Source organism: Dermacentor andersoni, chromosome 4 (genome assembly GCF_023375885.2).
Source record: "Dermacentor andersoni chromosome 4, qqDerAnde1_hic_scaffold, whole genome shotgun sequence".
Classification (NCBI taxonomy): domain Eukaryota; kingdom Metazoa; phylum Arthropoda; class Arachnida; order Ixodida; family Ixodidae; genus Dermacentor; species Dermacentor andersoni.
Genome location: NC_092817.1, coordinates 116,353,516 through 116,420,767, shown reverse-complemented (window position 1 = coordinate 116,420,767; position 67,252 = coordinate 116,353,516). Strand labels below are relative to the sequence as shown.

The following is a 67,252-nucleotide window of genomic DNA, read 5'->3' as shown; positions in this document are numbered from 1 at the left end:
ACAAACACGGGCAGTGACGTCTTCAATAACTACGTCACATATCATCGTAGGTACCTATGGCTATGCCATGTGGTGTATGTAAAACGCCGATGGCATCTGTACTTTAGCGAAAAAAAAAATGTGGAAACATTAACTGTAGGGATCATGAAGTTGCTGCACTGTTTCTACGTAGCGTAAATCGTCACGAGGTAAGTGATGGGGAAAATGGGCCGGACCCGAAGTAACCACACTTTGACACGGCGCCTCAAAGCGCTAGCTGTCGCGAGGAAAGAAGACGAGAAAGTGGCACGTGACCCACACCCACCGAGTGTTTCAAAGAACTGGATGCATTTGGAAAGAGAGAAGTATGCGTGCGATCGTGGCTTAATGGTTAGAGTACCGCGCTGCTGTGCTCAACGGCAAAAGTTCCATTTCGTCATCAGTGTCACATTATTTGATGTTTACTAAAATGAGGCGAGACAGGAATCTACCTACCGCAAAGTTGCAAGAATGAGGCACCAAATTTTTTGCATTAAAATTCCGGCAGTAAATCACAACTTTGCTTTTGGAGTCACTATAACTGAACTTTCTCTCCTAATGTACTAAATTTCATCCAAATTGGTCCTGTCGTTTTCTTATAAAAATAAGTCTGCGTTTTGAATGTATTTGAAAAAGTGGCATTGGTGTTCGCCCCTAGCTAAATATAACTTCAATTCAAAAGATGTCTGACGCAATGCACGACGCTTGACCAACGTAAGAGTGCTCCTTCTGTTTTACCTAACGCTTAGCAAAAGGAACCGCACGTAACCTGTACGTGCATACGAACCGTAACATTGCGGAATAACAAAGAGCAATTTTTCATGTTTCGTATTTGAAACTAAGAATAGACAGCTGGCCCTCGTGCGCTAGTTCTAAATCACACGATGCAGCATGAAAGGTATATGTTCATATCTTCGTGTATATTCGTGGTCGTATGTTCGTGTACGCGCTTATAGTGGACAACTACTGCGACCACAGTCCCAGCCGCGGCCACAGCATTTCTGAATGCGGTTAATGAAGTTTCCTAATTGAATAGTAACGAATTTATCTCAATGTTGCACTTCTCAAAAAACATCTACTGTTACAAAAATAAGTTATCCGATGGGACAGTTCTAACATTCTCTGCATAATTCGTTTTATGGTGTATTTTAACACGTATATTGGTGACCGTTCAGGAGCGTCCTGTGGCGGCGATTCGTTGTCTTTTAAATTGTCCGCTTCACTTGAAAAACTAGAGGGTTGGAGTAGGTTTCTAAGCAATTACCGTTCGTTTCCTGCGATACTACCGATCCAAAAATTTGTCGAAAATGTCATAGCCACTCATATGTCGACAGCCCTAATGTAAACATTATAGCAGGTACCTCAATGCAATCACGTTTTCTTTCAAAAGTCACCTCCACAGTGCCTGTATGGGCGCGAACTTTTATAGCAAAGCTTTCGCGCCGAGTTCGAGGCACTTTTTCATGCATATTTTACTAACAATGTATATGTACTGTACTGTACTGCATCTAAATATGCGTATACGATATCCAACCTGTCTATAATTCACTGAGAACGAAATCATTTGTTCGTATAACATGCTGATCTTTCATAGTAATATTTATACCTCTAAAAGTACACTTCATATAGACAAACACATGGTTCATGAGCCAATCCCACTAAGAATACTTGGACTTACGTAGACGTCAACTGGAGTTCAGTCTGCGTATTTTTCATATGAGGCCCTGCCGCACAGTGCTTGTTGGTAGGCTTGTCTGTTTTAGCAGACTTGTAGACGTTCTAGCGATTAAATTAGAAAAGCTTACGGTCTTTTATACGCAATGCCTCACGACTTAAAGTATACCATAGAGCTGGAACAATGTCAGCCCTACACTAATCAGGAAAACGGAAGAGATCAACGAATTGAATTATAGGCTCATTAGGATGCTTTCAGTGTTGGGAAAAATATTCACTAAGATAATTTCCAACAGAACAATGCCAAGACTTGAATTTAATGAACCAATAGAGAACAGGCTGGTTTCAGGAAGGGATATTCTAGAATAAATGACGTCGATGTCATCGATCAGGTAACTGCAAAATCGGCGAACCACAATCAAGCTGCCACGGATTATGAAAAGAGATGTTGTTCAGTAGAAACACCAGCAGTCATATAGGCATTGCGTAATTATGAGTACCTACGTGAATATAATAGGCGTACGTGAGCATCTTAGGACATTTATACAAATATTTCACACCTACTTCGGTTCTCCGCAAGAAAAGCAGAAAGTTACCTATAAAGAAGGTGGTAAGGTAAGATCTGCATGCTTAGAAGAAGGGTTCAAGTTGTTAGACTGGGAAGGCTTAGGAGTGATCAGCAACAACGAATATTTCAGCAATCTTTGGTTTGTAGATGACATTGTTCTGTTCAGCAACACTGGGGCCGAATCACAACAAATGATTTAGGACCTTAACCGGGTCTTAGTGGATACAGCACAGAATACCATATTCTGATTGGGAGTTTACCACTGTCATTGAAAGCAAAAGTGCACAATCATTGCATTGTACTGGTACTAACTTATAAGGCAGAAACTTGAGGCCAACAAATAAACTCGAGAACAAGTTAATTACCGCGTAAAGTGCTACGGAACAAAAATGTCATGCCTAACGTTAAGAGCAAGGAAGCGCATGATGTGGATCAGAGCCAACAGGAATAGCTGAAATTCTAGTGTTCAAGAGGAGACAAAATTAGAGCTGCGGTGCCAAGCAATAAGTAAGTCAGATAACCGACGGACCATTAATGTTCCAGAATGGGTGCGAAGGGAGGGCACAACGTTAAATGGGGTGATTGAATTAGGAAATTTCCAGGCACCAGTTCGAATCAGCTAACGCAAGACACTCGTAATTGGAGATCGCTTGGAGAGACCTTCGTCCTGCATAGGACAAAAAATAAGTTGATGATGATGACATGGTAGAGAAAAAAGCAGCCGAATACAATTACTTTCCAAATTGTAATTCATTACGGTTCCCAGTTGCTTCACCATTGAAGTGGCTGTTTTGTTACTAAACTGCAATAGGTAATTGTAGCTTTACTCTCTATTTGTCTAATACTGCACAAATACAGTAAAAAATAATTGACCGCCCTTCCACTAGTGTGAATAGGGCTGCAAACGAAGCTCGATATCCGTGGCCTCACGGCGAGGTCAGCATGTCGATGACAAGCCCTTTCTCGGGCGAGTTCCCGGTGGCGTTCATCAAGAGCTCGTCTGCCGTCTCCGCTGGTGAAGCTGATTGTGCGGCGCACTGCACCAACTTCATGAGACACCACCAAAGCTATGAGTGTGCTATGGTAGTCGGACTGAACGCTTCGTAGTGACGTTTGGCCTCACTCACCCCCATGCCCATGTACTTGCATGTTTTATGTTTAAATACATGTTTGTGTTCTGTGATCGCTCCATTCCTGCCTTGCTGGCCTCGGAGGTGTGTGTGACTCTCACAATTATAGGCCTGCTCCCCGAACCGCTTCGCAACACCCTCCTTTCCTTGTGAAGACATCTCCAGCGATAAAAAAAAACTCGCTTGATGTGCGTCCTTCATACAATGGGTACGTTGTAACGTACGAACAGCCTTCTCACAAGGCTGTGGTTACTCAGTGCCACGACTCTCGAATCGGGGTCCTGTATGAAGTGCAGCACCTCATTGTTACTGGAGCTAGAGAAGACCTTCGACATAGAACTCGTTAAAACATGAAAAATTGTTCAAAGCCAATTCTTTGGCATCAACGTACGAAGTGGCCATCGCTAAAGAGCGCTGTTTTAATTTGTCAGCCGACATCCGGTAGCCCTCCTCTCAGCGTCCTTGACATGTTAGGCATTTAGACCTCAAGGACTAATTGTAGCTCGAGCCAAAATGATTCGTGCTCTTTGAAAAGGTGGCCAAATCTGCTGGTTGGTTGGTAACAACTTTATTTAGAGTCCTGCAGAGCTTTCGCCGACGGGGCCTTAGGTCTCCCACGTGGGGACGTCGAGATGTTGCCTCGCCACCGCCTAGCGGGCCTGCTGGACGGCCCAGAGTTGATCACCGAGGCTGGGGCTGCGCAAGGCAACGGCCCACAGCGGGCGGAAGGGTTCTGGAGTTAGCACCGTGCGGGTTTTTGTTACAGTCCCAGAGCACGTGAGTTGAAGTGGCTATATCAGTGTGGCAGACCTTGCATATATTTGTTGGGTATGTGTCGGGGTAGAGCCTGTGGCATTGTGCCGGGTTAGGATACGCGAGCGTCTGCACTTGTCCGAGGGCCACCGCCGGCGCCCTGTCCAGCTTGTCGCTGGGCGGAGGGCAGGTTTGGCGAGCCAAATCTATAGTGTAATTTAATATAACGCTGTATATTGTTCAACCCTAAAATATTCTTCGCATCTCACAATTCCGAAATTAAGGGTATAAGTAACGTATATAGGGTGTCCCACATAACTTTAGCCAAACTTTAAAAGATATGTAAATGCTACGTAGCTCGACAGAACCAAGGTAATGTCGTTTGCCGTCACATGAGGATACTCAGGCAATTTTTTCGCATTGCGCCTAATTATGTAGTTAGTCTTCATTGCTTATTCAATCGTAAAATAATATAAACTATTTAGAAGTGTCAATGACAAAATTGTAGAGCAACACAGCTTTCTGTTGCTCAGTATGCGCTACATAAAAGGGGGGGGGCGGTCTCTAGGATTCTGTAATCTGTGAATCTGTGATTGCCCACTATGTTTACTTGCCTTGTTTGATGCATTACAAAGAATGAATTTTCTTAGATGTGTAGATTTATTGGAGACTCATACATATATTTAAATATCTTGTTGCCAGGTTCTGTGCATTGGGGACGAGCTCCACCACTGGAAAAGCTGGTGCCACCGTCGGTGTGACGTGTCATGAGGAACCACGTGCACACAGCTGCCGCGTCGGCTGCTTCGGAAGCGCCGAAGGGAGCTGAAAGCGAAAGTTTAAAGTCCCAGCTGCGACGCGGTTCTAATTAAGTGGTGAGATTTTACCGCCTTGGGTGTCTGCTTCAGAACATTTGAATGTACTATATTAGGTAGTGGCTGCCTTTGGAGGCGTGCAGCATGGTAGGCTACTGCTCAATGCCGCAGTTCCGGACGTACGCAACGGAGCCCGGTGTCAGCCTTATTCACACGTAGCCGCAGGAGAAGGAACTGCGTGAAGATTGGCTCGCCAAACTTAGAACCGGCAGACAGCCATCGGCTACAGCTCGAGTACGCAACAAGCGTAGACGCAAGGAAGATTTCTGCTACGGTGCCGGGACTGCGAAGTTCGCTGAGTAGCAGAAAACGCGCACTGAGACGCTCGCCCACACCCGCTGCCCGGCTAATGTCATGACGGTTTGATCTATGAACTTGTTGATGCTAGATACTTGCAAGTTCACTGGAACAGAAAAGGAGCGGTAAGACGCACATTAAATAAAGGCATGGAATATGGTCATGTTTGTGTTATGCATTAATGAACTGGATTACGAAAAAGAAGGAGAGAGAAATCGCACGCTGAGAAGACCGATAAACATAAATTGCGACGCAACTTGAGAAATAATATTGAAATGTCCAAAAATTTAGCAGACAAAAAGATATTGAATCGTCGCGACGGCACATCACATTCGCCGTAGGCTTAGAGGTCTTTATCACGAAATTATTTTTGTACAGTTGTGATAGCGTCCACGCAGCAATGGTTGCTAGTGTGCTGTCAAATGCTCATATTTTGCGGCCTAAAGCTCACGGCAAGGTGCGAAAACGCGCTCACAGTGAAAGCAAAACATTGTGCGTTGACATGCATGCAGAGGCGCAGTCGGTCAATGAGAACCCGTGCGATCGCTGCATTTAGGCTTCATTCTGTTATGCTCCAGTTGGTTATACAGACAGCCCACTATAAGAAAATAATTCACATAGTTTACTCTCGGCGTTTGCCTACGTTTCACGCAACAAACTGGTTCGGGAGACTCCATCGCGGCAACCGCACGCAATGGCGTCCACTGTATGTATTCGGTAATGAGATACGGTCTGTAAACTATTCTGTGCTTTTTAGGTTGGACAAAGATTATTATATCGGCAGTCAAAAACTTCCCTCGGTTTCACATTACCTACATAAATGTCCAAGAGGGCTGCGGCATGGTGTTTTTATTGACCGCCTTAAGCGAAACCTGTGGGGTGCGCACCGCGTGATCCCTCATACTACGCAAGGGAGGTGCCTCCGACAAATGACGACTCCGTACGTCCTCGCCCCCAATATGTGCACAGAACTTTGTTTCCAGTGACATTCTTTTGCCCTTTGTCAAACTGTATCTTGGCATTTCTAAATTCCATTGTATCTTCGCATTTCTAATGTACGAGGGTGAGTCAAATGAAAGTTAGCCAGCCCACCCCGCGCAATAATGGTTCGCTTCATTATGTGCGAGGCACGCGCGTAGCACACTAGCATCTCTCATTTTCAAAAGTCACATGCAGGTGTGAGGATGAGTGTTTTTTATTGTTCTTATACACTGGGCTGAACATGGTTGCAGGACATAATGGACGCTCCAAAAGTTGAACAGCGTGGTGTCGCGAAGTTTTTGACAACTGAAGGTGTTTCCCAAAAAGAAATTAGTCGCCGTATGGGCTGCTGTGTACGTTGTATATTTCATTTCGTTGATCACTGTGAAGCGTTCGAGCAAACGGTTCAAAGAAAGACATGAAAGCTGCAAAGAAGATCCAAGACCGGATCAAAGGCGCCATGCAATCACCCCCAACACAATTGCAAAGGTTGATGAGCTGATTAGACAAGGACGGAAGATACGCATCGATGAATTGGCAGAGCGTGTGAACATCAGTCACGCTTCGGTTCACACCACAATTCACGAACATCTTGGTTATCGGCTCCTGTGTGCGCGATCCATGCCCAAGATTTTGAACAATCGCCAGATGACGGAGAGGCTCGGCGATGCCTTGACTCATCTGATTCGGTATCACAACGAGGGTGACGACTTCTTGTCTGCAGTTGTCACCGTGGACGAATCATGGTGCCACTATTACGAGCCTGAAACACGACGGCAATGCTTACTTACAGTGGAAACATTCGAATTCATCATCCCAAAGAAAGCAAAGGCCGTCATTTTCGCGAGAAAGTTGTTGTTGACTTTTTCTTTTCGATCGCTAGGGGCCATTACTGATCAAATTTGCTGAACCTGGAGAGAATATTAATCGTTTCCGATATTGCGAAACGCCGGATCGGCTGCATGCCGCAATCAATAACAAACGACGTGTAAAATCGACGAATGGGGTTCTTTTGTTCAACGACAATGCTCGCCCCACGTCGTTGATGTCGTTAACACGAAACTGGCAATGTTTAAGTGGGAAACGCTGCAACATCTGTCATAAAGCCTAGACGAGTCACCTTGCAACTTCCATATCTTGGGGCAATTGAAGCAACAGATCAAGGAAACCAGACTTGTGCCGCTCGATGACGTGAAAGAGTCAGTTACAGACTTTTTGAAGCAGCAACCCAGGAGCTATGTAAGACGGGAATCACCCGACTCGTTAGTCAGCGGGACAAATGTCTAAATGCTGATGTAGGCTGCTTTTAAATAAAGTACGCCATTTTTCATATATTCGCATTGGCTCAATTTCATTTGACGCGAACTCGCATATTTTGCAGAACTCGTGCTTTTTATATGTGCTCTCTGTTGTGACTGTAATTTCGGTGAAATTACTCGCAATACACGACCGGTGACAGCTGCTCCTGAGCAATACATTGGGACAAAGGAGAGCGTCACTGAAATCTTTTTCCTGGCCGTTGCATATGTATTCAAAAATGTAAATAAGGTTCTTGCATGAGAACGTTCCTTTAAACATATCACAAGAAGCCAACACTGACACCAAGGACAACATAGGGGAAATTACTTTGGAAATTACTTAATCGAAAATGAAAGTGGGTGCGAGTGGTGGCGTTGGCTAACACTCCCAGGGTTCTACTAGGAAACATAGGTACCCAAGAAAGTGGATGGGGAAAGGACGCCATGGTAGCTCAGTTGGTAGAACACCACACGCGAAATGCGAGGGTTGGGATCGTTCCCCACCTGCGGCAAGTTGTTTTTTCGTCCACTTTCATTTTCCATTAATTTATCGTTTCTTTATTTCATTTAATAGGCACACGTAATTTCTCCTATGTTGTGCTTGGTGTCATTCTTTGTTGGCTTCTTAAGATATTACTTATAAAAATCCGGTCCCTCGGTTAACCCCCTTTCTTGAAAGTTTCTTTAAAATATTTGTCTTCAACTTGTTCATTTCACGCCCTTTATATTTTTCGTATCAGTGGCATTCACTGCTTTGCTGGTTTAGAACTGATATATACTTGTAAAGTTCGTGTGATATTTTCTTTACTTATTAAATAGGCAAAAAAAAAACATGGAAGCATTGATATCAGTGATTTCGGGCACAATTTTTTGGACATACGAGTGTATTTTTTTATGAACCGACACATATTTTACTTGTCTTGGCAGTGCGTAGCATTCAAAATTCCATTGCAGCATCCTTGACAATGGCAATGCATTTATTCTTCATGTATTTGATCCCTTGACAAATTTTGCGAGGAAGAGGCCGAGCTACAACGTGAGCCCTCCTACCCCCCACCTCTCCCCCCGAAATTTCTCGCTATGCCACTGCTTACGTGCAGGCTTCCAGTGTCCGGATAAAACAAAGATGTCACTGTACTGATGGATATGGCAGCATCCAAATCCCGCCTAAAATTAAAATGTATAACGTAGAAAATTATTTCGTGCGTTTTTTCGACCATGAAAGTAGGAAAACCTTGAAAGCGCTGCAGCTAACACCTCTAAACGCTTGTCCTAGTCTTTTTCTTCCACTTCCGTTTTGTTTCGTGCAGCACCAATCATAACCCTTTACACGGGAAGTAAACAATGTTTAGCAATTTTCTATTATCTTCTCACTAACCCATATGCTTCAAAAGTTTCCGGCCCATCACCAATATTGTGCCCCTCATCTACTCTGATCATGAACTATCTGAATAGTGTACTCTTCTTTTTTTTTTCAGAGAACCTCCAAAGCCGTCCTATAATGCATTATAGGACATCTGTTCATGTGTTCCTGCAATTCTAATCCCATAAGCAGCTTTGCAGTAAAACTGCACGTTAAGCGATGCAGCACATAACACTCATGTCTGCGCCTGAGATACCTGATGCTGTTAGGCGGTACTCTGAAATTTTATAAAGCCACTGGACTTTCCGGCACACTAACTACTGTAAAAGAGTGCGAGGAATTGAAGCAAGTGCCGCTTGTTAGGTGATGCGATCGTTGGTAACAAACTAAGGGCTGGAGTGATATAATCTCTTCTCGTCGATACGCGTTTAACACCTACAAGAACAGTCCGAAGTTAACGATGGTTTAATGCTGCCTCGCAAGCTACAGTGTACGTCCTTTAAGCTGCTCATGACTACTAACAGCCCACATTATTACATGTTGGACAAAGAATCTTGAAACTGTAAAAGCGCACGAAGACGCGAACAAAGAGAATGGACAGGACGAGGAGCTTTGCTAATGGATCACGAATGAATAACTAGCCCATTTATTCGTTCTGATATACAGTAAGCGCATTTTGCCTAAGACTTTCTAAGATCTTACGGCATCTACATAGGTGGACACAAGCCAGATGCAGTTGCGCTTTATAACCTCGCTTTAGCGACAATACGAGGAGTGCTCTATAACACTAAGTTATACGTCGGACAGCCTATTTTTAGCTTGGCGTTCTAAGCAGAAGCGCAAAAGTGTCTCTTTCTCTCCACGTTTGAGGCTCGGAAGGCATGTGCTGTGCGAGTTCCTTGCTTGTCAGAACAGCCAGCTGAGAAGAAGTCGAGAAGTCACATTTAACACGTGTCCCAGCAATATCCTTCCGTTCGGTAAGTTTACTCGCTGATAAAGCCATGTATAAGCCTTCTTTAGACGTCTTTAGTGGCCTAAATTTTTATTCCTCTTCTTGATCGTCTTCGTTAACCATGTTTCGCGCTGTTAGGCTGTGTAAGAATGCAATAAGCAAATTGCAAATCGCCTGACTGGCAGTAATAATAGAAGCAGTTAAAAATTAACTGCTCATGTGACGAATGGCGCCTATCTGCAGCTCACTGTTTACCGCTAGACTTATAAGTAGTTATCACTCGTTTCTTGCAATGTATTCTTGTGGCACTTGTGGTTCTTATTACCGGTGGGTAAAGCCAGTGCATGTTTCTACATATCTGCTCGTACAGACGACCCTACGAACGCTCCGGAAATGCTCAGTGATAAATTTTCGACTATTGCAGAAGCGCTTCATCGTTTTCACAAGGTTACGTTACTATCAGTAAAAATATGCCTTGAGTGCTCTTTCTTCAAATTGGCTTGGAAATCCAGTGTAAGGTGAATGAGACAGAGTAATATGCAAGATAATGGATTTCAGAAGTCAAGGAGGAAGCAGTAAGAACCGTAATGGCGAGCAACCATAAAGACGTTCATAACATTTGTTCCTCCACAGATGAATGTAGCAAAACTATATGCGCACGAGGTCACTGTTGATTGCGTTTAAATTAAATGGCCTATTCATTCGAGCGCGCAAACTTGAATTAGCCGCCAATATCGATTCTTCCGGTATTGGTGCACATAACAGCGATTAGATAGCGAAAATATTGATTTTGTAGAGATATCATTGAAACAATAACATGATGGACGGAACTTCAGCCTCTAAAATTACTGTGGAAAACGCAGTGGTGTCGATCAAGACAAACGGAAGTAACGATCATAAGCTTACGCTGCCGTGTACCCCCATATAACCTATGTACAGTTACACACGTCTGATCTGGCAATATCCCCCTTTGTCAATTTTACCTAGAAATAGAAACTATAGAACACTACTTTTAAATAGGTCGCTGGTATAAGATAATAAGAAAAAGACTTCTGCAAATTCCCCTTACAAAATACAAGGTAAACTTCACGTCAGCAATTGTACTAGCTTTCGGTGCCTCAGTACTGGGTTTTAGCCACAAAGACGTCTCTGATGCCGTTTGAGGTTTCATTCAGTCAACAAAATGACTAGCATTTTAAATTCATACATTTACAATTCTCCTAATGATATCCGAGTGTTAAATGACAGCATTACTGTTATAAATTGAACAAGTTAGGAAAATTTAAGAATTTATTCTGATTTCTTAATTGCACTTGTATATTCTTCAAATATTATGTAAAGCTCAGGTGCCCAGTTCTTCGCCAATCCCCCAAGGTAGGTACGAGCCAAATTTTAAGAACATGATCATCATCATCATAATCATCATAATGGTGACCGTATGACTATTATTCATGGTGTCAGAAATTCAGCGCAGCCTACTACAGGATTCTCTGTTAATCGCCTGATGGACATCATCACCATTGTGACACCATTGTTCTGTGGACATCGCCGATTTCGCAGGGACAAGTGTGTCAACGACGCGCATGTGGTGGGTGTCAAGCTGATGAGCGGTGTATACTGTGTCTATAGTGGCAAGTCAGTCTGTTAACGGGAACTTTGGCTGTTTTTTCTAAGACGTGCAAACATGCCTTTAGGCGACCCAGCTGCGATGGGTACTGTCAAAATAAATAACAGCGACCATCAGCATGAAAGAACAATGGCGCATATTTTTAAGAAGTACCGCGACGCGAAAGTACAGCGAAATGGGCTCACGAAGGCAGAAGGAATTTCCTGTGAACAAGACACAGGTGTTTCCAGAACAAAAGCTGTTCACGAAATGGGATACATGTGCAAGAAGAAAACTGCCAGTGGCGACGCCAGCTGGTGGAACTCATAGTACAAATGGATTTCCAACGGTCTCTGAGGACGCTAATGGCATTTGTGAACCCGAATATCTTCGAAGAGTCATTGACAGAGAGTGCTCAGGCCTGGTTTTATTTTTATGACCAAGCCTGTGACCGTAATCGTTGGTAGGATTATATTGATAAGGTTATGAACATCTGGTTCTACCTCGGAAGCCCCGCAAAAACTTGGTATGAGAACCGAGTCACAGAAAAGGCAAGACATCCTTGCGTGGGCTGGAGAAAAACTTTTTCATCTCATTTTCTGTGAACATGCTCCAAAGTTGGGACAGGGCAATAGCTTGCAAGTACGCTGCCGGCGCTGTGCATGAATATTTTTTTTTTCAAACGTGGAGTCTATTGCATACAGCTCATTCTGCCCTGTGAGACTTATTGCTCGTGCTCCTCTTTATACTGGGGCTTCCCAAGCGGATACAGTATCAAGTTCAACTTGGGGCATCACATAAAAAAGATTACCTACTGCCAATTATGTAGAATAATTTGTTCAGAAATGGCAACACGGGCCAGCAGAAGTTAATGTCAATGAAATATCTCTAGTACCGCCGTTGCGAGACGACAGTTGTTGGAAGGCAGGCAGCAAACCTAGTTCATTTGTGGTATACTTTTCTAAACAGAAGAAAAAGAAAATATTTAGAAAGATGCCTGATGACCTCTTGCCACCCCTACATGAAACAATTTTCCTCATTGTTCGTGAAATGATATTTTTCCGCACAAGTAAATGGAAAGAAGATGGAAGCACTCGTCGCCAGCTAAGCGTCAATCACTGTGGTCAAGAAGGACGAAATTCCAGAGCTAAACACCACCAATGATTATTCTGTCATCATCTACGGGCTCGATGGAAACACGTGCACAGTGAATGGCCGAATATGCTCATTACGTGTCAGGGTAAGAGCACCCACGTAAAACCCCGGCTCTTAGCGGTGTGTAGTACCAAATGCTCTTGAGCCGTCCGGTAATGCAAGAGTTCTGTTTAAACCTCAGCTGGGATTGTCCATTCGAACGCAAAACGATTGCCGGCAGCCTTCCTTCACCATCCTAGATGTAACCCTCGCAAGCCCACTGCAGCAGAAGACGTAACTCGGATTCAACCAGAACTACTTTGTGTCCGAGGCTACCCAAAAGCACCGTCAAAGTTTCAAGTCCCATTCGAGGTATGAGATACGACAGTACTGGAGAGGAAGGCCTACAACATGTCGAGAGACAAGGAGCTTTGTCTGAAAGAAGAGCTGCAGAAAATTCTTGACGCAGGTGTCATATGCGCCTCCACATCTTTTGCTTCTCTAATCATGATGGGCCCTCAAAAGGATGGATGTGCACCGATACAGGCATATAAAGAAACAGATCGACCTCTTCTGGTTCGCTATGGCACATATAGACGAAATCACTAATGAGACGGTCGGCTGCTAAGTTTTTCTCGTCCCAACCTCCGACAAGGCTTTTGACAAGTGTCTTTGCAAGAAGAGACGAACTTCTCAGCATTCGTCACACCGTTAGGTGTCTATCAATAAAATCGACTCACACTTGGAACCCTTCTCAAAGTTTACGTTGACAGTATCCTAGTGTAATCATGTTCAAAAGAGGAACACTCCGAACACCTCGCGAAAGCTTGACAAGCGCTCAGTGACGCGGATCCCGAGATAGAAGAAAAGTGAGTTCTTAAAGTCCAAGGTGGTTTTCCTTGGAAGAGTGTTGAACGGAGCTACCGAGAGCATTAAACAGGAGTCCATGCAAATTATCACGGAGCTCACAAAGGCCCACAAAATTCACTCCCTGAGGCTCTTCCTGGGACTCGCAGGTCACTTCAAGAGCTTCATTAAATATTTCGCCAAGATAACCAAGTGGTTGACGTAGATTACAAAGGAGATGCTCCTTTTGTCGGGACCAACGCCCGCGAAAATATTTATGAAGCACTGGTACAGTGTTGTTACGAAGGTTGACAGTCAGAGGCAAGGCCCCTGTAGTAGTAAACGAGGCAATTGTACCAGCCTAAGAATGCCGGGTTTATTCACGCTTGGTAATACAAGAGAAAAGCAAGGGGAGAGGAAACGTGTGATAGAAAGAGTGCGCAGATGCCCACTAGAGGAACTAGCTTGCTGATACAGTTCATGGGTTACCACATTTCTTCACCTTTAGTAACCAAAACGCACAACCGGTTTCTTTGATCGTGCGAAGCGACGCAGCTCCTCTGGTTGCGCTTCAGGTATTCTCTCAGATATTTCAGCCGCCCTTGGTTCCTTTAATAACGGGGAACCTGTTGTAGGAAGCCTCGGCAGGTCGACGCCTGGTGGGGTCTCATCTATGCTCCGCTTACGAACTTGATCCAAGCTCGTACCATCCAGGAGGCGAGCGCCGCAAGTGGCTTCGACAGTGCCCGAGGACCACTTATCGCCTGCGCCGTATTTTCGCACGTACCCGTAGTCTCCCGTTGCATAATTCCAGCACGAGCCATTCGCAGCTTTCGCAGGGTAGCCTCTGGCAGGAAAAGACATGTCCAGTCTTATGCGCAACCGGTAACCTAATGGCTTCGCTGAAGGAGAAGGGCCCGCTTGGTGCGGTACGTTTTGATAATTGCTCAACACCTGGGCCAACGACGTTATGAGGCAAACACCTCCTATCTTCTTCAAGCCTTCTTTTATTGTGCGCACGGCTCGCTCGGCTAGGCCATTACTCCGGGGGTGATAGGGTCATGTCGGAATATGCGCGATTCCATTTCGCTGCATATACTGCTCGAACTCCCATGCTGTGAATGACGTCCCGTTGTCCGACACGACCGTGCGCGGTATGCCAAAATGGCTAAATATTGTCGTGAGGGTATAATGGTGCTGTGATAACCTGCGACACAGGAACCGCCTCAATTCACTTTGTACGTGAATTGACTACTACCAGTATCATTTTGCCTTCTATTAGTCCTGCGTATTCGGTATACAAGCGCGCCCATCTTTCGCGCGTATCAAGCCAATTTACTGATTCTTCCGCCTGAGGCATCAGTAATGCTTGCACGCAGTTGTGGCATGTTGCTGGAAAGCACCTTTCGACAGCAACTTTTCCTCTTTGCATGCAACTATAATCGATTATCTTATTTCTGGTGCTGCGTCATTCGACATTTGAGATGTACCAATACAGGGCACTAAACGCAAGGCTACTCCAATCTATTTTCATTCTATCGCAGCCACTAGCCGAAAATTGTCGGGGCATGCTCATACACCGCTCTGTCAGGCAACGTTACAAAAACCATGAGTACCATGAGGGTCCCTGCCGACGCTGGCGTCTGTGGTCACGTAAGTTTTGCATCATGAGATTGGAATAAAGGTTTAATGAAACGGCCTTAATTTAGAGGGCGCCAGTACATTTCCACTAATTTCTCCCCGGTTAACTAAATTTTCGGATAGTTCAATCTCGGCCGTAAGTCCAGGCCGGAGCCCTTGCATTTCCTAAGCTTTCGTTATTTCTATCCTAAAATTGACCTTCATTACATAATTCCAACTCGGCTGTTCAGCGCTCACGCGTCTGACCCTGATTGTGACCCCAGTGGTAACTACGAGTAAATAGCGGCACTATCTCTCTCAGCGGCGCTTGGGGTATAGTGAATGCGTTCAACACGTCATCTCCCATCAAAAACGCCTATTTTTTACCTGCGCCAGGAAGAAATTAAAACGAAAACGGTAGCTCCCAATGAATTATCACTGTATTTACTCTATTCTAACTGCCGTTTCTATTCTTGTTTTATTTTTCTGAGAAATAATATTCGTCCATATATTGCCTGTGCAGTGCAATCCAATACGAAACAAAAACCAAAACCGTCATTACCATTGCAAGATTACCGTGTAGGGCGGCAGAACCAGTTCTCGTATTGCATTATGTACCGTCTGATTACGAAAGTACATACTTCGAACGATAAGTTACTTGATATGTTAAGCGGGCGGCAATATGTCGCATCAAGTGTTATTGGCGTTGCAGAGAATTGTATGAGACAAAGGCAGAACTACCGAAGCGATTACTTTAGGCGTGAGCCACCATCCCGTTTGCGATTGTTGCGAAATCGTTTGATAAATTCCGAATATCAAAGCGATATCGACCGTACGGAGAACGTATTATGGTTCTTCGTAGATGCCAATATAGTGCTCTCGGTGAGTGATTACAATGGGCCTCAGGTAAATAAATTTTCATTTTGTGAAGGTAAAGTTCACTGGTTTCGTATTTTTATTATTACCAGAATCGGCGGCATTCCAAGTTTTTCCAGCTTCAAATTTAATTGCGTGTTCAAATTCCGCTTTGTTTGAAAGCACTAACGTGAATGCTACCTTAGTTTTTTACTATTTCCGCCTTGTTAAGGAGCTCTGATGTCATCTCTACGTTAGTTTCATTTTGGCGAACCTTAAAAGTGGATGCGCATTCCATTCGGGGACGTGTTAGAGTGAAGCCAATACTTCTGAATAATATAAAGGTGTGTTCGCGAATTTTTTCTGCCTCTTCATCAATAGGACCCGCCGGATAACTTGACCAGTTTTGTTGGTCTCGTCTGGGTCGTATTAACAGAAGTCGACTTATTTGATACGCCAAATACCAATCGTGTAGCAAAGCCTGTTTTTGTCATATTCTGTTCAAGAGTTCCCTGTTAGAGTCGTCGAATATTCGCTTGCGTTCGAATATAACGGATTACAGCCTTTACCGGTGGCTCCAGGGAGAAATACAGACGCGAGTGCTGACTGTTTCGAATGGCGCTGCTGCAGGGGGAAAAGTGCTGCGCAAAGGCACCAGTAGTTGGTTAGCCAACAAATAGATCATCTGGCTCTTGCTCAATAATTTCTGGACATATAAATAAAGATGCGTCGTCTTTGGGAATGCTGTGAATTTGTTTAAGAAAGCAATTTATTATCTGTACATTCTCGTCATGTTTGCATCCCTTCAAGTTACGTATGATGCTGTAGTATTAAAGTTCAATTTTTAAACACGTGGTGACACACCGTTAGTGTGCTTCATTACTATCAGTGACAGTATGCGCCAGGTACAATCAGCTCTCAGATTTTTTTTTCTCTTTTACAAGTTCCTTCCTAGACCTATAAGCACGTTGTGAATGGCGTTGTCTGTGTCAAATATAATGAGTAAGCCTTCTTTTATTTAACACAACAAACTCCACGCTGCATTTCTATGTCAGTTTGTTTAGAAATCTCAAAATAACCTCCTTCAACTTAACACCAAGGTCCTTTTTCTTAAATATTCGTATTTAGTTTGAGAATTCCATTTCGAATACCCCTTTTCAAAATTTCGTGCGTTGCTGTCCTCGCCCATCGGTGCAGATACTATGCTATTACTGTGCACCAGCTGTTTCTTTACCGTGATGTAAATTGTTTTATTTTATTTTGTTGCGAACGTACTGACGACGCTGTTGTTTTGTTTTGTCTTTTTTGCCCGCACTTTCCCTCTCAAATTATGTTTTTGCAGCAATGTCAAGGAGATACCTGGTTTTTTGCTTGGTGCTGGTTGTGGACGCCGCCATAAAAAATATGCGTGAGTACGCCATACGTTAACGACAATCGTCCAGCCATAGCCGTCGAGTACGGAGGGGGCGGAGGGGGGGGGGGGCGACCCGGAGTCCGAGCTCCCTCCAGAGATTTCCGGAATAAACAGAGCCCCCCCCCCCCCTGCACCACGGCCACACCGAAGCCTACCCCCCCCCCCCCCTTAAAGTGTCATTAACAAAAGTGTTCTGTTACCCGCATCACTTGAGGTTTCTTTTCGGTTGCCTCTACCTTTTCACTTAAAATTTCATTGCGGCTACAAGTTTCTTACTGCATCATTGTTGGTGCGGACGTGGACGCCTGTTAATTCATGTTTTCGCTTCATTTCTGCAAATCCTGGCAATAGGAGGACAAGGGCATTAAAGCACCTGAGGTGGCTACCTCATCGGTATTTTTTCGCGACAACATATTATTTTTATCTTAAATGTGAAAACCATGTACAGACATAATATGTGTAAATACACAGGGTATCCCAACTACCATGCACCAAAATTTAAATATGCGCAAATGCCACGTAGTTGGGCAGAACCAAGGTAACGTAGTTTCCCGTCGCTTGGAGGTATTCAGTTTACTTTTTGCATTTCGCCTAATTGTATAATTAGTCCTAACTAATTATTCAACTTTTTAAATATTGTAGTTAGATGAAAAATGCCACTGACAAAACTGTAGAGCAACATGAAAAATTGCCGATGCAGCTTTCTGTTTCTCAGTACGTGCTACAAGAAGAAATACGAAAATAAACTTTATTCAAAAGAATGGTCCGGCAGTTTTGGTTGTGGTGGCCTCGGGTGGCGGCTCGAAGTCCTTGGACTCGAGCGGCATCTTCGTCGCCTTCGCCTCCCAGCGGCGGCGACGCCTATGGGGAAGGTCTCCGGCGGCCCTCGTCAGCCGGGGCGGCGTCGGGAAAGGGCGAGCTGAATGCTTTCTGTACGCTGGTAACGGCAGCGGTTATGGACGCGTCGTAACGGCGGAGGTTCCAGTACGGCTGTTGCCGGCACGTTCCCAGGCATGTCTGCTACATTTCTTTCTTCTTTTTCTGAGCGTGAAAGAAGCCCGCGAATACACACAAAGTGCCTCGAGCGGCCAGTCGCGCGGCAATATTGCGTATAATCGCTGGCTGCTTTCACGCTCAAGAAAACACTTTTATGCAGCACGTTTTCACCAACAGGAAGCTGTATCGGGAGTCTTTCATGTTTCTCTACAATGTTCTCATTGACACTTTTCATCTATATTATATTAGAGAGTTTTAGAATAGAGGCCCCAAACGTTTTGGGGCCCCAATTATCTAGCGTCGAAGCCACTGCGCATGCACGAGACGTAAACTGCAATTGGGTTTTGCGTTGGGAATGCTATTTCACCGATTTAGCGGGAGCCCAAATAGCGGCCCCAAAAGCTTTGCGTCAGCAAACATGGCGGCACCCATCAAAGCGACGGCTCTAACCTAGCACCAAATTGGGTTCGATTCATGGTAACGCTTGAAGTTCGCAAGCTAGGAGAAGTGACTGCGGTTATCGCTTTCTTTCAACTAGCGTGTGTTATGAAGATTGATTCATTATACGCCGCTGATTCTGAAATCGATTGTGGCTTTTATGGCTCGTCGGCCTAACGCGGCTAAGATAGACTGCTGAAGGCACGTAAAGTTGGTTTGCTCAAAACTAAGCGCAACTAATTGTTTGCTGCTTACAGAATAATCTCTAAATTGTAACTAAACGCTAATACACGCAAGTCAAAATGACTATTCCTATCATAAAATGGTATATTTTATTTCATTATTTGTAATACCTTTTCTTTGACGCCATAGTGGCGCTGTCAGCGCAGGACGCTATCCGCAAACGCAAAGCCCTATTCTAAACCTCTTCACTTCTGCGTACCCCAACGCTAACACCCGCAAAGCTCTGTGGGGCCCCAAACTATGGGGGCCCCTATTCTAAAACTGTATTATCTGAGAAGTTGATTTATTCTTATTTTATTTGTACAAACTGCAGCCCTATTGAGCTATTGCAGAAGTGGGCGTGAAAAGCATAATAATGACAAATAATAGAGGCAATGTGAACAATACAGACCAAATGAAGACACTAACTACGTATTCAACAGTCACTAAACATAAGTTTAAAGGACCAGACAAAGAATTCCAATATTCAGTTGCGCAGGGAAAGAAACAGGGACTGTACGGGTGACCGTACGAGAAAAATAAGGCGTGATGTTCAGGCTATGGTGACCTGGAGTATTACATGATTTAGCAGGAGTTAAGTAATTATCTGAAGAAATCCGGCTTGAGGAGTTAATAATGCAATACAGAAACTTTAGTGATTGCGTGTGTCGGCGATCTCGAGCACTTGCAAGGCAATCAATCGATGAATATTTATTTAGGACTAAGTATATAATTAGGCGCAATACAAGAAATATAGTGTGTCTCCAAGCGACGGCAAACAACATTGTCTTTGTTCTACGTGGCACTTGCATATGTTTATATCTTGTTGCATGATAGTTGTGACACCCTGTATACACAGGACAAAGCTTATATTTTTTAACCAGGAGTTAGCCAACTAAAAATTATTCCTAATTGCATGTATAGTCTCAACGTTACTAGATTAGTCTAGCAACGTTGGGATAGCCTATGCCTAGAGAATGAATATGTTGCTGTATGTCCACCTCATTAGAAATTGCTTTGCGTGTTTTGGTGACTCTGAAAAAACCTGCAGACTTCAGTGACCCCTCAGGCAGAGTCTTCCATCAACGGCGTTTGAAATGCACGCGAATTATATGTTTCTCAGTATTGCTTCTGTTTCCAGTAGGCAATGCTACCACTGCGCGACCACCACTTCGGTCATCTCCCGAGCGGAGCTGTGAAACTGAAGTATGTCTAAGAACGTTGGAGGACTCCGCGACCATTATAGAATGACGAAGAAGGAATGACATCAATGGAAGGACGAAGGTGGTATGGTGACGAAGGCATGAGGATAATGGAATGATGCCGAGTGTATGACTACGATGGCGTGAAGACGACGACATTCAAAACGATGCCGTGACTACGACTGTTTGGATACAATGGTGTGACGACAAGGGCATGTAGAGATTCCGTTGACGAAGTTAGAATGACCACGATGGATCAACCACGACGGCATCAGGAGGACGGTATGACAACGAATGAATGACGGTGCCTACACGACAATGACTTCGTGGCAACGATAGAAGGACGTAAAAAGAATAACATCAATCGAAAGACGAACACGTTATCAGAAAGACGGTATGACGACTACACAACAATAACGAGTGTATGAATGCCATGGCGTGACGACCACGGCATTACAACAATGGTTTGACTGTACGGCTGTGTGGAGACGATGGCATGACAACGGCATGAATATAGTTGGTTAATGAAGTTAGAATGACCACAATGAAGGAACCACGATGGCATCAAGAGGACGGTATGACAACCAATGCCTGATGACTGTATGACGACGACGATAACATGGCGCTGGTACGAAGGCTATGGTGACGATGGCTTGGCCACGACTGTATGACGCCGGCTGTAGGGCGATGATGGCGTAACGGCGACGGCAAGACGAGAGTAGGATGAAGAAACCTGAATAACGGTGATGCAACGACCGGCGCCGGTATCACGACCACGAGCACATAACTAGTGCTGCAAACTATTATACAAATTCATTCACCAGGCCGACGTGAAACGACGTCGGCATTACGAAACTCAGATGACGGAGATGGAACCACTACCATGCTATAACTACGACGGCACCGCGAAGACAATAAAACGAGTGCATGACGGCTGTGTGATAACGATGGCGTCACCATGACGGCAGGACAGGAGTCCGATGACGAAGCTGAAATAGCGGCGATGCAGCGACCACATTAAAAACAAGCTATTAGACAACTAGGTTCACTGAGTCGCCGTGAACGGTGTCAGAACGAAGGCAAGACGTGAGATAGACCACGCCGTTGGATGGAGGACGATGGAACGACCACGACGGCATCAATTTTTACGAACACAGATCTAGTGACCAAAGTTGGTAGACAACTATGACCACTTGATCGACGTAAGAGGATAGACGGTCTAACCTCTTCACAGATAGATGGGCTGAAAATGAGCGAAATGGGCAAAGAATGTTACGCGCACCCATATAAAGCAATGTACCTCATGGCGCACGCGGCATCAAATCACCAAAACATACACAGTATATATCACACTGCTGTAAACGTAAAAGCACAAACATACCGCGGCCATGCGCTAGCACAGAGACAATGCCAGTATCCGGTTTACATTGGATACGACTTCTCGATGAATTTTAATTCACTAGTTAGTAGGGTTGGTGGTGGTGTGGACCACAAGTAGAAAATCCTGCTTCTAATATGAAGGGCGTAAGTTCGAATCCTTGTCCATTGCACTCTATCTTGATGCTCGGAGTGGAGCCTAGCACCGGTAAAAAATGCCCAGAGCCAGTGAGGCTATACTAGTTAAGCATCAAGAAAGACGCTTCCTCACGACTCTTGCAATGATCACCAGGCCCTCAGCCCCCAGTGGCTCCGGAACACCTGACCAAGACAGCGCTCAGACCTGCAACTTGTTAGATATTCCGATCTTCTCGAGTGAGGCTAGCATAGCAGGACCCTAAAGAATTACTAGGCATTACCTGGGATATTATTAATCTTAATGAGGTTAGAACTGGTGAGGTTTAAGCAGAGATGACTAAACGCCACGTCCTACGCTACAGACATCTTCCAGATAAGAGAGAATAAAGGGTAGGATTTCTAATTCATAAGTATCTAGCCGGGAATATTGATGAATGCTACAGCTTTAATGAGAGGGTAGCAGTCGCCACAACCAAGCTGAATAGAAGATATAAATCAAAGGTAGTACAAGCCTACTCTCCATTATGCAGTCATGATGATAAAGAAATAGAATAGTTTTATGAAGATGTGGAATGAGCAATAAGAAAGCTGCCAACTCAGTATACTGTAGTCATGGCTGACTTCAATGCTTAAGGGGGGGGGGGGGGGGGGGGCAGGCTGATGAACAAGGAATTAGCAACTACAGCATCAATTTAAAGAACACTAGAGGGGAGATGGTAGAATTCGTAGAAAGGAAAAGAGTCCAAATAGTGAATACGTTCTTCCGGAAGTACACTAACAGGAAGTGTACCTGGGAAATCCCAAACGGGAAAACAAGAAATGCACTAGCTTTCATACTCTCTGCCAGTCCCAGCAAAGTGCAGGATGTAGAAGTGTTAGCTGGGGTAAAGGGCACTGCCCATAGGTTAGTGCGTTCTAAGATTTCTCTCAATTTGGTGAGAGAAAGGGCAAAATTAGTCAAGAAGAACTGGCCAAGCTAGACCCAGTAAGGGTAAAAGCAGATGATTTCAGGCTGGTGAAGATGAAGATACCATAGCGGTATTGAATGAAACCGTAACTAGGCTGATTTCAGAGGCATAAATTTAATAGGAAGGTACAGCACCAAGGCAATCAGTGAGTAATCTTCCTCAAGTAACAAACAACCCAATAAGAAAACGACAAAGCAGGAAATTGTCTAACTCAAGAGGTCTGATGGATGAATGGATGGCATAACTTCAATGAAAGGTCCTGCGAGCTACGGCGCGCAAGGCCCCATAGAGCGGGCTACTCCCACGTTGGGACCGGGAGTTGTAACTCCCTGGCCGCATCGTGGGCTCGCTGGACAGCCCAGAGCTGCTCCGCCAGGTCCGTGCTGCGTAATGCTTTTTGTAGCCTGGCGGAGTCTTGATTTTTGTTTGCGTGCGTCCGACGACACGGCCAGAGCAAGTGATATACGTCTAGTGTGCTATCGGAAATTTCGCAATATGATGTTTTGTATAGGTCAGGCATGTAGTGATGTAATCTGTTCTGCGTGGGGTACGTGTTTGTTTGAAGCATTCTGAACGTGAGGGCTTGAGGCCTGGTGAGCTCATTGTGAGGTGTGCTGTATATACTGCGGTCTAGATAGAAGTGCTTTGTGATCTCGTTGTATGTGGAGGGAGGGTCCCGATTCTCGCTGGGATGGTCACGACCAGAATAGGTGGCGTCGCGGAGGGTTAGGTCTCGCGCGCTCCCGTGAGCCATCTCACTGAGGCTGGGAGGGGCGTCCTCGATCTCTCCGAGGTGTGCCGGGAACTAGCAGATGGTGTCATGCTGCAGCGGTGCGGATCTATTGATTATTTGTAGTGCTTGGCTTGCAACGGCTCTTTTCTGAAAGGCTTTGACGGCTGAGCGTGAATCGCTGTGGACGTGGGTGGCGGTCGGGTATGTGAGCGCGAGTGCGATGGCGACCTCTTCTACTATCTCGGACTTCTGGGTCTTGACTGTGAGAGCGTTTGTGACTTGACCTTGCTTATTGACCGTGGTGGCAATGAAGACCTTCCTGGACGGGTACTGTGCCGCGTCTACGAAACAGGCTAGGATCTTCTTATCGCGTATTTCACACAGGATGAACAATCCGCGCGCCAGCCTACTGAGTTGAGGGTGCGCAGGGTTCATGTTCCACGGGAGTGGGCGAACCGTGTAGGAGTTACGTGTGTCCGTCGGAACGCTTTGGTATAGATTCTCGATTGCTGCGGTGTCATGACCTAGTTTGGCTAGGATTTCTCTACCCGGTTTGGTGCCAGAGAGTCGTACTTGAGGTTCTCGATTTGATCCAGTCTCTTGCCTAGGTCGGCGAGCGCAAGTTCAAAAAGCGTCGGAGAGATGACAGAACCTTGCGGGGTGCCCTTGCCGCCGAGTTTATATTTCTGAGACTTGATTTCCCCTAGACGGAGGGTTGCCATTCTGTCGCTCAGGAACGATTTCGTATGAGCGTAGAGTCTCGTGCCGAGGTCGTGGAGACCGTGTCGAGTATGCAGTCATGTGATAAATTGTCGAAGGTCTTTTCGAGGTCTAGCCCTAGGATTACTATCGCGTCTCTCGTGTCTGCGTCAATGATCTCATGCTTGAGGCGCTTCATGGCTTCTTGGATGGATAGCCCGGGTCTAAATCCGATCATTGTTGCGGGGTAGATATCTTTTTCTTCGAGAGGTCTCGAGAGCCTGTTTAGGACCGCGTGCTCGGTTACCTTGCCTACGGAAGACGTCGACGAGATCGGTCTGGGGTTATTGATGTTGGGCGCCTTGCCAGGCTTTGGGATGAGCACGATAAGGGCCGTTTTCCAGACCTCGGGTAGTGCTCCGTTCCTCCAGATTTTGTTGATTTCCTCTGTAAAGGTTCCGATGGAGGTGTCATCTAGGTTTCTAAGTGCATTGTTAGTTACGCCGTCGGGCCCCGGAGCTGACTTGCTGTTTAGGTCGTGAAGCGCCGTGCGTATCTCTTCGGTTGTGAAGTTCTGATCTAGCTCTGCGTTGGCCTTGCCGCGGTATGGTTCGGCGGTCGTACCTCTAGCATTTTTGGCCAGTGGGAGGTACTTGTCGGTGAGACGGTCAATGAGCTCATTTCCGGCGGTAATCTTGAGTTCCTCTTACATGATCCTGTCAAGCGTGTGACCCTGGTCCGCTTTGGTCCTGGTTTTGTCTAAAAGGTGTTTGAGCAGGTGCCACGTCGTCCCGCTGTTGATGCGGCCGCCCGCGGCGTCGCACACTTCGCTCCATTGCTGGTTAGATAGTTGTGTGGAATATTCTGCAATCAGCCGGTTGAGGGAAGAAATTCTTTTCCTCAGCCGTCGATTGCGTCTTTGTTCTTTCCATCTCCTGGTGAGCGATTGCTTGGCTTCGAGCACGTAAGCCAGTCGGCTGTCCATGCTTTGAACAGGGAGATCTGTCTCTGTTTCCTTCGTGGCCGCCTGAATGTCGGCCTTTAGCTCCAACGTTCATTGGTCCACTGATTCTTTATTTGTTCGGCATTGGTGTCTTAACTCGCGAAAGTTGTCCCACTCGAAGTACGTCATTTTTCTGGGTTCTCTGGATGGGGTGTCAATCGTTGTCTCAACAATGTGATTCCCAGATCCTCGGAGAGGATTTTCCACTGATAGTTTGGAACGTTGCGGACGAAAGTGAGATCTGGCGTTGTGTCGCGGTTGACCGAGTTTCGCGTTCTTGCAGGGTGTGCGGCGTTCGTGATGAGCGTTAGGTCAAGTTCATCGGCGTCGTTTGGTAAGTCCTTGCCCTTGGCCCTGCTGTTAGGGGCGTTGAAGTCCCCGGCCACAATCATGGGGTTGTCGCCGGCACTGTTACGGGCGAGCTGGAGTATTTGCATAAATTTTTGTGCTCTGTGCTTGGGGCTGCTGTAAACTTTTAGGATGAATATGCTCTTGGCGGTCTTGGCTCTAGGGAAGACTTCCGTGAGAATAAATTCGCAATTGCTGCGGTCGTGATGAATGTTGTGTGTCGTTTGGGCTAGCTTGTTGCTGACCAACGTGGCGGTGTCATAGCGGTCACGTCATAGCCGGATAGCGAGGGTGTAGCGGTATTTGTCTCTTGTAGGTTAATGACTTGGGATTTTTCTTTTTTGGCTCGAATGTATTGTTGCAGGGAGGCCTTTTTGCGGACGTAGCCCCTACAATTCCATTGCCAAAGGCGAAACGGTTCAGTTTGCGCAGCCGTCTTTGTTGATGGCGTTGGGTGGCCTTTGTGAGGCCACGATGTTGCTTTGTCTATCGAGCGACAACGCCCGAGGTAGCTTGGTGACAGCAGACTGTGACATCACAGACCGGTGGTCTGCCATTTCTAATGCGTTGAGCCTTGCCCCGTGGCTGTCGATCGTCTCCATCATGTGGTTGATTTGTGGCGTTATCCTGTAGCAACCCTCCTTGAGGGTTCCTACATTCGTGGCAAGCTTGTCTTGCCCTTCCTTCTGAGACGCGACGGTAGTTGCAAGACCACCGAGCAGTTCCTTGATTTGCCTAATGTCGCTGTCCGTGCTCGAGGGATGTGTGTTTGCCACGGCTTTTCGCTTATGCGGATTGCGCGTGGATTCCGCGACCGGTACCTCCACTACCATGGGTTCTGATGCGGTTTCGGTTCCATTAGAGTCGGAGGGTGGTGAAGCTTTGAGTTGTCTGATTTCCTCGACAAGTTGTGGGATTGTTTGCCTTAACTCTTTGTTTTCGTGTTCTAGTCTTTTAATCGTATATGCTATTTCTACTTGCTCTGGCCGTGCCGTCAGACTCACCTGGCAGGCGCCCTGCTGTTGGCACTGCTGTTCTTGTCGCTCCTGTTGCTGCTGCTGCTGAGCTCATTGGGCCCACGTCAACCGGTCATCACCGCCAACTCGTTGGCTGGGGGCGAATCGTATCTTTGACGTGTATCTCTGGCTCTGGTTCCTGGAGCGCCCTCCGGACCATTACTACGGGCCCTCCGGACCATCCCTTTGCCGCCAATGCTTGCGGGTTTCGTGAGTTGGCGATCTTACGGTTTATGGAGTCCTGCGTCTCATAGAGCGGGACCCCTCTTATAATGCCTTTGCACATTTCATGCGGCGCCGTCCTCTATGCAGTGGTCACAAACGTGTGTTCTCCTATGGAAATGTTCCGGATCCTGAGGTATTTCGCTGCGTTCGCTTCGGACGGTGGGCTGTCCACCATGATGTTTTGCTTCAAAATTGGGGCATATCGTGTTCTCGCTTCGCTCGCTAGGTTCGATGCAAGCAGCCCGATTCCGAGTAGAAAAGGCACAAAACTGGGCAAAAGGCATATGTAAATTGACGAGAAAACGGGTGCCGGCGCGGACACGTCCGCAGCAAGCACATCAAGAGGTCAAATAGAGTTTGCTGAACTATCAAAACTGATAAACAAGAAGAAAGTAAAGGTTATACGAAGTTACAACGCCGGAAATATTGAAGAAGCAGTAAAAGTGGCTACAGCATGAAATCAGCGAAAATTTGGCATAGGACAGGGCAAAATGTATGCATTGTAAATTAGGCAGAGTACTATCATCTGCAATTTCTATGACATAGTAAAAGTAGCAAAATAATTCTGCAATGACTTGTACAGGACCCAGAGCAGCAAAGCTACATTTATTGGAATTAGGGATGAACAGGATACAGTATAACTTAACCAAACTCACCATGAAGTTAGAAGGGCCTTGCAAGGCATGCGACGAGGAAAAGTAGCCGGAGAAGTTGGAATAACAGCCGGTTTAATTGAAGATGGAGGATACATAACGCTTGAAAAGCTTGCGGTCCTTTATACGCAATGCCTCCCAACTTAAAGTGAACTGAGAGCTGGAAGAATGCCAGCATCAGACTAGTCCATAAGAAGAGAGACATTAAAGAATTGAAGAAATATAGGTTCGTTAGCTTGCTTTCAGCGTCATATAGCATATTAACCAAGATAACTTTCAACGTAATCGGGACAACACTTAACCTTAATGAACCAAGAGAATAGGCCAGCTAGAGGAATGGATATTCTAAGATGGATCACATCCATGCTAACAATTAGGTGACGGATAAATTTTCGGAGTACTATCAACCTCTTCATATGATTCGCATAGTTTATGAAAAGGCATTTTACTCAGTATAAATACCAGCAGTCATAGAGGCATTACGTAATCAAAGGTTACAGGACGCTTACGTAAATATGTTGGAAAATATCTACAGAGGTTCCACAGCTACCCTAATTGTCCAAAGGAAACATACGAAGAAACCTATAAAGAAAGGGGTCAGATAAGGAGACACAATCTCTCCGATGCTATTCACTGCGTGCTAGGAAGAAGTATTCAAGTTATTAAAGTGGAAAGGCTTAGGACTAAGGATCAATGGTGAATAGCTCAGCAAACTTCGGTTTGCAGATGACATTGTCCTGTTCAGCAATAATGAGGATGAATTTTAACACAGTATTGCTTATGTTAGTCGAGAAAGCGTAAGAGTGGGGTTAGAGATAACTATGCCGAAGACAAAGGTGTTGTTCAGTTGCCTGAGAAATGAACAATAATTCATGATCTCTAGTCAGCCATTAGAGTCTGTCCAGGAGTACGCTTATATGGGCCAATTACTGACAGAGGACCCTGATCATGAGTAGGAAAATAGACGAAGAATAACAATGGGTTGAAGTGCATACAACATGCTTTACCAATTCCTTACTGGGAGCTTACCAATGTCCATAAAAAAAGCGTACAATCATTGCATTCTACCGGTGCTAACACATCGTGCAGAAACATGGAGGTTACAAATGAAGCTAGAAAGTAAGTTAAGGAACGTGTAAAGAGCGACGGAAGGAAAAATGTTTGGCGTAATGTTAACAGGCAGGAAGAGAGCCGTGAGGATAAGAGAATAGGCGGGAATAGCGAAGTAACCTCCCCATTGTCCTTCCCTTTCTCGCTTTCCTGTATTCTTAATAGTGACGTGCGCACGTGCGGAAAGAGAGAGAACGGAGGAGACTTTAGGAATGTTTGCATAGCCCGTGTGTAGCTTGAGCCTAGGAGGTGTGTTTTTTAAACGTACAGTCTTCGCATGTGTATTATTTATTGCATCTTGTTTGTTTCTTCAAGTAAATACACTTCATAATCAGCCCTCTGCGTGCGGACATCGTTCTTGTCTTTTGTTTTTCTGTCGCGCTGTAGTTAACAATGACCGTACTTAGCTTGTTCGCGCAAAAATTACATCAACATTGTATCCGGAAGCCACTTTTTTAGCCAATCCTAAATCCTATGACCGTACAGTACTATTGCGAAGGCGTTTCTGCCCCGCCCGTTTTCCTTTGGCACAAGCTCCTCTCCTGCCTTCATGGCTTTGAATCACTTCACGCTGTCTGATGCGGTCACGGTGACCCGGATAACAGGCTTCGTGAAGTTTCTAAACCTTACCGGCACTTTCCTTCAGTATGCGCTGGCATGACTTGGTTACCATCTAGGGACGTCAGATAATGCAATGTTATTTTCACCAGTTTATATTTGACGCAACGGACGCTCAGGAAGGAGTTCATGGAGTTAGGAATGTGCTTGAAAAATGGGAAGCATTCCAAGCGTCATGCTAGCCTCACAGAAAGCAAATGACCCTTAAAGAAGTGTTTTAACTAGCCTGCACTTTTCTGTAAGCTGCAGAGAAACGCGGCAAACCTACTGCACTATGGTAATAATTAAGCCATGCTAAACCTTTGTAATTCCTACCACGATAAGATGCAGGCCTTCATTTAGTCAGCAACAAATAAACCTAGAACAATACAGGTCCCCCGTTATGGAAGGCGCCAAGAAAGGTTGGCAACAATTTATTCGACGCGCGACCTATTGTATTACGCAGCGTATTACTGTAATAGGAATTATACAGACACTCGAGCCGCATTCATGCCACCACCGTCGTGCTGTGTTGCTATAGACCGCGCGTGTCCTGCTGCTCGATGGTTATTAAAGGGTTTCCAGTAACGTGCTATGCGCTTGGCTGCAAAAACGAGGAAGCGAAGCGGACGCTGCGAAACGCCTCGGCGGTGGTGCCAGGGCAGCGTTCAGCCTTCTGCTTCTGACATGAGCATTGTGCTAACATGCACCGTAAGCACACTCGCGTTGCGGTTGAGCTGGTATGGGTATGCACTCTTCTGTGCTGAACATTCAGCGAACGTCAACTTAACCTTATCTGAAATTTACTGTGTGATGACTAACGCCGGTGGTTTCCTGTTGGTCTCTCGCCGTACACCATTGAGGTGAGACGCCTGCAACACCACTGTCGACGCTCCTAAAGACGTCCGCGTTGTGAGACTCCTGGTAGATGTCGGGGTCCTGTTCCTTCTGCCTATTATTCATTCGAGACATCAGGTGCAACCATGGTGGAAGGAAAAAGATAGGAGGGAGCATACCGCAACGCGACTGAAGCCATACCTGGTGGCCCAACGCGTGATCGCACGTCAATGTGCGCGGTTAGATTTAGTGTTCTGTCTTTACAGGGCAGAGCCACAGCAGGGCAGCTTAACGAGCGCGCACCAAACAAAGAACCGTTGGCATAGTTACTGGGAACCAAACGTCTCAGCAAATCTTGATTCTTGCTCCGTGGTCTCGACGCAACAGGTCACATATTGGGACCCCACTGCGGTTTCACGTAGCGTTCGCTTGCCAAGGCTGACTGTGTGACGTAATGCTTCCCCCATATACTTTTCCTTCCTCCGTCAGTGCGACGCTTTGAAAGCTTGAAAAACTCTTAAAGCGAAGCTGTGTATTAATAGGATCGTGGTATCTTTCTTTGCCTCCGCAGCCTAAAACTCAACCAATCTCAGAGGGAGGTGCGCGCCGCCTGCGCCACTGGGTTCCTTCACAGGGTTCCTGGCAGCAACACCAGACGGCGCTTGTCTCGGCACTTCCGTAAGGTCTCTAGATAAAACAAGTTGCTTTACGCTTCGGCAGACGCTTCGGGGGAAAGAACAAATACGCACTTTCGCCGTAAATTTGAAGCGTCGATTGCGCTAGCAAATTAGCAGACCGCCAAGCGAAGTAAGGATAGTACTTTTATCGGCAGTATCAACTTGTAAACATTCGCTTGCTAACTAAGCTATTAAGCATGGTGTGAGCGCGCACAGCAAACATATTACACTCGATGACTGCAGACACTCGCTGTCAAAACGCTGGCGTGAGGAAACGTGGCAGCAGCAGCGTGCGAAGCCACATTCGTGCTGGCTATCACTTCAACGCGAAGTGAGCGCCGAGTACACATATTACATTATTATACCACGCACAAAGCTACGAGCCACCGCCGTAACTAGACTCTGCCCCCAACGCAGACCGCTCTTAAGATACGGCAGTGCGGCCTCGCGAAGCCGCCACATGAGCAGTTGCAGCGAAAGAGAACGCCGCACCCCCCCCCCCCCCCCGGCATTTCACAACGTTGAGTGCCTCGCGCGCGAGTGAGACGGCGTGCTTCCTCTTTGTATTCGTCCACTTCGCGTGGTCGAGATTGAGCCGCGGTCGTCGGCTCCCCTCTCACGCTTTCCTCACACATACAGCGTAGAGCGCGCGACGACGCAAGCGTTCACCGGTAAAGATTACTGTTGCATAAGCTGCAGCTGCCAGTAAGCGCCATCTGCAGCTTACGAAGCAGAGAGTGACGTAACTACACTTTCATAAGTGCAAGACGAAACAGTCTAACAAATGATTTCATTTTTGTTCTGTTAGTGACATGAAGAGGCCACGCATAGTTAGGACTCCCGAAGAGCCGAGTGAACAGGATGAGCGGCGACGGGAGCAGGGACGTCAATATGCACAATGGCGTCGTTCTAAGGGTGGCCAGAAAGCACCGATTACTGCCCAAAGCAAACCCTGAACAGTGAGGACGCCTGAAGAGAAGCGCGGATACGATGAGCGACGGAAGGAAGAGCAGCGCCGGTATGCACAATGGCGTCGTGCTAGGTCTCGGCAGGACCCAGTTCAAGAATATTGGGATGAAACTACCAGTCCAGTAAAGCATCGACTAAATCAACTTGTATCAATGACCGTAGCATTCGGTGTGAAATGTCTCGAAAATGAAGAAACTACAAACAATTTCTCACACAAATAGATGCACCAGACCATGTCCACCAGCACATACGGGTGTGAAGATATTATCTCACCTCAGAGGCACAGGAGTAGAAGGCAACACAGTAGCAACTGTTCCATGAAAACCGTCACACTGCGCCACCGTTTCAACAGGCTACAGTGAAGAATATCTTCAAAGTATACGTGGTTGAGCTCTGCCTTGCGGGCAATTCACTAGATGACGCATGACCAGAGTGGCGCCACTGTTGACGCTATGGAGTCTTCATCGGCGGAAGTTGAATCGCTCGCGCGTACATCAAGGTGAGACAGTAGAGCATGGCCGGAGGCTCCGGTTCACTGCCGACAAAGTACGAGACCATCGCACCGCAGCGAAACGCACAAAGCGAGCTGCTGTAGTAAGACAATGCTCACCACCCAAGTCTCCGACAACGCGAAAGGTGATGTGATGTTCGCCTGCAAACCCGATGAAGAAAAGTAGTGTAAACACTGTGCTCCCGCTCGAAAAAGTACTGTCATCGCTCAGCAAAATGGTGCTAAAGTGCTAAAAAGTGGTGTCATCGAGAAGAAACACTAAACGCCATGTACGTAAAACACTAATCAGAAATTCGTAAATAAAACTCAGCTGAGAGATTCCAATAAGGCCGGTCTGTCGTCTTGCGCTGTCGCCACATTATAAGCAGCAACATTATACTCGGAAACATAACGCAGGGGCACTAAACTCAGTAGCATTTCTCCGTAACACTAAACTCAGCGATATAACGCAGGGACATAACTCAGCCACACACTCAGTGAAAAGTAATGCTCTGGCATTTACACATCAAAATTGCTTTGGTCCCCCATAGTCTTTTCTGACGGAAAGTGCACGCAACTGCTTTTTATATCAACTCGGCATTGAAGGAAACAAGCTTTAGCCCTTACAAACACACCGTGGTATATGGCGGCTAATGCGTTCTTTTAGATCATTTGCATTTTTGCTGTTGTTGTTTTTCGTTTTTTTTATTGTTTTCGGGGCTGCATCGTGGAGCTGTATGCATGCTCGCGCGAGTGTGCGTGAACGAGCATGCTTGCGTGAGCGAACGCCATTGGCGCGCAACGAAGCATTGACAGAACACGCGGAGTGATAAATTTTCGGGACCAAACTTCTTGCGTAGCTTCCACGGTGTCGTACTTGATCTCTGACACGGAGTATAGTAGAATCTGCTGTTCGTGTTAAGTAACGCAAATATGTCGCACTCACGCATACTTAGAACACAGAAGATTGCAAGTGCATTGCTATGTGTGTCACGATTGTTTGGACCCGTCGGTCGAAACTGCCAATTTTTTGCTTAGCGTCATGACGAAATAACTGCTCAGAAAAAAATTAAAGGGTACTATTTACGTTTTTTGCATCAGTCGTAGACTCTGCTAGTACTAGCTTCTTCTGAGAAATCAAGATCGTAGCTGTTCATGTCTGGTTATGGTACACCGTACAAGTAGGACAAAGAAAACTGCGCATCCGAAGTTCCTACTGCTGCATCTGCGTGTTAGGTTGAAATAAAATTTACCCCCATTAAGACCTACATACCCTGTCAGCTTTATTAGAGAGGCTTTTGTCGGCAGACGCCTGAAGGGATGGCTTGGTGGCTGCGACGTCTTAGTGACGAGCTTGATGTTGCGGATTCAATATCCTGTTGGTCGTATGTTCATGCCAACAAGATTTTTTAAAAAGCCACTCCTGGGCTTATTTTTAGTTGCATGTTAAACTTTCTCACGTGGTCGAAACTATTTCACAGACTTTGACTACGGCATCTATCACAGCCCATGCGTTCATTCGATATGGTAAAACCTATAAATAATCCCTTATTCAAACATTTTTGATAAGCACACGGGAGACAAATAGACATAGGCAGTGTGAGCTCCATTAGAGCTTTCTTGCGTCTGTTTGCATGTACAAGCGCGGCCGCTGCTAGCTGGAACACGAGAGCCCATGGCAGCGCTCCATGGAGCGCCACCACTGGTGCCTTGCGAAGACTTGGCAGACGACTCATCATAGCAGACAACTTTCTGGGGCTTTCGCCAATCACTTTGACTGCACCGCTGCCACAAGTATTCATGATGCGCTGGTGTTGGAGTACTCCGCGGAACGATTTCACGGGCTCCGTGTTCCCACTAACAGTGACCACGCCTGTATACATAGTGTCCATGCTACAATTGGGACTGGAACAGCTAAAAAATGTGAATGTAAACGCGGGACATGCTATCCTTTTGAATACCCATACCTATCCAAAGGAGCAATAGACGTAGACTGGGGGTAACTGGAAGATAACTGAATGAAAATTAGGGATACTCGTAGGTTAAGCTTGGTAGTGTGGAGTTATAGTATAGACGGGCTGCGCAACATATGAAGCTTTCGCTAACTTCTTTCCCGGGGATACTGGGAAGGAACACTAGAGAAATAAGGTCTATATCGGGTAAAAACATTCTAACAATGCCGCAGGCACTTTAAAAAACATGGTGACAAAACACAAAATATTTCATCAGAATAAAGACGCTGTGACGAGTCACCGATTTTCTCTGGTTGAATTGCATTTCAAGATTTTAGTGTAAAATAAAAGTGTCACTGGAAGAGAATTAGTCGATATGCCATGTGAAATTGTGCTTTCCAGGAAAATATGCTCCGGAAGTTTCAACGTTATGGATCAACTAAGGGAATTCTTTGCCGTTTAAGTCGCGAGAAAACGCTTTTTGTTTGCCTACATTTTTTGGAAATCATCGCTGCAACACACCATGCAGACATTTCATTTCAAAAGCAAGCGTTGTGCGCCGATATTTCAGGCTATCTGCGCAGTAAAGCAGGGATTAACTTACTTGATCTTGTATAAAGATGTCAATTTCAAAGCGTTGGTTGCAAGAGGGTACTCTCTTAAGGTGAACGACAAACCAGAAAAACTTCAGGCACGCCGAAGAACAACGTGAACCACCAAGGTCAAAAGAGCTGCGGCAGCGATCTCCAAGTCTATAGTCTATAGTCTGTAGTCTAGTCTCCAAGTTGTTTCCATCGATATGCTGACGTCAGCCATAATGAAATTCGCCAGCAGCAGTGGTGATTGAGCTCCTGCGAATGTTCGGGCGTGGTTAAAACTATAGTATGGGGTTTTAGGCGCCCAAAGCACGGTCTGATCATGAAACCCGCCATAGTGGGGGACTCCGGAACAATATGAACCACCTGCGGTTCTTCACCTAAATCTAAGTGCATGGCTGTTTTCGCACTTCGCCCCATCCAAATGCGGCCGCCATGGCCGGGATCCGATCCCGCAACCTCGTGCCAACACCATAGCCACTAAGCAACCACGGTGGGTGTTGGGGCATGGCTGCGCATGTGACAATATTTTCAAAGAGCTTCGATGTGCTGCGACATGTTTACCAAATGTGTACACCAACTTCAAAGTATTCACTGAAAATTACATTGTGTTCATGACTAATTGAGCGGTGATGGGATTGAGGGAGGCGCCTAGTCGCTCCGTCAGCTTGGTAAAACATATGGGTTTTCAAGTTGACCTACGAATGTCTGTTTGTATTTCCTCCTTAGATACTACTTCATGTGGAAGACGTGTAAAAGAGTGCCCGAAAAATCAACGACCCAACTGCCTCTTTAAAAATGGGCATGTACACTTCGAATGTTGTAAGCACTTACAATTTTTTTTTACCACTGCTTACATACGTGCGCCATAGTTGTACAATATCTGTGTCTTTTACAAGTGGTGCCACTTACGTTGTGGCCCAACTTACTTTTCAGATTGCACTTTTATTTTATTGCACGCAAGCTTAATACCATCAAGGAACATATAGAAAGATGTGTGTTCGCCTTTGAAGAAAACATTTCATCTGCCATCTGGGAGCTGGAGGTCAAGTCACCTTCTATTCACACCAAACAGATGCTTCATCATTTTCCTGGCTTCTCAATCAATTGGACCTGTATTCATGTTGTCGAAAGTTACTTTTCATTATTAGCGTCTAGACTTAACTGTGTGCTGTAGGGTCGGTGCGCTGTAAGCTGTAAACACAAGTGACGGCATTGGACCATTGCAGCCATTTAAAAGTGGAATGCAACTCGGTGACTCCATGCTATAGCAGGAGCACAGCGCTTGCACTGAAATATAGGGTATTTCGGCGAACACTTAAAAAAATATTAGGGGTCGCCTGTGACAGAATGCACAATTCCAGTTCATGAGGTGGTCTACTCGAAGCGGCGGACGCTAGCTGCACAAAAAATTGAAACGCAGAATAGACTAATTACCAAATATACACTAATGAAGTATAACTAATTACATTATGGCCCATTCAGCAATTTACAAATTCCAGCCGTGCAGTTCGCCAGGCAGATCCACATGGAACGAATTCTCCGGATGACACCACTTTCGCGATATTAATTCCCGAACATTGCGGGGAAATGCACGGGCGTTCTAGTTACTTTCGTGCTTTAATGCATAAAACGACGTTTTCTTAAGAAAGTATCTGGAACGCCATTGCAGTTCTCCGCAAAGTTCGGGAATTAATATCTCCAAACTGGTGTCATCCTTAAAATTGGTTCCAAGTGCATCCGCCTTTTGAACTCCATGGCTAGAATTTGTAAATGGCAATCTGGACCATGAGGTACTTAGTTAAAAAGCTAAGCAATAATTTTGGTAATTATTTGATTATGAATTTCGATTTTTCGAGCAAATAGTGTCCGCCTCTTCGAGTAGACCAGCTCATGAAATATAATTGGGCTTTCTGCCACAGGTAACATTTAGAATTTGCGAAAGTGTTCGCTTAAAGACCCAGTATACTGGAAAGGGGGACCTTTCCAATGGCGTCGTATACAATACTGCGAAGATTTATATTGCAAAGGCTTCGATGGTGCGTCATACTCCTGTCACACGGACTGCCGCAAACTGCTTTTAATTGCATCGTCTTTATATTGAGGGAGATGCACTGGGTGTCACACAGTCGCCCTTGCGCCAAAGGACTTTAATGGAGCTTTTGGTCGATCTCCCTCGGCGGCTGAAGGGAGTAGTGTCCTGCCCATACTTGTTCTTGTAAAACTGGTAATTTATTTATTGTTAGCATTAAAATTAATTTTCCGTGTGTTTAGAACGTGTGAAAATAATGTTGAAGCCCAGTTCAGCAACATGTAGGCTTGCTTAGGTCGCTTAGGTAGGCTTGCTAGACTTAGGTCGCTTGATGGCATGTTTTTCTCGTCTTTCAGGGTGTTTACATGAACCCAACAGAAACGGGACGAGTCAGCTTGTCGAGCTGCATTATGCCTGTCGAGTTAATGCAAACGCTAGCCAGCTGGGCTCAGCAAGAGTCGAGTCGGGCTAAGTCAGCCAACTGCATGGGGTAGGTTGACCCAGCCTGACCCGGTTGCAGCATGCCTGTAAACGTGGATGGTCGGGGCCACGAGCGCCAAGACATATGCGGGGTGTCTGTGACGTCACGATTTAGTCGCAGTGGGAATAGTATCAGGACAATGCCAAGGCAAGCACTGTGCAGTGCGACCGGATTGTAGTGATAAGATCCTTGAAGACGGCAGCGGGAATCGGAAGGCCAGCTCGAACGAGCTTAGATCTCGGCTCGACGGTATGTGCCGTCGTTGTCCAGACTCGCCAGAAGCCAGTTCGTGTATACGCCATCACGTCGGGCTCAGTCAGCCAGATCTTTTACTCGACGTAATCGCTTATGTTTGTGTAAACGTAGCCTTTATCGTGCTTATGTCGGTGTGGTCACTCACAACTGAAACCGGCACAGTACGCAAAAGGTCATCGTGCACGAAATGTTGCGTTCTGAGGGTAGTTTACAGTAGTTCAGGTCATAGAATGCAGAGCCTACTCGCCACGCCGCCAACAAAACCACAGTACGGGGTGGCTAGCGTCGCTGTCTGCGTTCCTTTGTTTATCGAGCGCACTTTGATTTTTTAACGAGCTGTACGTTTTTCGCGTCAAATATATGGAACAATATATGTTTCTTGGAAGAATTAGAAGTTACATTTTTCTACCTGTACAAAAGCCACACACCGCTGAAGGCACATCTGGCGGCTTGTTTTACTCACTCGTTATTGGCCGTGTGACACGACCACAACTTCCTTGAGGTTAAACACCCTAAGGTAATCTCGCGCTCCTATATCCTAAAGGAATTCGTGCGTGCCCGAGTGAAACGGGTATTAATTGGCGAGTCTGTAATTTCGAATGATGCCGATGTTACGCGAAAGAACAGTGTCATGGATGCCTTATCCCGTCCCTACAAAAAAAGGGGAGGGGGGGGCATCACATCGACTGGTGTTCTATATCTGCAATCGTCATTGATACATGCATATCTACACGTTTGATAACAAAGAAATAAAATGCGAATCGCTCTAGTTGGCGAATGTACGTCTTATTTCAAGTATTTCAATTCGTGTATTCGGTTTCCGTCGAACACCGGACTACAATGACACTAGTATTTGTGCGCGAACACTCGGTGCTTCAGTACATATTAAGGTTGGATGTTCTCAGGAAATTCATGTTATCATGGTAAGTTTGCCTTAAACTCGTGATAACTCGCAGGTAGGATGAAGACAATTAAAGCGAATGCATTTCTTACTAACCTGCAGTCGATTTGCAAACGACTCAAAAATGTCTTCAGAACTTTCGCCCAAAGCATAATCTCATTCGGTGTAACTGTACTAGGCTTTAGCCACAGGAGAGTTCATGTCCATTTTTCTAATATATTCTATAATATCTTGTACTGCATAAAGTTGTCGATCGTATTATTTTCTTACCCACAAATTTGCTCTCCGTATATATTTCGTACCTTTTAACACGAAAGTGTTCTCTTCCGAGCTCCAGGGAAATCTGTCCTATGTACACATGTCACATAATCATCATCACGCAAATATTCTGGCATTCTCAATGGCGATACTTCGCCGTTCCGTGCCTACCTAAAGGTTAGGAAATTATGCATGGAAAGGTTCGAAAGGTTTGCTTAATAAAGTAATTGCCCTTTTGGTGAGAATCAGGGTATTTGTTGCGATCAAAATATTTAGAAATGAGCTGTTTTATCACTGAGTAAATTCGTATAAAACAACAGCCTTCACGCATATAGGAGCAGTTAACATTGTAGTGCTGTACGGAGGGCGAGCTCTAGGGCAAGATAACCGCAGCACCCAGCCAACTAGCAGCCACTGTCAGGACAGTACGGCAGGGTTCGCAAAAAAAAAAATACGCTCTAAAACCTGGCAAGAGGTTATTTATAGTGTCACGTTCTTGCTACTTCAATAACCGCACCGTGGCACAAAGGTGGGTCAGAAAACTAACTTTTTTTATTCGGTGAACATGTGCCCACAGATACAACTTACGCTCGGGAAAAACAATAGTGACGAAAACACGCGATGATCTTCCAAAGTCTTGTTCTGTGGATCGGATGCGTCGGTTCTTTACACATGGCTCAATGAGCCTTCCAGCGTGGAGGAGGAGGAAGAAAGAGAAAAGTAGAAGGCAGGGAGGTTAACCAGAATAACGTCCGGTTGGCTACCCTACACCGGGGGAATGGGAAAGGGGAAAACAAAGATCACAAGGAGAGAGAGGAGGGAAGGAAAGAAGGAAATTGCGGCGAGTGCGCTGACGCGTGTGGTCTTACAGAAATTGCATTAATAGTCACAGATGGTCGCACAAACCCGTTGTCCTTAAGAAACACAAAAGCGCCTTCACCACTTTATGGGCCGACGGGCGATGGTGGCGGTGTTCCAGCAGCACTTGCACAGAAAGCGGCCGTTTGTCCAGTTTTTGGAAAGCCTTCGCAAGTTCTTGTCTCTCTGGGGCATATCTTGGACAGTGGCACAGCAGGTGGTCGATGTTTTCTTCGGTGCCACAGACCTCACATGCTGCGCTGTCAGTCACTCCAATTAATGTAGAGTATGCCTTTGTGAAGGCCACTCCTAAACAAAGGCGGCAGAGAAGCGCAGCTTCACGTCGAGGAAGTCCGAGTGGAGGTCGGAGTTGCAGGGAGGGGTTTAGTCGATGCAGTCACGTAAGTCGTAAGTTTGGCGAGTTCCACTCGGTCACTGTGAGACTGCGTGCCAGGTGTCGAAGCTGCCTTGCAGCGTCAGTCCTCGAGAGTGGAATTGGAACGCTGTGCTCTTCTTGATCTGCTGTGTGAGCAGCGTTATCAGCAGAATCATTGCCACTGATTCCACAGTGACCAGGTACCCATTGAAAAACGACCTCGTGACCTTTTTGTTGGACATCATGGTAAAGTTTCACGACTTCACATGTCAATTGGTCATGACATCCGTGTCGGAGAGCTGACTGCGTGCACTGTAATGCGGGTTTTGAATCACAGAACACAGCCCATTTTCTAGGTCTTTCAGAATCAATGAATTCCAGTGCTCGACGCAGGGCCGTTAGTTCTACCGCCGTTGAGGTCGTGACATGCGATGTCTTGAACCACAGTGTCATCCCTCGCATTGGTATAACCACGGCACCAGAAGAACTGCACGACGTAGTCGATCCATCGTATAGATGTGCACGTGGTTGCTGTACTTTTCATGCAGATGAAGTAAGCTCAGCTGTTTTAGAGCAGGGGCCGGTAGATCTATCTTCTTCTGTAGTCCTGGAATCACTATATGTACTTGTGGACGGCTCAAACACCACGGAGGAAACACTGGCTTGGCCGCAGGTGCGTACCCTGCAGTAAACGACGCACGATGTGCACTGACAATACCACTAAATGTCGAGCAGGGCCTTGCCGCATTGAGGCTCGCCAAGTGGTGGGAAGGGGTCCTAGCATAATGCCTGAGATGCATACGCATTGTCTCAACGGTAATGTGCGTCGTGATTGGGTAATCCTGCGCAAGGGCAATGGTTTCAGCCGTTGATGCACTGCGTGGTAAGCCAAGACATATCTTAAGTGCTTGGGCTTGAATACTCTGAATCGTACACAGGTTAGTCTTGCAGGTGTTGGATATTGCAGGCAGGCTGTATCGCAGGAATCCAACGAACAACGCCATGTACAGCTGTAACATAGCGTGTATAGATACTCCCCAACTTTTTCCTGCAAGGAACCTGAACAGGTGACAGATAGCAGTCAGCCGCTTTTTCACGTAATTGACGTGCGTAGTCCAAGACAGGTCTCTGTCAATTACGACTCCCAAGAATCTGTGACTTCTGTTGTATGGTATAAGTTGTCCGTTAATAGATACGCCGTAACCAGACATTGGCTTCCTCGTGAATGCCACCATTGCGCACTTTACGCATGAAATTTCAAGTCCTTGTTCACGAAGGTAGCAAGATGTCATTGTGGCTGCCTTCTGAAGCCGAGCACGAAGCTGAAGTCGTGTCACACCTGATGCCCAAATGCAGATGTCGTCCGCATAGATGGAAAGTCGTACGGTGCTTGGCAGGTTGTAAACTAATCCACTGAGGGTGATATTGAAAAGAGTCGGGCTAAGCACTCCTCCTTGAGGGACTCCTCGGCTACCGTAATGCTCGGACGTCGGGCCATTTTCTGGGTGCACGTAGAATGGTCTCCTCTGTAAGTAGTTGCACACCCACATATACATCTTACCACCAAGTCCGACGGCCTCTAACGTGCTAAGGATGGCTTCATGGGTGACATTATCATAAGCTCCTTTAACGTCTAGAAACAGAGCAGCAGATAGTCGCTTACAGGCTTTTTGGGGTTGCACAAATGTTATCAAGTCAACAACGCTGTCTGGTACTTTAAGTACCATTCCAGACGTGTTAAAATCATTCTTTCCATTATTTTCCTGACACAGCTGGCAAGTGCGATCGGACGGTATGAGGAAATGTCCAAAGGCGACTTGCCAGCTTTGAGAAGTGGAATGAGGCGAGTTGACTTCCACTCTTGCGGAACCGCACCCATCTGCCAAGAGTCGTTGTACAGGAGCAAGAGTGCCTTCCGATCTTGGTCTCCTAGGTTACACAGGGCACGGTATCTAATGCCGTCAGGTCCTGGCGCTGAAGAACGCCTGCACAAAGCCAGCGCAGCTTCTAGTTCTTCCATAGTAAAAGGCCATTCCATGCGGGGATCGCGTGAGAACGGTGGGTGGTCGAGCGTTCCCGTACCCATTCCATGGGAATTTGCCTCGCCAGCAATCTTTCTGCAGAAAGATTCAGCGACATCAGTATCTCTACATTGTAGATAAAGTGCCAGAGATTTAAACGGGTGGCGCTGACGAAATGTGCGAAGGCCACGAACAGTTCTCCATATAAGCGACAAAGGTTTTCGCGGATCCAGGGACTCGCAAAAGATGCCCATTGTCGCGAAGCCAGCTTGTTCATGTGACGCTGTATTTTCTTTTGTGTTCGTCTAGCAAATCTCAAATCATGATTGGACTTCGTGCCTCTATATCTTCGCTCCGCACGACGGCGAATTGCTCGAAGTTTTGCTAGTTCGATGTAGAAATCGGTGCGGGAAGAACTCCTCGAAAGTAAATGCGTGGTTGTTTGTATGGCATCCTTATCGCGCCCTGTAGGTTATAGGAGGTGCCGTCACGACAACAGTCTTCCATTATTATTTTGTATTTAAGCCAATCGGTGCACTGGATGGTTCTGGAGGACTTGGAGCTAGTCAAACCTTCGATCTTCAAATAGGTTTAGATGTGGTCGCTACCCCGTGTTTCTAAATCCGAAAACCAGTGCACTCTTCTCGAAAGCGAACGTGAAACGAAGGTTAGGTCCAAGCAGCTGCTATACGCTGATCCACGCAGATAAGTAGGGCTTCCATCGTTTGACAAGCAAAATTCGCGTTCAGAGGCAAAGGACACCAAAGTTTTGCCTCTAGAGTTAACTTTGGAGCTTCCCCATAGGTAATGGTGGGCGTTAAAGTCACCAGTGTGCACCCACGGCTGTGGAGACGATGTTAAAATTCCCCGTAGGCGCTCACAATCTAGACGGCTTGCTGGAGATAAATAGGCTCCAAGGATTGTGAACGTGAGCTTTTTCTTCTTCACTATTAAGGAAACGTATTGATTTGCTTCGTCAGGAGGCACTGGGTGATGTACATAAATCAGGTCGCGGCGTATAAACACAACAGCCTTGCTGCACTCTCTGTGGGTAGAGGACATAAAGCACTCATACCCGGACAGCCTGATGGGAGCTGACAGGTTGGGCTCGCAAATCACGATAATGGGGAACTGGTGCGTAAAGACAAACTGTCTAAAGTCGGACATGCGTGCCTTAAGCCCTCTGGCATTCCACTGAAAGACAGATGCATTCTTGACTTCCTCTTGAAACGATGGCATCTCTCGTGCCGTGGTTTTACCCTAGAGCGGCAAGCACCGGACTCAAGGTGTCCAGCACCTGCAGTGCGCTCTGTGCCGACGGGTTTTTCATGCTGCTCAGTAGAATGCGCAAGGCGTCCATAAGTGGCTTCAGCATCACTATGACTTGGCGATCCTCAGTCGTCGTCCGATCCGCGGTTCGTGAGGTCATTGAGGGCGGCGGAATTTTATGTGACTCAGAGGCAGATTGTGCTCGTGGAAGTGTAGGCCACTCTTACGGAGGTGAGAGTGTTGCCCCAGCCTTCGTTTTCGCACTGTCGGTCTTTGTGGAAGTTGGCGTTGATACGGTAGCCGCTTTGCCGGAAGATGGCGTATATTATTCAGTAGACGTAATCCTTCGTGCGACGATGTCGTCGTCGCCTGAGAGTAGCGGCAGCCTCTCTGTGTGTTGAATGGTCCCGTACCATACGTTTGAGTACTGCTCGCTCGTTCCTCACCCGCGGGCAATCATTGGATGAGGCCTCATGAGTACCATGGCAGTTAGGGAATTTTAACACAGTCGCGCGGCAGGCATCTACTGAATGATATTCGGCGCACCGTGGACACACGAGGTTATTCCTACAGACACATTTTACGTGTCCCATCTTGCAGTATTTGTAGCATTGCAGGGGCTTCAGTACGTATGGGCGGACTGGATGGCGGACGTGGCCAACTTTGACGTGTGAGGGAAGGCTTTCTCCATCAAACCACAGCTTCAGGCAACGGGTGTTGCCAAGTCTTGATATGTGCGTGATGAGAGTGCATTGTGTAGTTGGCTTTATTAATATTTGTAAGTCGTTGGTTGGTATAGAAATATCGACATCATAAATGACGCCGATAGTGCCATTGCAGCCAGTAGGTATCATGGATGGCACTTGCACTTTGTCGATCTCCGTTACGTGCCGCAGGCTTTGCAGTGCACTACGGTGTAGAACATCTACTACAAGGACATTCTTCCTTGCGTAATCGCTGGTGCTCGCGTAAGCTCTGGAATTTACGCCGCTACTCATGTCATCGTCGACGGAGGATCGTCGGCATGCCGACGAACAGCAACCACTCATCTAGCGGTAGCCCCTTTTCGTTTTCCGAAGAAGGATTGTTTTGGTTAAGGTAGCATTCTGGGCATGCAATCCACCAAGCCCGTCGACCACTATGTCAGGTTGTAGAAAATGAAGGGAAAAGGGTTCATTTAGCTTAGTTATGCGGCTCCAGTACGGAAGCCCACTCCATGCAGGAACAAGTTAAACGTCGCCATGCACATAAGAACTCTCTGTCCTCACTCTCGAAAAGTCCCTGCTTTTAATCCGGCGTCTTCCCTAGGCGAATCCACTAGGGAATCTGAAGACTGCGCAACAGCAAATCACCATCGTCGACTCCGTGGCGATACCACGCCCATGCTCGCCATAACCCGCAGTAACTCCGCCTCCGAAGAAACTGGTTTTGGGATCTGGGGAAACAAATCAGCCGGCGACACTTAGTTCGTTCGTTGTTGTCCCTCCTCGCTTTCTTCTGCACTCCGGCTGCCAGGTGAAGGTCGGGCTGAGGGCCTTTCGTGCAACCCTACAGCACCCGGTTTGCACGCAGTCTTGACGGCTGCATAAGTGTCGAGGGATGGGTGGCGAGTTAACTCGTCCAATTAACTGCGCCTATCAATTCGTTGTCGTGCTTCCCTTCCTGTCACCTTTTCTCAGGTTCCCAGGTAATGGTGGTATGAGCACCCTTCAACCGTCTAATCCACACTTCACTGTCGTTTAGATAGGAGGTGCGGTGGGGAAATGTGGCCATCGTTCAAATAACTGCGCTTCTCAATACGTTGTCGGAGTTCACTCACTTTCATTCATTGCTCAGGTTTCCAGGTAAGGGTGGGGTGGGTGCTTTTATTCGTTGTCCACGGCGCGTTGACGTCTGGATAGGATTTGCGGTGGTTTTGACACAGGACAAACATCCGCTTAACTCCTTTGGTGGTGTATACACGTAGCTGGACTGACAGACCGGCCATAGGTTGGGCCAGTGTACTGCTGGCAGTACCGCGACAGGTAGCGTCCTATCGACGGCGAATGGTATAGTCGTCGTGGTGGCCATTGAGTGGCTGGGGTGTATTCGGTGAACTCACAAAGCCGTTCGCCTTGCAGTGGACCCGGCACGCTGACGGCAAAACCTCGTAGTCTCATCTCGCTGTATGGGAATCGGCGGTAGACGTGGCCTGCTTATGCGAAGTGATAGAATAATGAACGGCGGTTGAGGAAGCGCCAAACACCCGTCTTCCTCGAGACGTTGCGCTGGCTGGCAGGCGCGAGGGCTAGCGCTGGAGGCCACAGTGGCTGTCAGCGGAGTTACGGCGCTCTCACACGGGCGCGTAGGCAGAACGGAATGGCGTGAGCAGCGGTACAGGTCATAATTTCAAGCTGGGGATGCAGCGATTCAGGCTGCACATCCAGAACTTCTAATGACCGCTGAAGTTCCTTCCTGACAATGTTAGCCATCAAGGCCACCTGGAGCTGTGGCCTTAGGCAAAACTTCTGCAGCTTCTCGCACACGATCTCCCTCATGACCTTGCAAATCACCGGCGCCCATTTATTGAACTTGCGCGGTAGTTTGAAGTCAGCGTGCGGCGGTTGTACTGCCTGGGGCGCATTTCTAGCCTGTTCTTGATGGTTGTAGCTTCCGTTGGAAATTCCGTGTTGGTTTTCGGTGGGTTCTAAATTAATCCTGCGAAGAACATTTGTTCCACAACACACATCAGGAACCGAACTTTCTGGTCTTCCAACGTTTAAGGGTAGGCATCTCGAAAGCGGTGAGTAATTTTCTACGTGAAGATTGGGAGGTTCTCATTAGGTAGTTCCACATGAACTCCTAGCAGAACTTCCGCCTTTTCCTTGCGGAAGATGCTCGTGAAGGTCTACAGGATTCAATAAGATGGGAAATTCGGTGAGTTGGTGAAGCTTTGTGGTAGCTACAGCACAACAGACGCGGACCAAACGAATATATGTGGACAGAATACGGCATTGGCTAACAAGAAGTTGATAGTCAGCGCCGTATTGTGTCCCTTATATTCTTTTTGTCCATTTCTGTCGCGCTGTAGCTACCGTGAAGTTCTGCAGGAACCTGCTTTGAGTCAGGTCCCACGCTGTGAGTGTGGACTCTAGATTCTCAAACCACATCCTAGTGGCGCCTTCCAATGAGAAGTATACGTTGCACAACGTGCCTTCGTAGCTCGAGTTCTTCAACATCACTACACTTTAGCAAGTTTCGCGGCAACTGTTGAGGCCGACAAACGTTGATCCATGGAAAGTCCGTGGCTGCATGGGCTGTTTCAGTACGATGGCACCACGTGAAGCTGGTCCGTGATCGTTGCTGCTGACTTGGCCTTAGTTTTTCTGGTGTGCTCCGGCAGAAGACCGTGCTTCGGGGGCAAGTTTCGTAGCCAGAGGCTGGCTGAATGGTTCAGGATGACGTCGGCGTTGTTTTTGCATTTTGGGAATGGCTCACGGCTTGACGCGGGCGTCCGGTAGATGAACGCTGAAAATTTCCCGTTGTAACGGTGAAGACACACACCGTCGCAAAACGGCGAGTGACGAAACTAGCTATCCCTTGTCTTCAGAAACAAGTTACACTAGGGTATAACGACACTCGCTAGCACACACGTTGATCGTAAAAATCTGATCTGTGGATCAGACGCTTCGGCTATTTATAGGTAATCACAGGCGCTCGCATAAATTTTAGAATGTGCAGCACTGTTCGCATCTCACCCGCGATCTCATTACGCAAGGCTCGCCGACATCATAGACAAGAGATAGAACCAGCGATAACACTCAAGAAACTTCCGATACAGAAAGTCGCGTCTTGCGCTGAGCGATAACTTTTAGCATTTGTTAGCCAGTGAAAGAAAAACGGTCATTGGAAAGGATAAGTAAGCGTGGCAATGCGACCGGATGAGTTACAGGCATAGGTAACTATAGAGGCTTTAAGGAAAAGAAAAAAATAAGCAAACACACGTACAGTGATGGGCTCAGCATGTATAGAGTAACTGATTAGCTCTAACAGGTTGGATGACTATTTGTCACCACTTCTTTTTGAAGGGGATGCAAAGAAGTCAACATGAGGCGGGGGCAGCTGAAAGGGGTACGTTCGGACAAAGACATGACGACACGAAGGGGGGGGGGGGGGGTATGGGGCAGTCACGATCGGAACGGTGGGAACCGGTGGGAAGCTTTCCTGCCCCACTAACTACGCGCCTGCCACCACAATGTCACTGACTTTTGACCGCAAGCTCGTCTTCAGCCGAGTTGCCACTCGGTAAGCACGCTCGCCGAACGCGTGTCTATTTAACCTTGAACATGTGCACGTGTACGTGCGCGATTCCGCCCGTGCACTAACGATGCCATTTCGCGAATACGCCCTCACCATCACGTTGAATATACCTACGATTCCTGACACCCTCCGGTGTGCTGCTTACGCTGCGCTGCAGCACAGTCCTCGCCTGCTTGCTACAGCGGCCATTGCTTCTTCCTTCGATCGAAACAGTAGGCGTTTAAGGAGTTGTGTTTGTAAATGTGCGAGAAAACTGCGACTGCTTCTTAAAATTCACGTTCCATTTTCATGTTACGACCAAATTATCTGAAAAAGGGATGAACCATTTTCTTTTCATACGGTTGCTTTGTGTTGCGCTACAGCTATGTCTTGCTTGCATGCTCCTTCTACCATGGCGCTCACCCACTACGGGGAATCGTCCAAACAGCCGGATGTTCAAGGTAGGGGGACAGAAAATCTGAAAGAGAAAGTTATTAGCGTAAGGGAGAAATTCTTCAAATAACTTGGATATCAATTAATTTTAGATCAACTCCATAGAAAAAAGTATTGGCTATATATGGACAGCCAATTTAGCGGTAGTAAAATAGTTTTGATTAGGATAGATAATTTGATGAACATACTATTCAAATATAGATCCATAAAATAAACTCACAGAAGTTTTCGCAAATGGCAGCCCAGGCTTTCCTGTGACTAAAGTCCAATACGGTTGTATCGAACGCGAGAATACTTCTAAATTTCAGAAGAATACCAAATTGTTGAAATGAAAGAGGAAAGTACTTTTCAACTCAATCGCTCTGAAACTGGTGACTTTCCAGTGCATGACACACTGTGAAAATGTTTACACCTTGAAGGGTTTTTGCTTGTAACACGGGTAACAACCTTACCATAAGGGCCTTACAAAAGTTTATGGTGAACGACAACGGAGCTCTAACTAGACGTGCGATGACAAAAGAGGTAGTTGAAAGCAATTTAATCATTATGACTGCCTTGGGCCCACAGAAATATCTGACAGAATACTTTCACAGCGATAGATATGAAACATTATTTAGTGCACTTTTTATGTCGCGTGTAACAGCTGTCATTTTTGCTTACAAGGAAAAGTCGGCAAACAACATGCCATCATTCGTTCCCAATGAAAATTCAATCGTATTTTTATGCCACATAGAATCTAAGGTTCTTCCTTGCCTAAATGTTTCAGCCCCGAAGACAAGACCTTGTCAATATTCGTGGTCTAGAGTGTGCGAAAATTTCGTTTATATTGTGTGCGCTCCTAGACCCACACACTGTGATTGCCACTGCGGTAAGTTCAAGTTTCTTCAAGGATGAATGAATGAATTATGGGGTCTTACATGCCAAAACCACGATTTTATTATCAGGTATGCCGTAGTTGGGGACTCCAGGTTGATTTTGACAACCAGGAGATCTCTAAAGTGCCCCCTATGCAGAGGACACGGTCGTTTTTGCATTTCGCCCACATCAAAATGCGGCCGCCGCGGCTGGGATTTGATCGCGCGACCTCGTGCTTATCAGCGCAACACCATATCAACTAAACCACCACGGTGGGTCTTCTTCTAGAAGCGTTACCTTTTCTTTTTTTTTTCGGAGAAAACAGGCATGCATACGCGCATCTCTAAAGAGAGGAGATTGTGCTATTATTTTTCTGCTGGTAAGCCCAAGCAACAGAGTTGAAATGCAAGTGCACATTGGTATGTGTGAATGTGTGTTTTAGCATGTGTGTGTATGTGCAATAGTCTTTCTCAGCTCTTCTATATGGTTATTATTTTTTAAGCATAAACCAAAATCCTTGATGCAAAAAAATGACCTCTCGTCAATGTCCCTTCCATTGGGCACCATATTTCAGTTGCTTAACCGTAGTTTTATTGGTCTTATAGCCAGGTTTAACGAAAAATGGCGCAAATTATTTATGTGGCATCTGTGTTATGACATGCGACGAAAACGACTCGCGAAGTACATTTACAATGATGAGAGAGTTATCACAGATCAGAAGGCAGCATTTTGTACCAACCTGTGATACAACCCACAGCCTTGTAATTCTTAAATAAGATCACGCGAGTAGAGGGGCTCGGCCTCTCTGTACCGACGTGGGAGCGGCCCACATCAGTCCCAGACTGATCCCTCAGGACCTAATAAAGTTCTTCATACCATACGATACCAAAGCCGGAGCCTATACGCGCGTACGACAAAGCGGAATAACAAACATTTCGAGTGCGTGCACGCAAGTGCGTAGCACAGGCCAGTCTGAGTATTCTCGGCTAGGCTTTCCCGTAGAGTTTTCTAAATTACTAGAGGAAACTCTGACGCTGCAGTCGTTCATACACCGTGTAAATGATAAGTAGTACGTAACCTTGTTTGGTCTTCGTGCTTGGGGCTTCAGGCGTTCTTGTGGCTTCGACTACTACGCTTTATCTGGGCCTAACTGGACTAAATTTCAAAGCAATTTACACTTTTTGAATGCACAAGTTAATAAGACACTGCAAGCACGCATACTCACTTATAATTGCAGTGGTTCCGCTTGTCTGTGCGTCGGTGGCGCAATAGTTTCAAAATCTGGATTTTCTAGCAAAGGTTTTGTGCCATAGGTTCTTCGTTCGAAGACTGCCGTCAGACGATTTTTATAATATTTACTTAAATATTTATAACGCCGCACTTTCCTAAATTTGTAACTTTGCGAAGTTACAACGTCTTTTAAAGCCACACGGACGAAGTTTAGGCAAATCCGTGTACTACCCATCATTCCCATGCTGGCTGAAAGGCCCTTCTTGCAGCTCCCATAGACACTAGCGCTACAGTTCGCTCTAATAATTACACGAAACTGTATGGGCTGTTCCCTATACCGAATCGTCTCCTGCGCTTTCTGCAGCGTTATCTGTTGCTGTCTTTTCACTCTTTTAAGGGATGTCTTACAGCCACCGTTGTTTATAGCGCCACATCGAGTATTTGAGCGCCGACGAAATCACCACATGCTCATGGACGTGATTGATTTCTCCCGCTATACGAGAGCATCTAGAAGGTCCTGGCGCCATGACAGCAGATTTTCCGCCGTTAGGGACACATATGAATGCCATTGGAAATATATGGGGCATGATTAAGTGGCACCTGTCAGGAATGCAGCTCTACCATGCGATTTGTGATGAACTGTTGGCTGACATTAAAGAAAAGTGGGACACTCTCACAACACACCCGACCTCGTCCCAGCCCTCGACCACTCACTCGCAAAGATCGTTCAAACTGACGAAGGCTCTCATTCTGGTGAATGAGACTACAAACACACAGCAGAAACCAATGTGTTCTTCGTTCCGCTCAATAAATAACAGACTAAATTTAGTATACTTGTGATCACGGCAACGGATCTGCATCAACATGACATCGCGGCTGCGAGCTTGCGAAGAGAATAAAAAAAATCAAAATCTTGAATAGTCACCAGATAGACTGCGGGACCCTTACACTTTGATGTTCTTATTCTCCTCGAGTACAAAAAAAAAGAAAGAGATGATGCTCTTGCTAAAACAAAAACAAAATGAAGGCAGCCGCATCTGTAGGTATGTATCAACTTCATCGATGATGCTTTGACGCTCCAAATGTGGAAGGCGTCCTTTCCACCAAAAAATAAATAACACAAATGACAGGAACCCAAACGCAAATAAACGACAGCGCCTTGCCCGCCTCATGTAAACAAGGAACCCGTAGGGGCTGCAAAACATCATCTTCACATATTTTTTTTTTCATGCTGTCGGTAACTGCACTTTATTCTAGCATATTTTCTGGCCAAACAGATGCCTGCCGAACGCTTGACTACATTTATTCCAGAATTGTTCTTAACCAAGGCGCCGCCACCAAGATACTCTTTTTCGTGTGGCTAACGTACAAGTTTAGCACATTCAAGCGCCGCGTCACCTTCAACCTAATCTGTGAGCACGAGAACTTGACTCCCACATCACTACGGTTGAAGACGCCGGTGCCCAGGTGCTTCGGTCATCAAGTGACGCGGCTAGCTGAAAGAGGACTACTGCAAGCAAGAACCCTGGAATGCCGCCAGAAGATAATAGAACTCGATACTGAGACATTGTCCACCAGATGCCTCCTTGAGCATCACGTCGCCGATAAATTCGTAGAGGTGCAGCTACATGCGAACTTCACCGCAGCTGTGAGGGAACACCAATGCAAGACGTCTCAGAGAGGAAGCTCAATTCCGTATGATCTAGAAACGCAGACATAATAAAAAATACGATTGGGGACTTGTTTTTACACGATCCTACCTCGGCTGAAACAGTTATACTGTGTTGTGGTCTCAACTTTAACATCAGCCAACCTACTGACGTGAACTGGTCATCTGTGCAATAAAACGTGCTGTAAGCCAGCTTACAGATGATGACATGGTATCAGGCATGCAACGCAGCTGGCGAAGCTAGCGGAGGCGAGCGCAACGAGGAGGAACGCGGTGTGACGTCATACGAAACGGCAGCGGGTGAAAGGCGCCGCGCTGCGCAGCGGCACGACACCTGTGGCTCGGTGCTACTAATGGCGAATGCGCAGTAGTGACTAGGGAGCGAGAGCGAGAGAGAGAGAGAGAAATATCCGCCGCGAGGCACGCATTTTGACGTAATGTGCCTATTCGGAGCACAGCCACGGTGAAATCGGAAGTTCGCAGCGAGTAAATCTTTCGCTTTAAGAGGAAGTTTTAGCTCGTGTGCTGCTATCTAAATACTTGTAAATGGAGAATTCGTTTTTCTCGGCAACCACTGCACCCAATTTGACGAGGTTTGTTGCATTTAAAAAAAGCACTTATATTCTAGTGACAGAGGGTTTTGAATTTCTGAGATAGGTCGTCAAATTTTTATTAAACATCGGCAAAACTCGAACATTTTCAAAAAAACGAAACTATGAAGCCCACAACATTGTAACTCAACAATGAAAAAGGATAATACAATTCTGTGAATTGCATCGAATAGTACATCTAAAATGGACAAAATTGATATGTCGCACATGAGTATAAAAATAATTTATCAATATATAGAAATACAGTTTTTGCAGAACCCTTGTAACCAACGTAAGAAATTCATGTAAGATGTAAAATGCCATATCGAATTTGCCCGCTTTCAATGATCTAATGGATGCCGTTCCCAGAACCACGATATCTGTTCTTGATGCAGAGCTATGAATTTGTAAACTTCGTTCTTCTAGTTTTTTCAAACGGTCGAATATTTGAAAATTGTTTTAACGAAATTCAGGCCCTAAATCGAAATTTGCTTCCAACAGTCGCTACAATTTAACTTTCTCTCCTAAATTCAACAAATTTCATTAAAATCGGTCCAGGCGCTATCTTAGAAAAACGTTTTTGCGTTTCACATGTATTTGAATAGGCCGCATCGGAGTTGGTCCCGAGCTAAAGCTTCCTCTTAAGACTTCTCATACGTGGACGAACCCGGAGATAGTGCAATGCCGGGCCGACCCACGGCGGAGGTGAATCCGGCGTTACGCACTCCCCATACATGGTCCGATCCGGAAGATAGTGCAATGCCGGCCCAACCCGCGGCGGAGGTGCCGTTCGCCATTAAGGAGCCAACATACACAGCTTCGCTGGTCATCCTTCTTCACAAAACAGAAGGCACTGAGTTTTTTTCTTCTTTTTTTTTTTGAAGCATAAGCATTGCAAGTGTCCTATTTGCAGGTTTTTGCAGTTCGTGTTTATTACACAAAGGAGTGCCCAGTAGGTATGACGTAGTGCCTTAAGTGACATAATAAACGAGTTTTGCGTCAGAACCACACACACAAGAAAGGACACATCTCGGTGCTTTCTTGTGTGTGTGGTTTTGGCGCAAAGCTGGTTTATTGTGTCGAATAACCAACTATCCCAGTAGTTCACTCACCTTAAGTGGCGTAATTTTACTGCTAAGCATTGGATTCGTGGTGAAACAAAAGTCATGTTGTTGGCTTATTTCACCTGGCCTTTGATTGAGGAATAGGCCTTTCTGCGAATGTTTTTTTATGTGCTGCTGCAAAATCTGACTGTATTCCGCTGCCCCTTGCCACCGTTACTCAAGTTGTGGCCAAGTGCAAAATAATGTTATGCGTGTTTCCATATTTACTACAATGTTATTTTTGCTCTGCCATGTCTTTTTCATTTTGTTCAGTAGTAATAAACATGTCCCGCATTTCATATACTTTTGTACAGGTATATAAGTAAGTTCTTTTTTTGTATGGCTGTCAATAAAACAACCGTAGCATTTTATTCTATTTCTAACGTATTTTGCGTGTCGTTGTTTTTGCCATTACCACTGAATTTTCCTTTAATTTAGTTGTCATGGCTATGTCATGCACGTCGTCCACTTTTGTACAATATCTCAGTGAGTATATGAGAAGCTCTCAGTGCTCATATCAGAAGCTCGTATACACTTTGGTCTTTAGGGCATTATATAACATCCTTTATTTATATGTGTGCACATGAAACGGCCTTCGCGTTTTCTTCAGTTTAATTTTTTTTTTTATTTCACCGTCTGTGAACTTTTCTGTTGTTTAGTAGTCAAGTACATGTCATGCATTTTCCACTTTTGTTCATTTTGTGAGCGCGTATCAGCATAAAACGGGGCCAAAGTCTGGTGGGTTGGAAGTATAATTTATATATGTTCTGGCATATGCTAGCATACTCAAAGTAGGGACAAAGCTGCGTGCGTTTAAACACACTAAGCACTCACAGCGCACCAAACGCCAGTTCACACAATGCCAATGTCTGGTATAGCGCGTGCGATCAAAAAAAAAAAAATAAATAACAGGCTACGCGCCGCGGACAGCCAAAAAGAAAGCAAAAGGAAAGATTCGCGGGGCATGTCCAAGGGTGCAAAGGGAGCGGAGCGGGTCGTCATAATAAAAGCAAAAAGAAAAAAACAAAGAGCGCTAGGGTGAGGAGGCGGTGAGCGGCCGCTGGACCTGTTGCCATGAAAACGTAAGCAATTGTATGCGCTGCCATTTTAACAAAATATAGCCCTCCTGCTAGGCCGTAAATGAAGGGCACGTTGACGCTAGCGTGGAAAGAGCGTCTGCTTAAAAATTGGCAGTGGCTTAGCTCACCTATGCCAGGATATACATCGTGAAAGCTAAGGGATAACATGATTAACCTTGGTTAGTCTTGATTGCAAGTCCAGGTTAGTCTGGTTGTGTAGCTATGCTGCGGCGTTTAGCCAGTCGTTTGGCGCGCTGTTCGTCTTTTCCTGGGTGATTCGTCGCCTCTTCATCTCGTTCCGATGTCGATTCGAGGCCTTTTTCTGCTTATCAGAATTGTCGCCATTCATACTGCGGCCTCAACTATGGCTGCGGCACACGCGAGCTCTTTTTTCAATCCTCCGACATATTATCTGGCATGCGACGCCGCTGAAGAAGCGTGCGGAGGCGAGTGCAACGACGAGGAACTCGTGTGACGTCATACCGAACGGCGGCGGCGGAAAGGCGCGCGCTGTGCAGCGGCGGAACACCTGTGGCTCGGTGTTACTAGTGACGCATGCGCAGTAGTGACTAGGGAGCGAGAGAGAGAGAGAAATATCCGCGGCGAGGTGCGCGTTGTGACGTCATGTGCCTCCTCGGAGCACCGCCATGGCAAAAGTGCAAGTTCGCGGTCAGTAAAGCTTTAAAAACAGCCAATGGCAGTCATGCGGAGAGTCATCCCTGGGCCTCGGCCTCTGTAGTGCAAGGCGAGCACGCTTACTCGACGTCACAGCGTCTCCACGGTTCTGACTAAATATAGGCGTGCCTAGGGGCACGCGTTCATTAGCGCGTTCATGAAGTTCAGAGATCTACAAACGGTATGGTGCTTTCACATTGACGCACGTAACCTGTCGTAAGCGTCTTTGGCGAATATTTTTTCTTCGTCCATGTTACAGAAACGCGAGGCGCATTTAGGCCACCGTGGTCACCACTGCCGTTGTCGCGTTGTTGCGCTGATAGCGCATGCGCGTATCGCGCACAGATAATTAGAGGATCTCCAGATGCACGGAGTGCGTTTTGCAGCAAGAACGAGGAGGCGGAGTGAACGGGGCATCGACGCTGCACTCAATCACCTCGGTGGCCGGAACAACGGCCTCGTTTACTTTTAGCTGCTGGCATGCGCGTTGTATGGTCACACATTATAAACACACAAGCGGGCCTGTTGAGCGGGCTGTTGTGTCATTCCGATGATGCGTTGTGCCACGACTGGGCCACGTATGGCGAGCGCGTGGCGAAACGCTTCGCGGCGAGACACGGGACTAGTCAGCGGGGGAGGGAAGACAGCAGGCCGATGTGTCGGACGCTGGGGATCAAGGCCATCAAGGCTCCAGGGAACGCGGCTGTCCGTGGAGCGGCCGCCCGACCGTTGCCCTCGGGCAAGGCATTCACCAGCGCCAGTACCGCCGGCCGTGGTAATGCAGCTGGAAGCGTGCCTTGGCCTCCTGTGCAGCCCTTTGGCGCGAGCGTTGTGGATTGCAGGCAAGACGTCCGCTTTGTCAGCGGTTCAGCGGAACACAGTTCGTGGGGCCTCGTTAATGGCCGCACATGCGTGGAGCCCTGCGGCTCGCGCACAAGCTGTCGGCTCGGCAGGCTGACCATTCCTTCGACATGCACTGCGGCTCAGATGAAGACTGCCTGCTGTGCGGTCACCCCCTTTTCGTCAAGAGCAATCTTTTCCTCACCGTTCAACACGGAGGCGTGTTCTACGTCTGAACGTCATTGCTCCTAATTTCCGCAACCTCTCATCTCCTGTCCAACGTAGCATGAGCTGTTTGAAGCTGCTTGATGCTCGTTCTCACGGCCACATTAGTTCTTCTAGCCTACTATGTGTGTCATCTCATGTGCCGTAATGTTCTATGTGGTTGTAGTCTGGTTTTGTAGTTTGCATAAATGTCGCTTGGGTTTTTATCATGAGCTCGAGTGCTGTTCTTGCGTCCTTTCCTCATCGCGCTGCACAATAACAAGTGTGACAAAAGTCCCGTAATTTCTTTGCACCTTACGATTGCTGTGAATTCTCCGTCTTTTGAGCAAAACTGCCATTTTTTCGCCTCTATAAGACATACAATGCCCCTTTACTTCGTTTTACAGTGGTTACGCCAACGCCGAGTTTCTCAATTCAACAAAGAAATAAGACTCGACAGCATTTATGATCTGGAAGAAGCCGCTTCACCTCAGTCGTCAGCCTTGTCGTGGTCGCGACTGTGCATGGTGTGATGGAATCCCTAAAGGCCGGCTGAATGTTTAAGCAAGCAATAAAGTTCTATTTTTACAAGTATTCTCATTTGCTCATTTTCTGGGTCATAAAACAATGGTAATGGGAGCTTAAACATTGCGACGCATTGTTATACTAAGCAACAGTGATCCACACAATGGCATAAAGCCTGCACACGACTTGTTACCTTAATTATGCCAGTGCATTCAAGCGAAGGTTATTATTAAGAGGCACTTGCTAGAATATATATATTTATGTGGTCCAGCTCGCGACTATAAGGATTTCTTTCGGCATTTAGTGAAGCAATGCGTTGCTCACAAAAGGCAAGGTATTAAATGAACATCTTCAAAAAGTTATCTTGTCGTCCGCGTTCATTTGTGTTTATGGTCATGATTAACAATAAACGAGTCTTTGTGGTTTCCTTTCTTCTATCGTTCATTCATTGCAAGCGTCTCAAATATGGCAGCCTTGATATCATTAGGTGGCATACGACAGTTTTTGAGCCACGTGCCTTCTCTCCTAAGTTCACTTATTAAGTGGCACCATCTGGTAAAAAATATGCACATCCCACGCACTGTGGGAGTCGATGTAGACGCAGCTTTGCCCGCTGTTTGCCTTCATTGACTCTTTTTGGTGGTGATATATTGACGGCGTGCGACAGCGGTGACGGGATGTGAAATGTTACCTTGCCTGCTCCGTTTGTATTTGTTGTTCTTGCTCCGCTCAACGCTTTATGCGAGCCTTTGTCTCTTCGGCGCTAAGTGCACGCTTCGGCGTCATTCTTCGTTTTAGCGTTGTGGCTCACGAAACTACTTCCTCTCTCTCTTTGTATTTCCTCGCTAACATTCTCCCACACCTCCTCCCTCTACTGTTGTTGCTCTTGCGGATGAGCATGGAGGCAAACGCGGCAGCTCCTGCACAGCATTTGTGAGGGGTCACGCCTAGTTAGAACGACAGAAAGCTGAGCTCGTTGGTAAGGATTCATTATGCAAAAAGGTGAGGCGTGTAGGCAGGACACAAGAGAAGAGAACTGCACAACACGAACGCCGACTATCAACTGAAGGGAGCACTGAGGCGAAAAGAAGAAAGAAGACACAAAACTCATCTGCGCAAGCTCTGGAATGGTATCACCACTTGTCAGTCGGGTACATGCCTTGCCGCATGACTAGTTGCTAAATTCTGTAAATGAGTCGGCTTTTGGTGGATGCCTTGCGCGAACTGGCGAGATTGCAGGCTTGCAAAAAACAAAAATAATGAAAACGAAGAAATTTCGAATACAGAAAACCAAAAAATATCAATTTTATGCTATTTAAAACCAAGAGTATTTATTTAAAACGATGAATAAAGCATTCTTTTACCTTCCTGCCTCGACCATATTCTCGCCCCAGGTTTGTAATGGTTGCAATAAATGCATTGTTTGCTATAAGTACTTTTTCAATAGCAACTGATTCATTTTAAGCTTGGAAAACAAGTAGTAGATACGCCACGTACTTGTGAACAAGCGTAAAAACCCTGCAGAGCTGCTCATTCTACTTTTGTCACTTGCCATGAAGCTAAAGAGCAGACGACGGGCTCTCATGTGCTGTAGCACATGAGAGCTCTACTAAACAAGTCATCAAAATACAAAAGTCTTTATTTATACCGAGAATTACGCGTATCAGGAGCACGATTTTTCGAGCGGGACTATTTTAGTCGCGGAGGAAATCGGCGGTCGCGCTTCGGTCATCTGGGCGGGGCCTCCTCTTTTTTCTAAATTGTATCCGACTATAGTTAGGGATTCATTCATTACCACTATGTCATCTTCTTCTCTCTATTCTAAGGCTGGATATTTGTTTCCAAGTACCAGATTAAATTGGTCTGCTCTTACTTTTACTACTCCTAGGTTGGCCTGCTTCTTCCTGACCTATTTTACTCTTTCTCTCTTCAAATTTAGGTGAATCCTAGACCCCACTAATGTATGATCACTGCACGTTACCTTACCTAACACTTCTACATCCTGCACTATGCTGGTATCGGCAGAAACAATGAGGTCAATTTCATTTCTTGTTTCACCACTACGGCTTTTCCAAGTCCACTTTCTGCTGCTACGCTGCCTGAAGAAAGTGCTCATTATTCATAGCTTATTCCTTTCCGCGAACCCTACCAGCATCTCTCCTCTGGCGTTCCTAGAATCGACGCCGTAGTTGTCAATTGCTTGTTCACCAGCCTGCTTTTCCCCACTTTTTCATTGAAGTCGCCCATCACTACAGAATAGTGAGTTTGCACTTTGCTCATCGCTAATTTAACATCGTCACAAAACTCATCTACTCCATCAGCCTTGTGACTGGAGGTTGGAGCATAGGCTTTTACAACCTTTATTCTGTACCTCTTATTAGGTTTCATTACCACTACTGCTACCCTTTCATTATTACTGTAGAATTCGTTATGTTGTCCGCTATGTCCTTATGGACTAAAAATCCTACTCCGTATTGCTTATAGCATAGGACGTGACCGTTAGTCAGCACTCTATAAGCCTCACCAGTTCTTCAAACCTCACTAAGGCTAATGATATCTCAAACAATGCCTGATAGTTCCTCAAGGAATCCTTCTAAGCTAGTTTCGCTCTAGAGGGTTCGTGTGTTGAATGTTGCCGGGGTGAGTTTTCAGTTGCGGCCTGTCCGTGTCCACAAATTCTTAGCACCATCTGACACGCCGCAAGCCTGACCGCCGCCTTGGTCAGGTGCTCTGCAGCCGTTTCGGACTGAAAGCCTTAGGTTAAGTGGAAAAGTCATGAGGGAGGTAATGACCGAATACTGCACCAGGGAGGACAATTACTGTTCATGTGAGGGAGTTTCTTTGTTGAAACTTAGTGGGCCTTCCTAATTTGGTTGCAACGAAAGTAGTACAGCGCCTCGTGCTTTCGGTATCTTTTTTTTTTTTTTTTGCCGTTTTAAGGTACCACTCCGAGCCTGGAGATGTAGTGCTTTGAGGGAAGCTCGAACTTACAACCTTCAGGTTAGAAGCACGATGTTCTTCCCGTGCTCCACCCGGCGCATTAGTCATCATCATCATCAGCCTAGTTACGCCCACTGCAGGGCAAAGGCCTCTCCCATACTTCTACAACTACCCCGGTCATGTACTAATTGTGGCCATGTTGTCCCTGCAAACGTCTTAATGTCATCCGCCCACCTAACTTTCTGCCGCCCCCTGCTACGCTTCCCTTCCCTTGGAATCCAGTCCGTAACTCTTAGTGACCATCGGTTATCTTCGCTCCTCATTACATGTCCGGCCCATGCCCATTTCTTTTTCTTGTTTCAACTAAGATGTCGTTTACCCGCGTTTGTTGCCTCACCCAATCTGCTCTTTTCTTATCCCTTAACGTTACACCCATCATTCTTCTTTCCATAGCTCGTTGCGTCGTCCTCAATTTCAGCAGAACCCTTTTCGTAAGCCTCCAGGTTTCTGCTCCATATGTGAGTACTGGTAACACACAGCTGTTATACACTTTCCTTTTGAGGGATAGTGGCAACCTGCTGTTCATGATTTGAGAATGCCTGCCAAACGCACCCCAACCCATTCTTATTCTTCTGGTTACTTCAGTCTTATGATCCGGATCCGTGGTCACTACCTGCCCTAAGTAGATGTATTCCCTTACCACTTCCAGTGCTTCGCTACCTATCGTAAACTGCTGTTCTTTTCCGAGACTGTTAAACAATACTTTAGTTTTCTGCAGATTAATTTTCAGACCCACCCTTCTGCTTTGCCTCTCCAGGTCAGTGAGCATGCATTGCAATTGGTCTCCTGAGTTACTAAGCAAAGCAATATCATCAGCGAATCGCAAGTTGCTAAGGTATTCTCCATCAACTTTTATCCCCAATTCTTCCCACTCCAGGCCTCTGAATACCTCCTGTAAACATGCTGTGAATAGCATTGGAGATATCGTATCTCCCTGTCTGACGCCTTTCTTTATAGGGATTTTGTTGCTTTCTTTGTGGAGGACTACGGTGGCTGTGGAGCCGCTATAGATATCTTCCAGTATTTTTACATATGGCTCATCTACACCCTGATTCCGTAATGCCTCCATGACTGCTGAGGTTTCGACTGAATCAAACGCTTTCTCGTAATCAATGAAAGCTATATATAAGGGTTGGTTATATTCTGCGCATTTCTCTATCACTTGATTGATAGTGCGAATATGGTCTATTGTTGAGTAGCCTTTACGGAATCCTGCCTCGTCCTTTGGTTGACAGAAGTCTAAGGTGTTCCTGATTCTATTTGCGATTACCTTAGTAAATACTTTGTAGGCAACCGACAGTAAGCTGATCGGTCTATAATTTTTCAAGTCTTTGGCGTCCCCTTTCTTATGGATTAGGATTATGTTAGCGTTCTTCCAAGATTCCGGTACGCTTGAGGTTATGAGGCATTGCGTATACAGGGTGGCCAGTTTCTCTAGAACAATCTGACCACCATCCTTCAACAAATCTGCTGTTACCTGATCCTCCCCAGCTGCCTTCCCCCTTTGCATAGCTCCTAAGGCTTTCTTTACTTCTTCTGGCGTTACCTGTGGGATTTCGAATTCCTCTAGGCTATTCTCTCTTCCACTATCGTCGTGGGTGCCACTGGTACTGTATAGAACTCCTCAGCCACTTGAACTATCTCATCCATATTAGTAACGATATTGCCGGCTTTGTCTCTTAACGCACACATCTGATTCTTGCCTATTCCTAGTTTCTTCTTCACTGTTTTTAGGCTTCCTCCGTTCCTGAGAGCCTGTTCAATTCTATTCAATTCTATCGAGGACGTACCGAGGACGTACCGTTCCTGATTCGTTAGCGACCGGGTCTGAAAAGGCTTTTTCCATGCCAGGGGCAGCTATACGCACCACTAACCACCTGGACGCGTCACTGTGCGCACGTGGCTCTTCGTTATCGTGTGAGTGAGGCAACCTGCTCCGCCATTTTTCCTTAATTTCCTTCTAATTTAAGTGCTATTCAAGCGTGTTAGAACGTCTAGTGTACCTAGCCGTTTTCACGATCGCCTGCTTACGTCAAATAGTCATTAGTCACATAGCTACAAATGGAGCACTTCCACACAACATATAGCTACAATAAAAAAACGATTTCAACTATTTACTATAGCAACTGCGAATCCGAGATAGCTAAGTCAGATAACCCTGAAGGCGGTGAGGCCACCTCATGGCGCAGAAGGCCAGCGCATAGAATCCTACATTCTTACGAACTCACTGGATTTAGCCGCGATAGACGGGTTTTGCTGATAGTGATATACCTATCACTATTCCATATTACTGGACCATATTACTGAACCATATTATTTATACATTCTATTGTCTCTGGCCGCGTCGACAAGAGCAAGTGAAGAAAAAAATAAGAAGGGAAAAGGGAAAAGGCAGAAAATATTTACAAATGGTTCAAATATCGTGGTTCTGAGCCGCGCGTAAGCAGGCGATCGTGAAAACGGCTAGGTACACTAGACGTTCTAACACGCTTGAATAGCACTTAAATTAGAAGGAAATTAAGGAAAAATGGCGGAGCAGGTTGCCTCGCTCACACGATAACGAAGAGCCACGTGCGCACAGTGACGCATCCAGGTGGTTAGTGGTGCGTATAGCTGCCCCTGGCATGGAAAAAGCCTTTTCAGACCCGGTCGTTAACGAATCAGGAACGGTACGTCCTCGTTTAAGCTACAGTAAATGCGTGTGCGAACAGGCAGACGTAGTCGGTATTATATATATATATATATATTTATATATATATATATATATATATATATATATATATATATATATATATATATAGGGTGAAGACAAAGATGGAAACTTGGGCGCCGGCGCTCGCACGGCGCGCGGAATATATAGAAGACGAGGAACATATATAGAAGAGGAATATATAGACAGGCGTTCTGGCGGGCCGCCGTCTTTCTGCTCCACTTTCTCATTACAATGGCGCAGCTGCTAAACAAACCTGTGCTCGACGATCCGCCTACAGAAACCGTGTAGAGGGGCGGGCACATCCTTCGGCATCCTGCTTCATCTGCTCCAGCGCTTGCCGCACCGCTTGGACATGGTGCCCACGGTTCCTTGGCCTCTCATCTCGCCGCTGCCACGCCTGCATCCTAACTCCTCAGGTAATGAATTCACTTCCCACCACTATGCATAAGGCTTTACCGCTAAGTGTCGCCGTACACGTTTCCTTGGACGTGGATTGCGCGACCGCATCGACGGCGGACGCTGTCCGGATGGATGGATGGATGGATGGATGGATGGATGGATGGGTGTTATGAGCGTCCCCTTCGCAACGCAGCGGTGGTTTGTGCCACCAAGCTCTTGCTATTATACTGCCTAATGTCGTATAAGCTCCCACAACCAAATTTTCTTATCCCCTACTGCAAACTTTTTTTTTGTACGTCTCCGTTTTTGGTCGTTTCCCTACTTTTCTTCCACCAATCTTCCAATCGCGTCTTGCTAACATCTATTGCGGACATGTTTACTTTCACCTTCTTCTCGCTGAATCCAAGGGCCTCAAGGAGGCCACTGGTGCCTAAATTGACCGCTGGGCAGATATCTCTGAATTCCAATAAAACATGCTCCATCGATTCTGCAGCTTTACCGCAGCAAGCACATGCTCCTTCTTCCTTGTTATATCACGCTTTACATGTGCGCGTTCTAAGGCATCCTTATCTCGCTTCGAAAAGTAATGAGCTTCCCTTTGAGTTATCATAAATTGCTTCTTTCCTGATTTCGTTTTTTCCTCTTAAGTAGTTACTCATGGCAGGTTACTTTTCTATTCCCGCCACCCATGAGATTATTTCAGCCTCTCTGACTTCCCGCTTGACGTTCTTTGTTGCTGTCATGCACACCCTACAAGCAGCATACTTGCTTATAAGCTTTCTAGTTCTTTTTCTCCAATGTGAATCAATCTTTTTCCTGTACAGATACCTTAATACTCTCCCAGCCCATTTACTTTCTTCCATATTCCTCAGTCGTTCTTCATAATCAATTTTACTGCGAGCTTCCCTCACTTGAAAACTCCATAATCCCTCTACTGCGGCCTCTAGCGGCATAGCTATGGTCACACAGGAAATAGCAGCGCTGGCAAAACACCTGGAAGACGTCACGGTTTCCATCACTACAACCCTTGCGCGTAGCACACTTCCTTCACCATCTCCCCTGGAAGTTCCCGAGTTCTGTCACTTGGATGACGATTAAATATTGTCGACAAACAATGTGAATTTATTGTACCGACGACAAGCCTGGCCGGAGGGCGTGAAGATGTCCCTCGCCGAAAGCCCGCTTCCTGATGCCGCCAAGGCGTGGCCCAGATAAGGCGGCTCTGCGTATACTTCCTGGGCCAAATGGAGGGCGGCTTTAGCGACTGCTTTCCGCCAGCTCCCTTCTGCCTATGACGATCGCTTCATGCGCATGCGTGGCTACCGGCAAGCACCAACCGAAGAGGTAACACTCTACGTGAACAAGGTCAACCTTCTCGAGGACTCCGGCATCACCTGGCTCTCTCCTGCTGCTCGCCAATATGTGATCGATGGGTTGCTCGACTCTACCCATGATGCCATCCTCTTTTCACAGCCTCCGGAAACATCCCCATCTGCTTTCGCTCGAAAGGCAGCTGAACTGCAGCATAGCACTCGCCGTCGTATTGCTGCAGGTATGTCGGAGGCTGGACCTTCACTGACCGTCTCGACACAACGCGGCTGCTTCTCTTGAGGTCGTATTGGTCACAAAGCCAAGCATTGCGCTCAGCCACCCACAATCCGGATAAGTTACAAATCCTGCCAATCTCCCATGTTACCGATCTTTGTGGGAGGGATAGGTGACCTGTTGGCGCCTGTGCATACCAGCGCTGCGAGGACGGCTCTACACGAACGTCATGCTCTTGACACAATCCGCCCAAGGAGGCAACCCCCGCTCTACGCACTAGGAGGCACCGCTATGCCAGTGGACATGCTCGACATTCATGTCCGGACGTCGGCCAGGCCAAATTCATCCCAGCTGTTCGCATCTTCGAGAGCCTCCCCGCCGGCATGATTCTGGGGACGGATTTCTTACTGTCCGACGACATTTAAATCACCACCGACCACGGTCGTGTCGAGCTCCGCCCTTCTACAACCCTGGCCGACAACACCACGGCCACTTCCACGCCTATCTTGTCCTCGGTACTCGCTCGCCATGCCGCTTTGTTCGGCCATAGTACAGCCGACCTCTCAGGCAGTAATTTGCTGGTACATCATATAACCATGGGTGACCACTCACCGATGTGTGTGCCCCTGAGGAGGTGCGCAGAACGCGAGCGAACTGTGTTCTTGGAACACGTGCGTGAAATGCTCGATGTGGGCATCGTTCGGCCCTCTTAAAGCCCGTGGGCAGCGCCTGTCGTGCTTGCTCGAAAAAATAATGGTTCTTTGAGATTTTTCGTTAATCACAGGCAGCTAAACAAGGGTACAACGCCCGACGTGTACCCACTACCTCGAATTGAGGACGTATTGACACGGTCCCCATTGCAAGTTCTTTTCATCGCTTGATTTACGCGCTGCATGTTGGCAGGTCAACGTCGCGGAAGAAGATAATTGCAAGACAGCCTTTCGGACTCCTTCAGGCTTGTACTAATTTAACCGTATGCCATTTCGTTTGCGGAAGGCTCCTAGTACCTCTCAGAGTGTCATGAATTGCGTGCTAGGGCCTCTGAAGAACCAAGTTTGTGTAGTGTATCGGGACCACATCCTGGTCCTTGGCACAACGGCAGAACAACATCTGCGCAATTTGGACAAAGTACTACGCAAGCTCTATGAGGCTGGATTTCTGTTGAACCGAGAGAAGTGCCAATTTGGTGTCTCCAAGATTTCACACCTACGACATACTGTCTCTCCAAACGGCATCCAACCACTCCGGGAGTGCATTGCTGCTGTGGGGGAATATCCCACACCAACTTGCCTGAAACAAGTTCTGTTGTTTGTGGATATGGTTTCGTACTTACGCAGATTTGTTCCCCACTTCGTATCCAGCGCAGCGCCCCGACCAATTTATTTAAAAGGGGAGTTCGTTTTGAACCGGACACCCCACAAGGAATCGCTTTTCGAATTTTAAAACAACAGTTGCCTGCAGTCCCTACTACGCCACTTCAATGAGAACGGGACTACGGAAGTTCACACTGATGCCAGCCAGATGGGCCTCGGGGCAATGCTAATGCAACGTGACCCTGATGGCATTGAACGTGCTGTCATATATAGGAGCCGCAAACTTTCATATACCGAGCGCGACTGCCACTGCAATGAACTTGAATGTCTTGCGGTGGAATGGAGTGTGGATGACAAATTCCGTCACTATCTGAGCGCAAATTCATGGTCGTGACCGATAACGCTTCATTAACGTGGATGTTTTCCGAGCAGCAGCTGAAGCACTGGTTTGCCCGATGGATTTTTACGCTGCAAGAATATGATTGTGACCTGGGCCGCTATTTTGTAGCGATGTCTTATGCCTTATTGTATGCTATTCTTATCATCCACCACACACGGCCGCCTGATCCCGTTGATAATGTGGGCGAACCGTCGCTCTGACCCCTGGCCAAGCGCGAAATGCCTGAAAAAGCATGGCATCGGAAAAGGCATCGCTACAAAATACCGGCCCTGGGGCGCTACAACGTTAAACTATTCCAAACTTTTGTATTCCGATTCTGCGATCAGCCCTCCGTGGTTGGTGAAAACTTTTTTGGACCCCCCCCACTTTACCTGCCTGTCACGCCACGTCACAAAACTGCAAGAACTCACCACGTCAGCATGACGTGCACGTGTTAAAGATGCATTATTATGCCGAACAAAACTGAATTTTGTTCTGAATAGCCGCAGTATGCCCCGCTCCGAAAGGAATAAAAGATGGCTGCCGCCGATCGCACAGGCACTGGCTACTCGCACCTGCCGGAGAGCATGGGTATATTTGCGCGTAATAACACTTTTTGCGTGGCCGTCTAACGTTTTCGAGCACTTTCGGCACGTTTGCGACCTCATTCTGCCAACTCTTCATTGCTGAGGATCCGTTTTAGCGTCATTCTTAAGCTTCCGTTGCATACCGCCGCGATTGTCGACGAGCCACCGTAAGGAAATGCTAATCGGATCAATCACAGACGCTGGCACCACCCTTTTCATCCGGTTATCAATTTTCAGTGCACTGGCTCGGCCCCATCAAATCCCTCTTCACTTGAGCGTGCTCCTCGCCTCTTGTGCGTCAATCAGATATGACAAGCCGCTCAGTGTAGGCAATGTTATTCGTTTTTCAAGAAACAAATGTGACCTCCTATGAACGAGAAGAGCGTTTGATTGCTCTGTTGAGACAACCCTGCGGGTGACCACCCGATGCTTGCGTCAGCGGTTACGCAAATTTGACGTCAGGAATTTGGAATAAAAACAGATTGAAATAGTTTTACGTTATAGGGCCCCTGCACTACCGTGCGGGGGGGGGGGGGGGGGCTAAACAACGTTGTCGATGCTCTCTGCTGTCGCAGCTGCAGGAAAGAATTCGAGCCACGCGCAGCAAAATATAAGAACGTTTTTGATGGCCGAAGATGCAAAGCAATGTCTACTCCTACGCCGCCAGTTGGGAAGTGTGGCGGCAATATAAGCGACTGTCAGGATGCCAGCCTGGATTACTGACACCTATTCCG

The 67,252-nt window shown here is 46.5% G+C and overlaps 1 long non-coding RNA gene across 1 annotated transcript; it reads left to right on the top strand.

Moving 5' to 3' along the window:
* The first annotated feature begins 9,760 nt into the window (after window positions 1-9,760).
* Window positions 9,761-56,651, top strand: LOC129386444 (uncharacterized). The gene is made up of 5 exons (XR_008613824.2): window positions 9,761-9,934; window positions 17,313-17,378; window positions 35,360-35,452; window positions 48,579-48,680; window positions 56,465-56,651. It is a non-coding gene; the product is annotated as an uncharacterized lncRNA (long non-coding RNA).
* The last annotated feature ends 10,601 nt before the right edge of the window (window positions 56,652-67,252 follow it).